This window comes from Bos grunniens, chromosome 8, assembly GCF_055505025.1.
Source record: "Bos grunniens cultivar Pamir isolate PY7600 chromosome 8, Bosgru_T2T1.0, whole genome shotgun sequence".
NCBI lineage: Eukaryota > Metazoa > Chordata > Mammalia > Artiodactyla > Bovidae > Bos > Bos grunniens.
Window position 1 is genome coordinate 6,336,226 of NC_141172.1, and position 61,979 is coordinate 6,398,204.

The 61,979-nt window shown below is 50.2% G+C and overlaps 1 protein-coding gene across 2 annotated transcripts; it reads left to right on the top strand.

Moving 5' to 3' along the window:
• The first annotated feature begins 11,599 nt into the window (after positions 1-11,599).
• On the top strand, positions 11,600-43,067 carry FAM167A (family with sequence similarity 167 member A). 2 transcript variants are annotated; one of them, XM_086414217.1, is made up of 4 exons: positions 11,610-11,763; positions 17,379-17,478; positions 25,649-26,446; positions 40,054-43,067. In XM_086414217.1, exons 3-4 carry the CDS (start codon positions 26,075-26,077, stop codon positions 40,315-40,317), a joined length of 636 nt encoding a protein of 211 aa, XP_086270343.1. In that variant the 5' UTR covers positions 11,610-11,763; positions 17,379-17,478; positions 25,649-26,074; the 3' UTR covers positions 40,318-43,067. The 2 variants fall into 2 exon arrangements, with proteins under 2 accessions (XP_086270342.1, XP_086270343.1); XM_086414216.1 differs by lacking the exon at positions 17,379-17,478 and having other exon boundaries at positions 11,600-11,763.
• Positions 43,068-61,979: the final 18,912 nt, after the last annotated feature.

Genomic DNA, 61,979 nt, shown 5'->3' on the forward strand with positions numbered 1-61,979 from the left:
TTTTTTTCCATCTGCTTTCCCAGATTTCCCTTCCCTCTTCAGGTAAGAGACATGCTGCCTGCTCACAGGGAAGGGCCTGACAAGCCATAATACCCACCTCTCCAACAATAAAGACTGGCTCATGGAGAAATCTGGGACGCCGGCATAACCAACAAGAAACCTCCCTGGGATTGCTGTGCGATGATGGTAATGACAGCTGACTCTGCCCAACCCAACAGCATTATTGATGGAGTTATTGGCTGTTTAGATTGGGGGCTGGCTTTCAGCAGTTCAGAACCCTCTGAGGGCTTAGATCTCAGCATGATGAGTTTTCTAGGGTAGGGGACAGGGGACAAACCCTTTTCCTGAGGGAAATGTAGAAGACAAGAGAGGATGCTGGCTCCTGGATTGAAGGATTGCCAGATCTCAATCTAAACACCAATTCCGTCAATAATGCCATTGATTTGAGGCAGTGTTCCTTTGCCCCTCAACCATAAAAAGAGAGGAGGAGAATGCCCTACCAGAAAATAAGTCACCTGGTGTCACTGACATATTGTCACTATTTGCAGTTGCATTCCTACTGGCCAGCTAAGTGGGAACCAGGCTACGGGTACAGGAGATAACAGGTACAAATTTTATGCCGACAAGTGGGAACAACCCCAGGGCGGAGGAAGTTTGGGACCAGTCCTGGGGCACTTACGGCACTGTTTCCTGTCTCTGTTTTTCAGGGTTCAGAGAAGGAAAGAGATTTGCTGCCAGCTGGCGAGCAGGAACATCAGGACTGGATCCCAGTGCTCCTGACCCATGGTCCAGTCCTCTCTCTTCACCAACGTGCAGCCTCTTAACAAGCTCCTCCCAGACCTCCTTCTCACAAGCCCACTAATGACCTGTTTGAGCTGAGAGCAGATGGTCTGGGAGCATCGAATTCTGAAGGCTGAACTGCCACAAGTCAGACTTTCTCCTTAGGAAGAGGTCAGCAACCTCTGCAGCTTGGCAACTCTGTGTAGCCCCCAGACCCAGCCTCCCGAGGGCCCACCCCAGCCTGCTGGAGTCACCCCTGGTCGGACACAGCTGAGTCAGTAGAAGCTCTTTTGAGGCTGAGAGTTGAGACCTTGGATCCTAATCTTCCATCTTTTCCTCCTCTTCTGTTGAGGAAAGGTGTAAACTTCTCTACCATCCCTTCTTCTTCTCCCTCTCCTTTTCCTCTTCCTCTCCATCTTACACCTATCCCATTTTCTCCTCTTCCTTCATCCAAACCTGGGCTCACTTCTTTCTACTTTTCTGATTGTCCCCTGCCTTAATTTTTTTTCTACCTTCAATACAGACTTCTTCCCTGATTCTTTTCCTTAATCTCAGATGTGTCCTATTCTTTTCTATCCTAAAAATACTTCCCCTCAACAGCAGCTACCCTTAAGACATCAGCCGACCTCACCAGCCAGGTCCAACCTGGACCCTCAGCAGCCAGCCCTCTACCTCCTCACCCTGCTGAGGCTGACCTTGCAAGGATCACTTAGCAATTACCCTATTTTCAGAGGTAGCAGAAGCTGAGACCAAGCTGGGTGGCTCAGAATCCAGAGTAGGAGCCTGAAGGCCCAGAGGAGGAGGGTGAAGGCTCAAGCTGCCTTTTGAGCCTCAGGTCTCTTCTTGGCCTCCCAAGAGGGGGTCGACACTGCTCTGCCTTCAGTTTCCCCCACTTAGCCCATTTCCCACAGACTTGGGTCCTGCCTCAGCCTTCCAGCCTAAAACCGTCTCCCAAACAGGACACACAGGCACTTTCAGCCTATAAGAGGGCTACAGCCAGATGGGCTTAAGTTCTTACTCCCCTGTTCCAGCATCAGGAGGGACCACCCCTCAAGAGGAATGAACGCCAGGCCTGATCTCGGGTGGCCTCTGTCTATAGCGGCTTGAAGGAGGATATTGGTTCCCGGCCAGAGATTGAGGTCAGGTCTCAGCAGTGAGAGCACCAGATCCTAGCCACTAGACCAGTGGTCAGTGACAAGAGACTCCCATGGACAGAGGACACGATTGAAGAGACTTAGCATGCACGCACGCATGGATAGACACACAGGCAGGCCCAGAGAGAGAGTTGCTGGGTTGCATCCTCGTGGCAGATCGAATTACTTTTATTGGGCATTTCTTCAGGTTTCCTTCGGCCAGTCACTTAGATTTGCCTGGTCCTGAGGCCATATTTGGTGTATCTCAGGAACCTCCTACTTGCGCGTGCTCATCTGTCAGCCAAGATGGATTCTATCAAAGAGGCTCATGGGTAGCTGACATCACTTCCTGTGAGGTGATGTCTCCTCCCTTTTTGACTTCCAAGGAGCCTTTCTACTTACATGTAGTTGAGGAGGTCTCCTTAACTTTGAGAGTGAGGAATATGTGATCTTTTATCTCTTATCTGGGCAGGGCTCAGCCTCCTCCATCATTCTGCTTTTGTGGAGTTTCAACCTGGGGCCCATCTGTCTCCTGCCTCAGGCCCAGAAGTGTACCAGGGCCCTCCTTTTCTGTCCCCCTTCCCCCACTGGCTCACACACATTCCAGATACCCAGATACAAACACCTTGTCTGCCTGGGCCTGGGGGGAAGGAGGGGTAGGTTGTGGAATTTTCCCAAGTCATAACTACTGCGTGGAAAACATTTGAATGTCCAGTGTTCCCACACTCAGGGCTGGAGGGGGAAGACAAGTCCTGACTAGCAGCCAGGTTCCCATACAAGCTGCAGGGCATTGACAGAAGTGCCCACTCTCACCTCCACCTCTCTACCTGCAGGAAAGACAGAACAAAGCTGAGCCTCTGCTGATTTCCTAAGAAAGGAGATAGTATAATCTACTACCCTTCTTCAGCTTCTGAGAAAAAAGGATTGCTCACAGAGGCCAATTAATAACAGGGAAGGGGGAATGAATTGAGAGATTGGGGTTGACATATGTACACTCTTAATACCATGTATAAAATACGTAACTAATAAGAATCTACCGTAGAGCTGAGGAAATTCTACTCAGTGCTCTGTGGTGACCTAAATGGGAAGGAAATCCAAAAAAGAGGGGATGTATGTATATGTTTAGCTGATTCACTTTGCTGTGCAGCAGAACATTGCAAAACAACCGTGTGCGCGCTAAGTCACTTCAGTCGTATCTGACTCTTTGTGACCCTATGGACTGTACTCAAATAAAAATTAATTTAAAAAAATAACAGTGGAGAGAGAGATCCCCTGTCATTTTTCTGTAAGTCAATGTCAGGCAGGCCAGTGGTGGCCAGACTACGTTGGAGATGAACTAAAGGAGCCATATCAACTCATGCATAGGACAGACGACCCAGGTCTCAAATTACCCACCCTATCACCTGTGGCCCTGGTCACTCCGGCACCCCTGGCTTAGTTCGTTTCCTTCCATGCCTTCTTTGGCAGAGGAGACTAGGGACAAGGGTTTATAAGAACATGTGTTCACTCATTGGTTTGTTCACTTACACATGCATCACTGATTGTGCACTCTCTGTGTCCCAGTCCTGAACTAGCATCAGGTACATTTCCAGTGCAAGATAAAATGCCATCCCTGACCTCACAGGCTTGGACTCTATTAGGATTAGGAGAGACAGACAAGGATAGGTGACCTCAGGGTGAAGTGTCAGAGCAACATTTAGTCTTCAGTGATAGGGAAGCATAGATGAGGGGGACCGATCTGAGTTAGAGGGGTGATTATTGGGGAAAGAGGGAATAGAATCAATACACGTAAGGAAAGATTAGAGAATCAATGTATTCTAGGACCTGCAAACAGGTACATCTGACCAGATTTATTAAACACTTTCTCTGCTTCCTTTCAACGCTTAAGTGGATGATACGAGTGTAATTATCTGTAGCCCAGAGCCTAGTGTTTTTGCAGGTACTAGATGTATTTCAATGGGCATGTTTGTATGTGAGTGGAAAGCTGATGGTTCTTCTGAAGGCAAGAAGTCACGATGCAGAAAAGACTAAGATGTTTTAGAAGACTAAGATGTTTGGGTCATTAACTTTGTAAAATTAATTAGTGTCTAAAATTAATTTTATTGAAGCATTGTTGCTTTACACTATCGTGTTAGTTTCTGCTGTACATATCAAGTGCTCAGTCGCTCAGTTGTATCTGACTCTCTGTGACCCCATGGACTGTAGCCCACCAGACGCCTTTGTCCATGGGATTTTTCCAGGCAAGAATAATGGAGTGGGTTTCCATTTCTTCCTCCAGGGGATCTTCATGACCCAGGGACCAAACCCACATCTCCTGCATCTCCTGCATTGCTGGCGGATTCTTCACCACTGAGCCACCAGGGAAGTCAGACATATACATATATCCCCTTTTTGGACTTCCTTCCCTTTTAGGTCATCTCAGAGCATTGAGTAGAGCTCCCTGTGCTACACAGTAGGTCCTCGTTAGTCATCTATTTTTACATAGTAGTGTGTATATGTCAACCCCAATCTCCCAGTTCATCCCACTCCTCCTCTTCGTCCTTGGTGCCCATACATTTCTCTATTTCTCTATGGATCGTTAGCTGTTTTTTGAACTTGGCCTCTGCCTGATTTCTTTGGGGCTCCATCTGATCTCTCTTAGACTCTGAGTCCCATAGGACTGCACCGCTCACATAGCTGGACTTCAGGGTAAGAAAGGCTACTTTTGCAGGCATGGGTGGAAGGCGGGGGCAGTGGGAGGATTTTAGAGTTCCTCTGAGGTGCTCCTCTCTCCCAACTGCCAACAAGTTACTTTTCTCCCTTGTAAAACTTCAAACATAATCCACACTTTTCAGCGTATGAGCTCTAACTTGCAAGGATGCAGAAATGCCCACAGGGAAAACTGGCTTGGAAAACTGAGGTCAAGTCCAAAGAGAACAGAGTGGGTCCTAAGAGAGATGGTATGGTGAGAGATGGTATGGTATGGTGAGTCTGCCTGAGGTTGGAGTGCCCCACAGCAGGGGGTGGGGTGCAGGACCCCCGGCCCCCGGCTGACCGACCCTTCCTGGGACAGCTGGGCCACCTGGCCTGCATGGACTGAGGGCTGCTTTCCTGGGGGGCAGGGGGCAGAGTCAGGCTGTTAGCTCATCCTGGCAGAGTCCCAGTCACTCACACAGTCCCTGACTCCAAGATGCCAGGCCACTGAGGAAGAATGTATCCCACCATCTCAGTCCATTCACGCTGTTCTAAGAAAATATGACAGATTGGGTGGTTTATAAAAAATAGACCTTTATTTCTCACAGTTCTGGAGGCTGGGTCCAAGATCAAAGCAGATTTGGTGTTTGGTGAGGGCCCGCTTCCCGGTTTATAGCCAGTGTCTTCTTGCTGTGTCCTCACGGGGCAGAAGGAGTGAGGGGAGCTCTGTAGGGTCTCTTTTAAGGGCACTATTCCCATTCACGCGGGCTCCACCCTCATGACCTCATCACCTCCCCCAGGCCCCATCTCCTGATGCCATCACAGTGGGAATTAGGATTGCAACATACAAGTTTCAAGCCACAGCACTATTCTGAATATTTTCTTTCTCTTTTCCACCTTTCTTCTGCTTCTCCTCCTCCCCTCCATCCCCTCCTCCTCTTCCTTCTCCTCCCCCTCCCTCCCCACCCTCGCTTTCTTCCTCCTCCTTCTCAGAAGCCTATGGCATCTTTGCAACCAACCATTTTCAAGGAGGGCTGATTCTGTTCGCTAAACATTTTGATCTGATGAAGAAACATTAACCTGAAGGTGACTCACTTTCTGCAGGGTGTCCTGCAGAAGTGATTGCTCTAAGTGTTTACCACCTGTCACCCTTCCCTTGGTCTCCCTCGTCCCTGAGAGCGTCAGTAAGCCCATCTCTGGGTGCCTGCATCTATTTCCCTTTCCCCGTCTGCTTCTAGTTCTCTCTGTGGACCAGAAACAGTCCTAAGCATGAGACAGTAGCCAGGGCAGTCGCAGCCGCCCATGCTAAGTCCTGGCTGCATCCCTGCCAGGAAGTGCCCTGAGTCTGTGCCTGAGGATTGCGGCTGAACCACGGGGTATGTGATCTGCTCTGTGCTCCATCCTGTTTTCCTAGTGTCGGGTTCCTTACAGGACTACCTCATGTTCAAGGAAGGCAAATAAAGCAGCTAAGACATTCGGGAACCCTGTCAGCTTGATTGTTTAATATTTGCTTGTGCTGTGGGTTAGACTAGAATGAGCAACAGGCATGACCCTTCCCAGATGGGGCACAATCGAAGATCAGTTGGTGCACAGACATGGTTAAAAAAACATTCTTTATTGGGTGCCTACTCTGTGCCAAACGTCACATCAGGCATTTTATAGGCAAGCATTCACATTCATTCTAATCCTCACCACGGCCCATAGTCATAGGTATTGTGACCCCTGATGTGTAGAAGGGGAAATGGAAGCTCCAAAGGGTAGTTATTTGCCCAAAGCAGCCCAGTAATAACTGGCAAAGCTAGAACCAGACCCAAGGTCCCCAAAACCAGAACTGGGCATTCGGTACCCCTCATCCCCACCTTGGTGGTCAGGATTGGGTGGCAGGGAAAGCGTGCATCCCATTTGCTTCAACTTCCATGGGGACAATCAGTTTGTGTTGATTTTAGTTGAGCAGTTTAGTTTAGGGTAGTTAAAGAGGTCTGTCCTTGAGGTATATAATTCTTGGAAAGGGGATGAATATGAAGACCCAGAGAATTTCTTCCCCCAGAACTGCCCCACCCCAGTAATGGGTAATAAGTACAGCATTATCTTTTTTGACTTGGCCTTGTTTCTGCCTCTAAAGCCCATGTTTATGATCTTGGTTTTCTTAGTGATAGAAAGACCAAGTTCAGGACTCCCTTGGCAGTCCAGTGGTTAAGTCCATGCATCCAATGTGGGAGGGAATGCAGGTTTGATTCCTGGTTGGGGAACTAAGATGCCACATGCTGCATGGCATGGTCAAAAAAAAACATTAAATAAACAAAATAAAATAGATAAGCAACAGGGATTTACTATACAGCATAGGGAACTATATTAAAAAAGAAAGAAAGATCAAGTTCAATTTTATCTCCATGCATGAAGACTTCTCTTCCCGATACCCATCCTTAGCCTCTATACCATCAGGGACTGGTGGAAATGAAAAAAATAAAGAATAGAGGCACTCGGAATGCTGTTGAGTTCATGAAGCAATTGAGAATTGGGTGGAGCTTCCCCATAAGGTGCAGAGTTCTACTGCAGGCCTAGATGTTCTCATCCTGTCTTCAGGCCAGGAGCACCTCACTTCACCTCCACCCCAGATTAAAGCAGGGCAGAGCACAATCAGGCTCTCCCCAGGATATAGGGAACGCAGCCTCACAGCAAACCCACAGGATTCTTTTTCACCCCTCTAGTTGGCCTTGACCTCTTGCTGATCCAGACTGGCAGATTCTGTCAGACCCTCGCACTTCGCAGTTTCTGGTCCTGTCTTCTGCCTAGCATGATACATTCTACTGGGTGTGTGGGAAAGATGGTGGAAGCTTGGGTCCCAACGTGCCAGAGCTTGAACCCTTCATTCCAGGAATTTGACAAAAGTCTAATTAGTTACAGAGACAGGGCTGGAGCCTGGATTTCCTGGTTCCTATCCAGGGCTCTTTCCAGGGTTCAAAGGCAGTGAGATGATATTCTAGATGAAGGATCTAGAAGGCTGTCTCCTGGCAGCAGGCTGCTTCATGCCCGTCATTAAGTGTCATCATTTCTGCTTTCCTTCCAGAGCTGGGAGTGCCCAGGGAGACCTCATTGCAGCTGAGGATGTGCTGGTTATTGTCATTCAGTTGCTCAGTAGTATTCAATTCTTTGAGACCCCATGGACTGCAGCATGCCAGGCTTCCCTGTCCTTCACCATCTCCCGAATTTACTCAAACTCATGTCCATTGAGTTGGTGATGCCATCCAACCATCTCATCCTCTGCCGCCCCCTTCTCTTCCTGATCTGGAAATACACGGCAGCATCTTTCAGATGGTGATTCTTACAAGCGTTCATCATCAGATCAAAGTGCAAACTCTGCAGGAGATGCCATGGTGGAGAGGAGAGTGACCGGGTGACGAGAGTTCACAGATACATGTAGTGTCCTGAGTTTCTTAAACAAACCATCAGGCCCACCCTCAGTGTTTGAGAGGTCTAAAGCCAAGGCATAAACGGAGGCCCACATGCCATGTGTCCAAATATTTGAGAGTTGTAAACCAAGCTAACAAATCGTTAGATAATGTTTGTTCTTTCCTCTTGCCTGGACAAACATATCTTTATAGCAACCTCAAAGGCAGGTTTCAATTGCAAATCTTTGGACACCTAGAACACCGGGGCACAGAGGTGAGGTTTCAGCCCCACCCGTGGCCTTCCTTCTTTCATTTTTGACCTGAGGGCCCTTGTGCTTAAGCAGGGAAAGCCCAATCCTGAGAGTCCACTCCAAGTCCAGGAAAGAGGCCTGCTGGGAAGGAAATTCCCGGGTCCTGGATACCTAGAGCACAGGAGAGGGGAGGAATGGAGTTGGAGTGGGTGATTCCTCTGGCCTTATGGCCCTCTTCCGTGGAGCAGAACCAGATTAGGGCGATCTAAAGCACATAGCCAAGGCAGGCTCTCTTGCCCATGTATGCTGCTGCTGCTGCTAAGTCGTTTCAGTCATGTCCAACTCTGTGCGACCCCATAGACAGCAGCCCATCAGGCTCCCCTGTCCCTGGGATTCTCCAGGCAAGAACACTGGAGTGGGTTGCCATTTCCTTCTCCAATGCATGAAAGTGAAAAGTGAAAGTGAAGTCGTTCAGTCATGTCCGACTCTTAGCGACCCCATGGACTGCAGCCTACCAGGCTCCTCCGTCCATGGGATTTTCCAGGCAAGAGTACTGGAGTGGGGTGCCATTGCCTTCTCCATGTATAGGCAAGTATTATTAAAATTATTTCCATTTTACAGATGAAGTAGCTTCACTCAGAAAACTTGAGTGACTCTACACAGGCACACACCAGCCACAGAAGAGCCAAGACTTGAACCTGAGACTGCCTGCCTCTAGATCCCTGCTGGGCCTCTGCCCCACGCTGCTCTCCCCACGGTCCAGCATCACCTGGGAACGCAGTGAGCCCCTCCCTGCTGGGGGCCTGAACTCCCAACACGTCTCGCCACTGGAAAGGTGCAAACAGTCTCTTTATTGGTCTCTTTGCCTCCTGTCTTGTCCCCTCACCCAGCCAGGTTTTCTAAGACACAGAAGCTGTGACAAGTGACCTTCTTAACCCCCTGCCTTCAGGGTCATGTTCAAAGACCTCGCTTAGGCCCATCATGCGCTCTTGCACTCTTCCTCTCAGCGGCGGTCAAGCCCCCTCTGGCCTGCACACACTTTTGCAAATGCGATTCCTTCTCTGGCCTTGTCAGGCCTCCCATCCCCTCTCCTAGCTAAGTCCCTCATCCTCCTCATCTGGGCTTAGATGGCCTCTGTCACTGCCCCCCCCCCACTCTAGTTCTAAGGTGCATGCTCTTTGTTAATTAATTCCTACATCAATAAGTGTCAGGCTCCACACTTGACACTTGGTACTAGGTGGTACAGAGCAAGCCACCCATAAATGCTCATTGACCTGCTGGGCTCTCTACAGGATGGAAAGCTGGTCCTCATCTCCTTTCTGTGCTTCAGCCTGAGTCAATCCCTTTTGAGAGATAAGGGCAGCAGAGAGCCATTACCGTTGCCAGCATCAACGCCTCTGTATGATAGGCACTTCCTGGACCAGCCCAATGTCCTGTGGTCCAAACAGCCCCTGGAGGGGAAGAGCCCTGAGGGAACTCTGCTGCTCTGAGCTCCAGCCCAGCCTCACAGCTCTTCATATAAAAGGCCTTCAGAGCAGGAGACATCAGGTTCATACCCCAAGCTCAGAGCCCATGATTAAATATTAAATATTAGAATTAAAGGTTTCATACTGTCTTATTTACTTCGACATTTGATGTTCCAGTCTTATTTGCTTAGTGTGAGATCATTAGCATTTTCCTATGTCATCAGGTTTTTTTTTTGAGAATTTTATTTGGATGGCTAGCTGAGCTGACATGAGCCAGGGCAGTGGCAGAGGGGATGGAAAGAAATGCAAAGACTGGATCCATACGAGGGCTTCCCTGATGGCTCAGATGGTAGAGAATCTGCCTGCAATATAGGAGACACAGGTTCGATCTCTGGGTCAGGAAGATCCCGTGGAAGAGGGAATAGCTACTCACTCCAGTGTGTTCTTGCCTGGAGAACTCCATGGACAGAGGAGCATGGCAGGCTACAGTCCATGGGGTCACAAAGAGTCAGACCCAACTGATCGACTTCCACTTTTCATATTTAAGAGCTAGAGTCAAGAGGTTGGGGCAATGCCAGGGACTCTCCAGAAAGCCCCTGTTCAAGAACACGTGCAGGTTTACCACCGTCAGCCTGTTTGTGTGAAGAGGTGCTCCCGTTAGTGGGGTGTCTCCTTTGACAAAATCCTTAGCGGATGTCCTAGGAAGTAGGACAGGACTCAGAAGGGGAATTGCACCCAGTGAGGGTCATGGGCACCAGAGGGCAGCACAAGGGTCTCCAGCATCTTGGGAGCTGAGTCCCACAGAAAAGAAGGCAGGTCACCTTGGGTCAAGCCACTCTGCAGCCCCACTCCTCAGTGTGTACATCTACCCTGGAAATAACGATGCTTGCCCTGCATCTCCAGGACTGTCCTGAGATAACTTTGAAGGAGCCTGCAGAGAAGAGTCAAGAGTCTAGGAAAAGAACCTGGCCGTGTCCAGGCTGCCCCTGAGAATAAGGCTAACTTCCAGTAATCAGCCCTGGGGCAGGAGATCCCAGGGAGAGGAGGAATTCTGCCCCTGTCATTGGGACTGGAGTACCCTGTCTGCAGTCAGGACTGATCCTAAAGGCCTGGGTCGGGCAGCCCTGGTTGCAGTCCTGTATGTGTCCTAGGTGCCTGGAGCTCTAGGCTCTGGTGGAGCAAGGGCACCCATCTCCAGTGGTTCCAGTGCTTGGCATGGCACCTAGTATTATGTGCCTCGAGGCAAGCTGTGGCTAGTGGGGGAAACACAAGCTCTAGGGCAGAGCCCCCCGCCCCCCACCCAGTCCCCGGACTGGTCTGGGAGATGCATCTGGAAGAACGTCTGCTTCTACTTAGCCTCTCCGAGCCTCAGTTTCCTCATCTGTAAGCTGACCCACCGAGGGGCTGTGATGGTGTGGCACGTGCTGGGCACTCAATATACAGGCCTTGCTGCTGGTGGTTGGAATTCAAGCCGCTGGCGGGTGGAGTGTAGGCTCCCTGTTTGCCGACACCGCTGGAAGAGGGGTTCTCCTGCCCCCTCCACGGGGGCAAACTGCTGACAGTGGCGAAGCCACGTTGCCATGCTTGGAGGAAAACCGCCTTGGTTTCTTTCTTTTTTTTTTTTAAAGTCTATTTGGGTTTGGTTTCGTCTAGGGTTTGGGCCATCGCGTGCGGTTTGCTTCTACTCTCGGCTGCTCGGGTTGAGGTTCTGGCCGGGAACTAGCAGCTAGAAGGGCTTTAGGACCCGGCGCGCCCCGGGCCCCGGAGCTCCGGGCAGAAAGGCTTGAATGAGAGGCTGGAGGGGGATCTCGGCTGAAAGGACTCGCGGCGGAATAGCTCCGCTGTCGCCAGGCAACCGCCCTGACGCAACGCAAAAAAAAAAAAAAAAAAAAGTCCCTTAAAAAAAAGAATAGTGCTGAGAATTCACCGTAGCACGAGAGAAAGGGAGGCAGAAGCCAGCTCAGCCCCGAAGCCGGGGCCAGAGGCTGCGGAGGAGCCGGGAGCCCGCTTCGAAAGGAGAAGGCGGGGACCTGGTGACACCCCTGGAGGGGGCCTCGGAGCGCACGGGAAGGTGGGTTCGCGGCTGTGTGGGGATGATTCCAGGTCTGAGGGCCGGTCTAGAGGTGGTTTGTCTTTTGCCTTCGGCGCCGCCAGGGGAGGGGGCTCTTGGGGCACCGCAGGTCCCCAGAACTGGCAGTAGAGGGGAGCAGCGGGGACCGCGGGAGCACCCACCTCAGGGCTCCCTGGAGTGGACACCCCGCACCCGCCCGCAGGAGATGAGGTCCTGCCTCACCCGCTTCTGGGGGCTTGCTGCCCTCAGCGGGAGTGGGACGGGTGGGTGGCCTGCATCTCTCATATCCCAGCTGGCCTCTTCCAGGGATAAGATCTGGGTGGAGATTTGAGGTTTGAGATATGAAAGGGAGGAGCCCCACTCAGTCTCTCTAGGTCTCCTGACCGCTGGTCACCTCCAAGCCCACCTGATCCCCTCTGTATACTTCAGGCTCAGTGATGTGGGTGTTCCTGTCCCAAGGATGCAATCACTAACTCAGAAGTGACCCAAGGGCACTTGGGCCTGAGAGTGCTCTGAAGGGCTGAGGTCGGTGTTGTCAGCAGGAACTGCGCAGCCAGGAGGGCCTGGGGGAATGAGTAGCCCTGCGGCTGACTCCTGGTCCCTGAGAGAAGGCGGGCAGTTCTGTACAGCCTGTGGCCAGGAGGCAGATGTCTGTGTGCACCAAGTCACGTTGACTGTTCTGCTTTTTTTTTTTTTTTTAATCCCATATTGCCTGTATCTCTTTCTCATTCCCTGTTTCTCCTGAGAAGATTTGGAAGGTGAGTTGATTCCAGGTTGGTAGACCACTGTCTCAAACCCACAGCCGTGCTCTCCGGATTGTTTCCACAAGCTCCCAGCAGTTCCCAGTGAATCCCAGGTGGAATGAGCTAGATCCCGCCAACAGGGCAATCCCTAGAGTGCCCAAGGGAGGCGTGGTTCTAAAGCAGCTTCCTTTCGGATCCCCAGAGATAGTGCCACCGCCCTCCAGGCGGGATGCTGAGCTGGGCAAAGTCCTGGGAGAGCAGAGATGGCCAGGGCGCCTCTGCCTAGCCATGTCTGTGGGGTGGGAGCTTCTGCTGGCGGGTTTTTAAGGGGCTTGGCAAAGCAGCCAGGAGCTGTACTCAGAGTGCACAGTGATGACAGCTCTTCTTCCCTGAGTGCATTTGCCAGTCGGGCATGGCTTGAGAACCCTGCACACCCACTGGCCATTTTACCCTCATGATCGCCCTTCGAGGAGACATTATACCCCCATTTTACCAACGGGTCTCTAAGAGAGTCAGTAACTTGGTGCAGCGCGTGGAACTGGTGAAAGAGCAGAGAGATTCAGCCCCACATGCCTGACTCCTAAGACAGTGATCGCAAAGGAAGGCTTTGAAGATCTGAGCAGAGAGGGAAGAAACCAGATGAAAAGCAAGCTGCATGGCGGGGCTTGTCCTGTGACCTGGGAATGTCCCTGGCCGTCTCAAGGGCCCTGTGGAGCCAGGAGAGAAGCCAGGCTCTGCATTCCACCTGGCTGGCTTCAATCCCACTCCCTTGAAGCCAAGAGAGGAAAGGGTCCTCCCTCACCCCCTTTTCCTCTTTGCCCACTCGAAGACCCCCAACTTCTCATGTACTTGCTGTCTTGTCGTCCCAATTACATGCATGGGATTCCACTAAATTAACAGCCCCATCTCCATACCTACCAGCTTGGCCTTTTTCCAAGAGGGACTGTGGCAGGGAAGTAAATTCAGGCAGTGCCTAAGTATCGCTGAGAGAGATCCACTGAGCCCCAGCCCAGCGAGGAAGAAACTGCTTGTCAGTCTCCTCACGTGTGCAGGTGGCACTCTCTAGGTAAATTTTGCTCATGGAAAACTCCCTTGGCCCCACAGGAGTGTCTGGAATTCCCAGAACCTTCTGGGAGCTGAGCCTTCCCCAGCAGTCGCTCTTTGTTTGCCTGGGACATAGAGCTGTTTGCAAAGGTGGAAGGTGAATGACAACTGGAGCAGTTTGACCTCAGTTTCCTGACTAGGCGGGAAGGGAGTTCTCACTCATGAAATGGAAATCTTCTAGGATTAATCAAGATGACTCTTAGCATGCACATGGACTCTGGGATTTGGACCTGGGTGAGGAGAAAGAAAGGGAAGGCAAATTCTGAAGCAGAGCTCAAGGAGGTGCATGTGGACTAAACAGAGGGCAGTGGGCAAGTGGACCCGGAAGGATCTGGAGGTGGACAAGTGGTTAGAAGGAACTTTGTCATCAGCCTGTAGCGTTTGAGCTGCACCAGGGGGTCAAGTTGCCAATGTGAGTTAGGAAGACTGCAAATGTCAGCTTCTGCATGATTAGGACAGCTGCCCTGGTGCAGGAAAGCCCATCGCTGCCCCCTCCCTGTGCCCGTCTCCCCTAACCCTCCATACTTCTCTCTGGAGAGGCAGGAGAAAAGAGGAAAACAGAGAAATTGTCAAGAGAAGTTAGCAGTGTGCACTGCCTCGTATCAATCTTTTGTCCTCTTGACGCCACCCAACAGCCACCCCCCACCCCCAACCCATAACAACACTAGCCCATGAAAAGCTCCTTAAGGAAGGAAATGCAGAACATAGGAGCTATTCTCCCTGTGGGCACACCATCCAAGAGGGTAGGGGACAGTGAACTCCCCACCATCATGGGCCACCTCGCTCCAGGCCCCTGGGCAGCAGCCTTCACACAGCCCTGGGGAGGGGTGGGGTTCATCTCCTCCCAGGCACAGACTGAGCCCCACTTCTTCAAAGCCATCTCTCCAGGACGGTCAGAGATTCCCTCAGGTATCCTGATTCAGATGTGGGAGCTGCTTATGTATTCCCAGAGGCTTTGTCGTCAGGCTTGTCCCTGGGGACCTGGAAGGCCCAACTCAGAGCTGGTTTTCCAGGGACATAATGGGCAGCCACAGCTCAGGGTCACTGAAGGCTGAGCAGCCTTTCCTCATTCCAGGAAGCCAGCCGGGCCTGAGTGTGAGCTGACCAATTCAGCCCCGTGAGGCCAGCCGGGGTGGTACATGGTGAGGAGTACACAGGAAGGTTCTAGATCAGGATCCTTGACCGGGCAGGCCACTTCAGGCCCTCGTCATCCTTGTCCGTCATCAAGTTAAAGCCGCACTGTCTCCCCCAGCCCGTGAGCATTTACACGTGTCTCGACCTGGGGACATCGCTTTACTGACCTATGGGCTTGGTCCAGACTCTCAGGCTCTGCTGTGTTGTTGTTTGTTTACTTGTTTGATGGCAGCCACTGAAAACTATGAGGTGAAATAAGCCTCAGACTGAACTCTGCCGCCCATCTAGACATTTTTTGAACACTTGTTTATTTGCAAATGGGTCCAGCAGAGATCAGACGGCCTGTTCTGTGAGCTTGGTTCAACTCACAGTCGTCTATCTCTCGAGAAGAGATCATACCTCCCTCGAGGTCTTGCCAGATTCTTTCTCCCTACCCTTTCATGAGTCAAAATTCATTTGGCCAGCATATCTTGAATACCTCTGTTTTCACCAACGAGAATGCATTTCTAATGTTTACCGTGTTAACTGTCAAATGTCTGATGTTGAGCAGTAAGAAAGATACTCAAGCATTTGCTAGAGCCCCTTCTGGAGTAGGGAACCCTACACTAGGCTCCCGGCTGGGGTTGGGATGTCCCTTGTTGAATGCAGCTGGTTTCCGCTGGCCTCACAATACCACATGGAACATCTCATGTCTGTGAAGGATTTTAGGGTCAATCATTGACATCTCACCAAGGAAGCATAAGACGCTAGCTCTGTTTTCGAGGAGTGCAGAGTCTGATCAGAGTTGCTGAAGAGAACAGACCATTTGTGCAGCCCAGAGTTCTGGGCTGACAGTAGAGTGATATTCTGTAAATTCTGGGGTACACAGAAAAGTGTGAGCTAACTTCAGTGGTTTGGCAGCCAAGGAGAGTCCAGCCAAGCACTGTCATGGGCAGGAGGGGACTGTCCTACTAGAGGCATAATTAAGAATTCACATACACTCATCGGATCCTTGCAAGCCTTTGCAGTTGATTCCATTATGATCCCAAGGTCAGAGAATTAGTGTCAGGGCTTAGCCATCAACCCACATCCACCAACACCCAGCCCTGCCTCATCCCTAACCTGTTCCATCTCTTTCTCCATTTCTTTCTCCAACTCCTGATTCCTACCCTTTGTGAAGTGTGAATTCAGGCAGCTCAGCATCTGGCTGTGTTCAGCTCACGCTGACACCAAAGGGGAACAGAGTCACACATCCTACTTTCTGTTCTGCCCGGGGCCCCAGAGAGTGCAGGGCTGTGCTTTGGGGGAGCTGCAGACAGAGCTCCCACACATCCTTAGTACAGGCCTTGCCCAAACACAGGGAAACTCTGAGGGCCCTGCACCCCACTGAGAAGTCAGCACACAGAGACAGACTATGCAGAAGCTAGTGAAACTTCTTAGGACATCCTTGCCAAACCATTAGGCTTTGGAACTTTCGATGCGGAGTGAAACAGAAAACCAGTCATCCCAATAGTTTCCCCTTTGAGCCTGATCTGGTTGCTTCCGCTTATTTGAAGCTGAAGTCTGTTATCCTGTGGACTCAGATAGTCCTAAATCTGACTTGTCTAGGAGCTGAGACAAATGCCAATTAGGGCACCCTTGGGTGGGGTGGATACACCCCACGGGAGAGGATGCACAGCTCCTGCATCCTCAGCTGTGAAACGTTCTCTGTTCTTAGAGTCAGAGTGTCTGCTCAAACAGCCTTCTTCTTTGATCTCTGCAAATTGCTTTAAAGGCCACTCTGGGTCTGCTTTCTGCCCCCTAATCCCCACTGCCACAGCCTTTGGCCAGAAGAACCCCGTGGTCACATGCAGCGGTTGGCGGGGCAACGAAGGGTTGCCTCACCCCTCCTGTGCATCTCTGTCTCGTCAGGGTTCTCACGGAGGAGAACCTCCGCCTCAGACTCTGTGTTTCCCATGGCTAATCCCCCCGCTCCCCCCGCCCCCGAGGGACCCTCAGATTCTCAGGCACCTTTCTCCCGCCTTTCGGAGCCAAGTAGCCCTTTCCCAGGGCCTTGCAGCCTTGGAAGGGACACGGTGGCGGGGATGCTGTGTGGCCCAGCAGCCCCTCCTCTCCTTTCAGCCCGGCAGTAAATTACATCTGTGGCTCCCGGGAGCCAGGACCTCTCCCCCACCCGCGGGGACACACAAGTCTTTTTTGGAGGTTTTCTCGGCCACCTCTTTCACTGGGGAAAACGATAGGAAAGATGTCTCCATTCCCAGCCTCAGCGGGAGGTCTGTGCGACCTCTCTTTGCAGCGGGGAGCAGGCCATCAATTATTCAGTGTGGACCGAGCTCTTTGAAAGCACAGAAGTCCTGACAAGGATTTTTATAGATCCTTGCCTGCTCACAGTGTCCCAGAGAGACAGAGCAAGCTTTCTCCATGTTTTAGACATTGGAAGCTCCACTTGGAGTCAGAAGATGTGGGTCCAACCCAGCCAGCTCCCCGAACGGAGCTGTGTGACCCCAGGCAAGTCTTGCAACATCTCTGGTTTGTGGCTTCTCTATTATACTTTCAGGAAGGTCTTTCCACTCCAGGTCATGGAGTGAGTATGGGGAAACATTTGTAAACTGCAGTGTGATTTCCCAGTGTTTGTGATGGCTCCTGTGATTTCAGGTGTGAACAAGGGAGCTCTGAGTGATAACCTGAGGTGCAGCCAGTTAGCACAGGACTTGCAAACCAAGCTTCACTGGGAGAAACGCCTGAGACAGTGCGGGTGAGTGGGTTCCTCTGTCCCCGCCCCCTGTGAGTGTGACTTCGTGACAAGGTGACAACCCCATGGGGTGCTGTGGTCTAGACTCTGCACTTATTGGCAGGGAATAGGGTCAAGGCCATTGCCCCCAAACCATGCATTTCAGAGGGGAGAAGCGAAACCCTAAGGGGAAGTGAGTCACCACAGTCACTCGAGTTGGTGGGGGTGGGGATGGGGCTCTTGGAGCTGACTCCCAGGTCAGGGATGCCTCTTTCCCACCCAGGCTGGGCCTGACCAAAATGGGGGACCCATTCCTGTCCCCCAGCAGCAGTCCTGGGACCCCTGGAGCAGGCAGTGAGGGAGTGAGGAATGTAGCACCCCCAGCCTCCTTCCGCCCGTCCACTGGGCTAGAGGACTGTAGAGTAGAATGAGTTGGTGTCTGAACTAGGCTCAGAGACTTGTTGGGAGAAGGCAATGGCAACCCTCTCCAGTGTTCTTGCCTGGAAAATCCCATGGATGGAGGAGCCTGGTGGGCTGCAGTCCATGGAGTGGCTGAGAGTCAGACACGACTGAGCTACTTCACTTTCACTTTTCACTTTCCTGCATTGGAGAAGGAAATGGCAACCCACTCCAGTGTTCTTGCCTGAAGAATCCCAGGGACGTGGGAGCCTGGTGGGCTGCCGTCTATAGGGTCGCACAGAGTTGGACATGACTGAAGCAACCTAGCAGCAGCAGCAGCAGCAGCAGAGACTTGTCAAATTCAAACATGAGGCTACATGGAAAGTCTTAAACATCAAGTTGAGACCAGCTTCCTAAACCACCCCTGCCCTCCCCACTCAGACTCACTAGAAACATTCTGACCTTGAACTTGCAGGGGGTCTTCTACTGGGCAGGAAACCATCTGGAGGTGTGAATTTGTTCACTGGTTCACAGCACCACCATCCTCAGCATTGAATGAACATCCACTATCTGCAGAACTCGGAACACAAAAGGGAAAGGAAGGTCCTTCCCATCAAGGAGCTAGACGGTGGTCAGGGAGCCTAGACACTCTTACCATTCTTGGGTACAGCGCAAGTAACAGTGCTGGGAATGTTCAGAGGACGGCTTGGAAGGTGGGGTTTCCTAGAGGACTCTGGAGAGGAGACTCGCCCTCAGATGAGCCTCAAAGCAGGGCTCTGGACCCAGCGAGAAGGGCGTTCCTCAAGGGCCAGTGATGGGCAAAAGGATAAAACGACTGTCCAGAGAGTCTTCCTTATTCCATTCATCCTATCACTCCTTCACTTGTTCATCGAGTTTACTGAGCACCTACTATGTGCTAGGCACTGTTCTGAGAGCTAGGATTACAGGAGTGAACAAGACGACGTCCCTACACTCAGGGGCTCACATTCCCATGGGTGACACGTGATCTGTGTGTAATATCCTAGTTATGTGAGTGGGAAGAGCTACAAAGGAAAAGGAAGCAGGGACGTCCCAGTGGGCTGGTCAGAGCTGGTGTCCGTGGAGGTGGCATCTGAGTGGTGGTGTGAGATCAGGGGGAAGTCAGCTGACAGAGCAAGGCATGAGGGCGGGGGCACAGTCTCAGAGTCTTAGAGGAAATGGCTGGAGTCCCACAGTGGTTTGGGCAGGAGGAGTGATCTAGACAGCCAAGGGGTGGCTTTCTGGAAGTGGAGAGTGGAGGGTTCTCCTGGTGGCAGCTTGCGGCCCCTGAGGAGCACATCATGGGTGGATGGGAGGAACACAGATACCACCCCACTGTCTTCACCAGCCTCCCCCACTGTGCACGTCCAGAGCATAACCGCAGTAAAGCCCACCCCACCATACACACATGCGCGTGCACACACAAACACATAGACACACACACACACAATATCCCAATTCATTCTGCCCCCACCATGCACCCACAGTTGGTACCCAGGGTCCTGTCTCTGCACCATGTCTTCCCCATCTCAGGTGCTCCCAACACCAGCTTTGACCAAGACCAGGAATAAAGATGAGCTGGGAAAGATGATCTGTGCAGGGCCAAACCAGCAGTGTCCCCTCCTGCTTCAGTCACCATGGCAACCTTGGAGGAGGTGAGAAAACGCGATCTCTGGCAGCTCCTGGAAGTGCCCTGGAGACTGTGGGTCGCTCCATGGGGCATAGGGCTGTGTCCCCCAGCCTCTCATCCCCGGTTGTTAGGGCTCCCACGAGTCTACAGAGCACAGATGGGGTTTTCCAGCCTCCATCGGCCACAGGAGGTCAGTCCTGAGGCCCAGCCCTGGGCTCTCCGTTTAAGATAAGCATCAGGGTTTTATGATGAAACCCCGTACTGAAAAGCCAGCCTCATCACAACTCCACCTCCGTGTCCCACACCTACTGACCTGTCACTCACCTGGAACAAAGAGGGATTCGCTGCTTTAGAAGAGGAAAGAAAAAGATTCAGGTGTGAGTTGCAGCCTCAGCCACCTTGGAACTTCATAATGTGAAGTGCAGACCACAGAGCGCTTTTCCCCGACTCTGTGCTTTCAGCCCTGCGGGTGGCTGTGGACAGACACTGCAGCCACTTCATTTTCAAAAGAGGGGCCGAGACCCAAGTCTCCCAGCTCCCACTGGAGAGGGATACCCCCCTCCCAGAGGAAAGACCTGGAGCAGGAATCACGGGTCCCTTTGTCTTTAGCCCCCGCAGCCTCTGACCTGCTCTCAGGGCACACCTGCGGGTGGAAGGTGGGGCTCTGTGGCCCTGCTGGGAGGTGGCCGGCGGGTCTGGCCCAGCTAAGGCCAGAATGGGTGCTGCCGCTCCCCTCCTGCTTAGGTGGCCCCTCAGCCCTGGGCCTGAGTCCGATAGGTATTTTAGGCCTCAGGACACATAAAACACCCCCACAGGGAGGCTCTCTTTTAGGGATTGGTGGGTCCAGCCTGACTCAGGAGTAGAAGGTGGATGAGCAGAGGCAGTGGAAGGCACAGCAGTGGACCCAGAGCCGGAGGTCTGGCCCCTGGAGTGGGCCCCACAGCTGGGTCTGTCTTCTGCAGAAACATTTCCACAGTGAAGAACTGGCTACACTGTGGCTGAGGCCCTCACAGGATCTGACTTTCCTCAGCAAGGTAGATCTGGCCGGGATGGGATGCCTTAAGGGGCTGTCCATCTCCACTCCGGTTCCTGCATGTTGCCCAGTGCTCTGCTGCTGGAGGCCAGGGCCAGCCTCACACGCGTGTGCAGAAGAGCCTGTGCTGTGGGTATCACCCCAGTGAAAACCAGAGCATGTCAGTTGAGGCACAGGGACCCATGGGTGGCACTTCTACTAGAAGGAGCAGCAGAAGTGTAAATTTACCCGTATGGAAAATTCTTATTGCATCCTCATCAAGCATTACCCATAGTAGATTGTAAATTAGGAAACAATCAACTATGGATGCAGGTGGAGTCTTTTTCCCCCCCAAATATTTATTTATTTGGCTACACTGCCTCTTAGTTGCAGCATGTGGGATCTAGTTCCTTGACCAGGGTTTGAACCTGGGCCCCCTGTGTTGGGAGGGCAAAGTCCTAGCCAGTGGACCACCAGGAAGGTCCCTCCGGATGGACTCAGTAAAAGCTTCTTTGAGTGGACAGCAGTCATCCAGCCTCAACTGGAGGTGGCACCACCCCATCTAAAGGAAATGTAGAAATGTGGGGGAGAGTCTTTTGGTCTTCATCTTATTTTATGACACTGCTTAGCCATCAGTTATATGCTTTGGCTCCCCAAATGAACTGTTTGCCCCCCTCATTTCCAAGAGTCAGCCCTCATGAGGCTCAGAGTCCAGTGGAGGAGACCGTGGAGAAAATTCCTGGTAGAAGTGCTGTGGTCTAAGAGAGCCACTGAGCCCACTGTTTTGAGCCAACCTGGAGCCAGACTACAGGGGTTGAGTTCCCACCTTTCCAGGTGGCTGTGTGACCTGGGGCTGGCTACTCTACCTCTCAGGGCTTTGATCTCCTCATCTCGGTCATGGAGATGGTGATAATGCATGCCTCGTGAGGGTATTGTGAGGACTGAACATGTTTGTGCATGTGAAGCTCTTAGAACAATGCCTGGCTTGAGCTGCTCTGAGGAGATGTGACCTAATGTTGCTGTGATGACATAATTGTTTCCCCGATGTGGTCTCGTGGTATTGCGGGGGCACGTGCAGCGTGGGCAAGTCGAGGAAAACTTGAAGGGGGAAAATTCCTGAGGACTGAGATGTGGAAGGGAGCAAAGGGTGTTCTGGGCTGAGGGAAACAGCTTGTGCAAAGTCACAACGGCCATGAGAGGGCCCAGGATTCAGTGTTGGAAAGGTTTATGAATCACGGAGAAGAAATGAGTCCTTTCTAGTGGAGAACCCCAGACTAGAAGGAGCAGACTGGAGCCTGGGGATCCAGACTGCTGGAGAGAGTGACTGAGACTTCCTTGGGAAAACACAGGGCAATAGGGCGGGCGGGGGATACTCCTTTGGTGGTCCAGTGGTTAGGACTCCACACTCCCAATGGAGGGGGCCTGGGTTCAATCCCTGGTCAGGGAACTAGATTCCACACGCTGCAACTAAGACCCAGCACAGCCAAATAAATAGAAATAAGTATTAAAAAAAGAGAGAGAGGACAAGTGTCCCATGAGAGAGAGAGAGAGAGATGAGTGAGAATGGGTCTTCAGCATCCTTCCTGCTCTCAGAGCCCATCTAGGAAGCAGGTTTGGAAGTTGTGCAGGAGGATAGATTAGGTCATCTTGGGATGAGATGTTGGCCGCATGACTGGGCTGCACCCACCTGACTCCCCAGCAGCCGGAGCATTAGCTCATGGCTGGCACGGCATCCTTTGTAGCAGCCACCAGGGGCCCAGAGCGGGCCAGAAGCGTGTTTGAACAGCAGTCCTTGTGTGTGGTGTGGGTCCCAGGTGCTGACACGTCACTACTACAGGAGCTGATCGCCCCCAGGGCTTGTCTTCTGCTTCAGGAACTTCACGTTCTCCCGCAGCTCAGTGGCTGCCTGGCGGGGCGTGCCCAGGCCTGGAGGGATTACCGTCCAGCCTTGTTTTTCTGGATGTCCCGGGTCCTAAATCTGGCAGCATTCTCTGGCTTCTCTGCTGGGACTCTCTGTCTTTGCCAAGTCTCCAACGAATGTCACTTTGTCTCGGGCTTACTGTAGACCAGGCACTGTTAAGGGCTTGATATTTGTCACCTTGCCTGGTTTTCAGAATGACCTACAAAGTTGATAGTATTACCCTTGGAGCCAGCTTCACGAGCAAGGGACCTGGGCAGCCCCACAGAGCCCTGTCCTTGGGTTCATGCTCTGCTGTCCTGTCTTGAAAATCTTAGTACTTTTTTTTTTTTTGGCTACCCCTCAGGTCTTAGTTGTAGTGTATGGGATCTTTCATTGTGGTGTATGGACTCTCTAGTTGTGGCTCACGGGCTCTGGTTTAGTTGCTCTGCGGCATGTGGGATCTTAGTTCCCCTACCAGGGATTGAACCCGTATTCTCTGCATTGCATCTTAACCACTGGGCCATCAGGGAAGTCCCAAAATCGTAGTATGTTGTAACAAGGTGCCCTTTTACATTTTGCACCAAGCCCAGCAAATTCCATAGGGAGTCCTGATTCTCCCCATTTGTCAGGAGAAGACACAGAAGCACGGAGTGGTCTGAAGCCACATGCCGAAGATCACAGAATTGGGCCCCTGGGGGACTGACGCCAAGGCCTATGCCCCCTGGAGAAGGCTGACCCAAGTCCCTCAGCTTTCCTGAGCTCGATCTTCCCATTCTTGAAATAGGGTGATACCACCTGCTCTTCACTTCCGCGGTGGCTCAGCTGGTAAAGAATCTGCCTGCAGTGCGGGAGACCTGGATTCGATCCCTGAGTTGGGAAGGTCCTCTGGAGAAGGGGACGGCAACCCACTCCAGTATTTGGCCTGGAAAATTCCATGGACTGTATAGACCCTGGGGTCACAGAGTCGGACACAACTGAGCGAATTTTACTTTCACTTTTTTCACCTGCTCCTCAGGGCAGCCATGAGGTTTGAGGGAAAAGACAGACACACCAGGGGAGCCTTATACGCTCACGCTCAGCTGATCAGGGATCAGCACGGGCTGACTCCCACAGACGCTCCTGCCGACACCGCCAAGTCGTCCTGACACCGTCTTGGAACTGATGCAGAAACCGCTGATTAAAATAAGCTCCCCGCGCCCAGGAGGCAGCTACATGACAGTGGTCGGAGCTGTTTCCCTCCAGAAGGAGCACGCCTCCTAACAGGTCCTCCCTCTGCAGGGAGGGTGCAGCCGGCAGAAAGGGAGGCAGACAGACGTCCCAGTAGCTTCTTCTGCTCACAGATCTCAGGGTTCATCTCCTTAAAAGGCTTCGCTGGAAATCGCCAGGGCTTGTCTGTCAGTGGAGGATGCCCTGGAGGGTAAAACCACCCTGGGCACACTCCAGCCAGACTCTGGCACCTCAGCAAAGAGGCGGATGGTTCCTGGGAGGGCCCCCAGACAGAGGCTAATGGGTCTTTAGATTTGGAGAGATTCTTGAGAAGCCTGGATGACAGTGAGGCTGCATAGAAGGCCCCCATGAGAATACCCCACATTTGCAGGGTCTGCTACGCTTACAGAAAGTCCTCACAAGCCTTAGTTCTGCCAGTGTCCCAAGCCTAGGGGGCTGGTATTGTCACTCTCCATTTTACAGATGAGGAAACTGACGCTCAGCAAGCCTGGGAGCACTTACAGCTGAGCGATCTGATTCCGTCTCATGCTTCTGTCTCAAGATCACTCAGATCTGTCTCTCAGATCACTTGGGAAGCTTTAAAATATGTTGATGCCTGAGTCTGGCTATAGACTAACTGAGTCAGGACCCTTGGGACAGGCCTGGGACTCATGTTGTGGAGGTTCCTCAGGGGATTCTCATCTGTGTGACTGGAGCTGAGAGCTAGGTTCCTCTGCCATCAGCAGGGGAAAGATTTCTTTTTATTCCTGGAGCCAGGTGCAGTACATCGCTCTGGTCAGATGCGATCTCAGGAAGGGGTTGCAGGAACCATCCAGAGAGACAGCAGGCTCAGCTCTTGAATAACTCCAAGCCCAGGTGGGAGATGGGCCCACAGCCTCCCTAGTGGCCCAGCCCTCACACCATCACCCCATGCCTGGTTCCCATCACCCTAGACAGACAATCACAACTCTTCGTTTCAGTTTTTCTCCTTAGGCACATCCAGGTCAATACAAATCTCTTCATTCCCCACCTTTTCCATACCAAGTGTCCTCTCCGGGCTGCAGATGTCTTGTTTTTTTTTCCCCCCACATAAGCTTTATCTTGGATCTTGTTCCATACCAGTTCAGTCTTTTGCCCAACCTCACGCCCTCACACAAATTTTCAAAACTCACCCTGAAAACCAAGGACTCCTCTTCTCTGCCCAAGTGAAAGCTCTCCCACTCTGATGGCCCACCTCCACCTGCCCACACCCTGTGGGACACGGAGGCTGGGAGCCCAGGGCCAGATTCTGGCTCAGTTACTTCCCTACCTCCCTGTGATGGGACAAGGGCCTGGCTCTCACCTCCTCCGTGGGGGTGGGAAGGCCAAGTCAGGTCAGAGAACTGCAGCCCCAGCCCGGGAGGTGCTGCTGTGTGGGCATATTAGGTGAATGTGAGAACCATCTTTGTAGACGGTGAGTCATGGCCTCACTCCATTTAACCATCCACCCGAGTGCAGCCTGCTCTTCCTCTGCAGGTTTCTTTGCTTCCTGCTCTGATGAGGTGAGGTAAGGTGTTGTCCTTGGAGAAAGAAGCTGAGGGTGTGCAGTAGGACTCGCCCTGAGGAACCAGAGCCTAGGAAGGGGCTGTAGTGGGCAGGGTGGGGCGGAGTCAGGGGTCTCTGGACCCAAGGCTCACCAGAGGCTGCCTGGGGACCACCCTTTCCCTCCCGCTGGCAGCCTTAGCTCAAAGAGACCTGAGCCTGCGTCCTTACTAATCACTGGGAGCTCTTGGGTGAGCCATGTAACCTCTGGAGACTCTGACTCCTCGTGCATAACACGGAGACAAAAATAAGTAATTATAGACTTACAGGGAGGATTAAATGAGATAATAGGGGTGGAACCATTTCCTAAATGGTAAGACACTGGTACAAAGTCCATTCTTTCCTGCATCGACTTCAGGCACTAAGCCTCTCTGAGCCTCCGCGTCCCCTCCTGAGGCTGTGTCCAAGGGAGGGGTCAGCACTGACGTCATTCCAATCCTTCCTGCAGGTCCCACACCAGCCAGCAGCTTCCTGCCGCCTGCCCTTCCTGCGAAGTGGACGGGGTCCATCCTGCATCCCCACTGGCGTCTGATCTGCCTGCCCCTCCAGCACTGAGAGATCTTCTTGGCAAAGCTGCCCCCAAAGATCCCTGCTAATGCTTGTCTGTTCCTGCCTCTTGCAAAGCATGGCGCCCACAGCACTCCAGGAAGCCTCTTAAGCCCTGAACGTCGGCAGCTGCTCCAGTGGACACTGTGCAGGTCCCCTCCGCCCCCTCTGGACTCCTGGAGCTGTGCCTTTCCTAGCGATGCCCTTGGGAGCCTCGGCCCCCACTGGATGAGACCCTTCCAGAGCAGGACTCGACCTTGCTGCCCACCAAGAATCCCACGGCACCTTCCACCACCTCTCATGTCTGGCTGTCCGGGCAGGTTCTAGAATGTCTGTGCCCCAGATCCAAGTAGAAGAAGTGGCCGGTGGGGAAGAAGGGCCGGCAGGAACAACCCCACCTCCAGATGACCACCTCCGGAGCCTGAAGGCCCTCACGGAGAAACTGAGGCTGGAGACCCGCAGGCCTTCCTACCTGGAGTGGCAGGCCAGGCTGGAGGAGCAGACGTGGCCCTTCCCAAGGCCGGCGGCTGAGCCTCGGGGCTCTGCAGAGGAGGAACCCTCGCTCCTGAGAACGAGGGCACTCAGGCCACATCCCCCACCTAACGGGAGGGCTAACCAGGACGACGGGCCCCCGCCCACTGGCAAGCTGGAGGGCTTTGAGAGCATCGACGAAGCTATAGCCTGGCTCAGGAAGGAACTGGTAAGTAAGTGGCTGTCCCTTCAGGAAGCCCCAGAAAAGAAGCCTTTCTCTGTCTATTCCCCTGCTAATTTCACATCTTCCTATTCAGACAAGGGTGGGCCTCATTATTATGTAGGTCCTTGTGGTCTGTGTGTCCATCAGCCCCCAACCACAGGTACTTATGGAGAGCCTGAGCCCATGTTCTGAAGGTGTCCCCAGCCTTCCTGATGCCACCCTGAAGCCACAGCATTCCACGCTGAGTAGTCCAAGAGCTGAGCGGTTCAGGAAGTGAGTGAGGTGCTTGTTGTCAATTGCTGATCCTCCTAGAGCCAGGTGAAGTCGGGTCTGGCAGAAGAGTCTCTTTGCGCTCCTTCCTGGACTGTGACTGTGCCTCTTCCTGTCTGAAGCCCTGTCATCCTGCCATCCGCCCTTGTGATCCTTTATTCGGCAGCCACTCTCCCCACGGCGCTGTGCTGGGCAGTGGGGCTGTGTAGCTTGGGCTCAGCCCAGCAGTGCTCTATGCACATTGAGGGGTGAATAGGGAGATGCCTGGGGTACATGGCTGATCAGGCCTGGTGGGGGTGAAGGCTTTGGTCTGAGCCTCGGAGACTGGAAATTGCCAAGAAACCAAGGCTTCCCTGGTGGCTCAGAATGTAAAAATCCACCTGCATGCAATTCAGGAGACCCGGATTAGATCTTTGGGTCGGAAAGATCCCCTGGAGAAGGGAATGGCAACCCACTCCAGTATTCTTGCCTGGAGAATCCCATGGACAGGGGAGCCTGGTGGGCTACAGTCCAGGGGGTTGCAAAGAGTCTGACACGACTGAGTGGCTGATGCACTGGGTGAGAGGGCATCCAGCTGGAGTAAGTGTGAGCACTGGGCGTGTATTGGGAGCTGGCACCAGCAGCTCAACCCTTTTCCTGCCCATGGTCATGGCAGACTCCCATCAGTGGTGGCGCTCAGCATATGAGAAGAGGGTAGGCATGCAAAGCTGTGTCGTTTGGCTCTTCTTAACCACTGTACTATGCGGTGTCTTCCAAAGGCAGTTGATTTTGTTCTGTGACTCCTAAAAATGTCACTTCACAAGAGATGTCGGCAGGCAGTCAACAGAATGTGTAGGGTGGGGCAGAGGGAAAAACAAAATTGGTGAGAGTCCAGCCCTTACACTGTGGTCTCTTTGAATCCTAGAACAGACCTTTGCAATTGCTATTAGTGTCTCCATTATACAGATGAGTAAACTGAGGCTCATAGGAGTCAGACGACCTGCCCAGAATTATATGACTAGTAAGTGGTGAACTCAGCCTTTACCAGTGACAGCAGAGCTTTGGGAGAGAGGCCGTGGGTGAGGAGGGTCCCCCCTCATAGGGCCCTGTCATCAGGCAGGCCTCTTCAGGTGGCAAGTAGAGAAACTCTCAATGCAGAGACTCTGCAACTCTAATGGAAGGATTCTGATCTTGTTAAAATGAAGATTCTGATCCTACAGGAATGGAATCCTTGATTCTGAATTTCCAACAAGCTCCAAGGTAGTGCTGTACTGCTGGTCCACGGACCACAATTTGAGAATCTAGGACTGAAAAGCAGGCAAGACTGGGGTCAGAGAACCAAGACAGGACCTCAGAGGGGAGTCCCAGGACCCCCAGGCTTGTGCCCTAAGCCCTGTCCCTGCTGCATCTACCCTATAGGCTTGGGTTTCCCGAGTTAAAGTCACAGCATCCCACGCTGAGTGGTCTATGAACTGAGTTTGTTCAGAAGACTGTAAGTCTGGCCAGAGCAGCCCTAATGCAGATGGGGGAGAAGGCCAACTGAAACATGCAACTCTGCCTGCTTCTAAGATTAAACACTAACAGAGGCAACCTATAAAATCCTTTGACTGACTTGAAAACAGAGTTGAACATTTGATCAGCATGCCCGTTCTCTGGTTTTAAGTCTCAAACATCGACTTCATGTCATTGTTTTCCTAATTTGTCATCTGTTAACTTGTTGAAGGTGTCATTAAAAATTAACCCATTAAAAAAAATAGTCATTTCAAAATTGGTTTCAATAACCTTTGTTTTATTTTAAGCCCAGAGTCAAGTTTTCTCTATACCTGGGTGGACTTTCTCTGGCAATTTGTCAGGCTCACTTGCAAATAGGTCTTTTCTCTTGATGTGGCCAAGGAAACCAATTGAAAACCTGCAATTCAGTCAGCCATGTGGCTGTTTGCCCTACTCAATGCCAAACTCAGTTGCTTGGGAGTTTGGGCTCGGTTGTGGGTTTGTGCCCTGAATAGGTCTCTATCTTATCCTGGGACAGTTGATGCAGTGAGTGAGGTGTGTGCGTGCTCAGGCATGTCCGACTCTTCGGGACCCTGTGGACTATAGCCTGCCAAGTTCCTCTGTCCACGGGATTTTCCAGGCAATAATACTGGAGTGGGTTGCCATTTCGTCCTCCAGGGGGATCTTCCTGACCCAGGGAATGAGTGAGGTGCTTGTTGTCAATTGCTGACCCTCCTGGAGGCAGGTGAAGTTGGGTCTGTAAGGATGGGTGGTCCACGCCTGCCTCCTAGGAGGCCAGTCCAAAGGTAGAGTGACTGCTTGAATGTTGGTTTATTTCCAAGGCCAGAGAGGATCCTAGCAGCGCCGTCAGGGTCTGCCCTCCCTCTCAGCTTTGACTGCAGGGCAAGTTCAGGCACTTCTGACACCCCCAGGGACTTGCAAGTAGTGAGTTTTCCTTCAGAGTCACTCATTGTGGGTAGAAGGAAGGTGGGAATACTTAAAAACCCTGCTGGCACTATTTCTCCAGCCAGCAAGACCTGACCTTTGGTTCCCCAAGTGTCCAGGAGAGGTGTTGCCACCCAGCCATGGCAGGTAGGGCTGTCAGCTCTGCACTTGGCAGCTTCGGCCCTCTGACTCCCCAGGTTCGCTTTCTGGGAAGACAGACTCGGAGCCAGGTGAAATGACCCTCTGTGACTAGGCTTGATCCGGGTTGCTCCCGCTGCCAGAGGTCAGAGCCTCCAGCTTTCCACCTCCAGAGTAGCCTCACTAGGTGGCGAAGGAGCCTGGAGTTGGTGGTGGGGTAGGGGCCAGCTAGAAAGGGCATAGCCCTGAAGCTGTGGGACTCAGCCCTCTAGCTAAGCCTGGAATTCAGAACGTCACAAACCTCTGACCCCAGAGTTTACAGCCCAAGAGAAAAAGAGATGCTCCCTTCTGCCTTCAATCCTAAAACATTCCCCTTGCCAGCTTGAAGGATAAAGGAAAAGGAGAAATCGTCTCCTTGGCCTGTGCAGAGCCAAAACTAAAACCAAAATAAATAAATAAAAACCCCAGCTTCCTAAGTGCTTGTCTTTGTGGCAAGAACCCCTGAGCATCAACAGATATTTTTCTCTTAGCCTTACGCAGGTGTTTGATCCCCACAGACAAAGCCTCCCGCCAAAAAGGTGTTTATGGTTGTTAGAAAAAGGAAAAGAAACCTGCCAGGTTTTAATAACTGTAAGGCCTGCTGTGCCAGGAGTCCTGTAGCTGCGGACCCAGCTGGCCCCTCGTGGCCACAGCTCGGGTCCAGCTTCTCCAGGTTAACCTTCTCTTGCCTGTGCTGCCTGCTTGACAAGCATGTGACTAGGGTGTCCACACACTGCCCTCTGAGGCCAGTGTTATCCATTGCCACTGAATGATAATGGCCGAATGACAGTTCAGGCTCACTGAGCATCTTCTGATGGGGATGGAGGTGAGAGGCATGAAGGTGATACCCACATTAACCCTGCCCACCTAGGAAGCATCTCATGGTCCCCAAAGCACTTTTACATGCAGTATCTAAGTGAGAAGAATTGGAGGTATTTGCTCTTCCCATTTTATGAGAAGACTGAGGCTCAGAACGATGATGAGCCTGAGAGTCAGAGAGTTTAAGTAACTTCTCCAAGGTCTTACACAAGGGTGTGACTAAGCCAAGACCCGCATCTCCAGGCTTTGGACCCAGATCTCTTTCTGTGTACTGGGTACCGGTGTTCACATCAGATGTTCAAGTCTGGGGCCAGGAGTTGTCGAAAAGCCTGCATTTAAAATTCTTCTGATCTCAGAACGGGACCCCTGTTATTAGCAATGTCTTGTAACAACCCTAAAGCAGGGATGGAGGGAGCCATGCCCGGAGCGTGGTGAGAATAATTAGCTGCTCAGAGCCATCCAGGCTGGGTGCTGGCTGAGATAAGATTAGATGCACAAGGGTTTCTAGCTCTAGTGCACCTTTACTCAAGGCTCCTCCATGCAGCTGGGCTTTCTGCCTGTTGTTCCTGCAGGAGGAAGACTGTCCTGTTAATCTGGCCAGACACTGCCCTTTAGTTGTTACTAAAGAATTGATCAATAACCTCAGATATGCAGATGACACCACCCTTATGGCAGAAAGTGAAGAGGAACTAAAGAGCCTCTTGATGAAAGTGAAAGTGGAGAGTGAAAAAGTTGGCTTAAAGCTCAACATTCAGAAAATGAAGATCATGGCATCTGGTCCCATCACTTCATGGGAAATAGATGGGGAAACAGTGGAAACAGTATCAGACTTTATTTTTTTGGGCTCCAAAATCACTGCAGATGGTGATTGCAGCCATGAAATTAACTTTCCTTGGAAGGAAAGTTATGAACAACCTAAATAGCATATTAAAAAGCAGAGACATTACTTTGCCAACAAAGTTTCGTCTAGTCAAGGCTATGATTTTTCCAGTGGTCATGTATGGATGTGAGAGTTGGACTGTGAAGAAAGCTGAGCGCCAAAGAATTGATGCTTTTGAACTGGTGCTGGAAAAGACTCTTGAGAGTCCAACCAGTCCATCCTAAAGGAGACCAGTCCTGGGTGTTCCTTGGAAGGACTGATGCTGAGGCTGAAACTCCAGTACTTTTGGCCATGCGAAGAGTTGACTCATTGGAAAAGGCCCTGATGCTGGGAGGGATTGGGGTCAGGAGGAGAAGGGGACGACAGAGGATGAGATGGCTGGATGGCATCATCGACTCAATGCACATGAGTTTAAGTGAACTCTGGGAGTTGGTGATGGACAGGGAGGCCTGGCGTGCTGCGATTCATGGGGTCGCAGAGTCGGACACGACTGAATGACTGAACTGAACTGAAAGAATTGATAAAGGTGTTTCCCTGGTGGTTCAGCAGTAAAGAATCCGCCTGCAATGCAGGAGACAAGGGTTCGATCCCTGGGTTGGAAAGATCCCCTGGAGGAGGGCATGACTACCTACTCCGTATTCTTGCCTGGAGAATTCCATGGACAGAGGACACTGGTGGCTACAGTCCAGGGGATCACAAAGTGTGGGACATGACTGAGTGATTGAGCATGGGGAGGTAGCCAGTGCCGTGTGTAGGTGCTGTGGCAGGAGGAGTCCAATGTGGGAGTCTCTCTCACCCTTCACAGTTGGGGGACAAGGGCTCAAGGGCTGAGCTGGGCCTGAGGATGTTGGCATGGAAAGGGTTGGTTCTGAAAGAGGGGACACAGACCCAGCATGACTGCTTCAAAGGGCCAGGGGCTGAGAATGGGGGCCCGAGCAAGGAGAGAGGCAAGGGAGCCAAGAGGGCTGGTTGTACCTTTGAAGGGTTTGCAGAAGGGGAGAAACCTGATCGCTGGCCTTTTGACTAAAGGGCTGAGCGCAGAGAGCGGGAGGGAGGCAGAGAGGTGGCTGGTGCAGGTGAGAGGTGAGTGTGGGCGTGCTCACCTGCCCCTGGCAGCAGTGCCCCTCTCTCCCCGCTCACTTTCGGGCACAGAATTCCTTTCTTGGGCGTACGGTTTCCAGGGCTCCCTCCTGTGCAGGATGCACTCTTATGAGGTAGGGGAAGGGGACGAGCATCCCCTTTCCACAGAGGGGGTCACATCACCTGCCAGAGCCCCTCATCTCCTTACGGGCTGGACACGAACTGTCTGTGTCCATTCCGGCCACTGCAGGGGAATTGATAAGCCATAGATATTCAGTTATCACAGTTCCAGACGCTAGAAGTCTGGGATCAGAGTCCCAGCATGATCAGGAGAGGGTCCTTTTCTGATTTAAAGACTTCTCCAACTAGGTGATTGATAAGCTACAGATATTCAATTATCATAGTCCCAGAGGCTAGAAGTCTGGGATTAGGGTCCCAGCATGATCAGTAGAGGGTCCTTTTCTGAGTTAAAGACTTCTCCAACTAGGTGGTTGATAAGCCACAGATACTCAATTATCACAGTTCCAGAGGCTAGAAGTCTGGGATCAGGGTCCCAGCATGGTCAGGAGAGGGTCCTTTTCTGAGTTAAAGACTTCTCGCTATGTCCTCACGCGATGGAAGGGGCAAGGGGACTCTCTAGGGTCTCTTTGATAAGAACATCCTCATGATGGGCCTTCCCTGATGGCTCAGTGGCAAAGAATCCACCTGCCAATGAAAGACGTGAGTTTGATCCTTGGGTCGGGAAGATCCCCTGGAGAAGGAAATGGCAACCCACTCCAGTTTTCTTGCCTGGAAGATCTCATGGACAGAGGAGCTTGGTAGGCTACAGTCCACGGGGTCATGAAGAGTAAGACACGACTGAGTGACTAAACAACAAAAGCCTTCATGAGGGGCCCTTACCCCTCGTGACCTCATCACCTCCCAAAGGCCCACCTCCTAATACCAGCACATAGGGCATTAGGGTTTCAACATATGAATCTGGGGGAGGGGTGGACACAAAGATTCAGATCAAAGCAGACTAGAACCCAGAGGCTCTGGGTACAGACCGGAGGCCTGCAGAATGTATCACCACATTCTTCTCAAAGGTCAGCCTCACCTGTATAGGTGGTAATTTGGCCTGGGACCTTCCAAGTTTGAAAATCAAAGACCTTATCATAGAGTATGTAGAGTATGACTCACCACTGGTGATGGAGAGTCCCTGGTGGGGCCTGCAGCAGCTCCTGCTCTCTGTCCCAGCCCCGGGGCTCTGCTCCGACTTCCCCTCCCAGCAGACAATGGCTCCAGGGGAATCAGGAGAGCACCTCGGAGGAACCCCTCCAGACAGAGGATGGGAGCCATGGTACCTGCCCCCACCCACACCCCCGGCCACCGACATCAGGAGACCCGGCATCCAGCCTGTACCTGCCCCAGCCCCAAGGCGGGGGCTGCAGAGTAAGTGGAGGCTGAGAAACACGTTCCACCCTCTCCCCGAGTTGATAGCATCTCCTGGAAATCAATTCACAAACACAGTTTGGTTTCTAGGGGTGTCTGAAAAGTTTTTAAAAATTTTTCCCAGCATCTGAGATTGCCGACCAGCAGCACACTTCAGTGACAAGCCTTGCTTTCTTTCCTCACAGCATGATTCTGGCTCTTTCTGAGAGGCCAAGATCAAATAATGAGTCATGTTTTATCCAGGCTTCTAAGTGTGTGTCTGAACAATACTGATTAAAACAGTACCGGACTTTTAGTTAAATCATGAGACAGGTTACAAACACTGTTCCCAAGTTTCCAGCATTAAGTCCCATAGAGAAGGGAGCATGTTTCTGAGAGAATGGCTTGGACTTTATACCCAGTCTCTCTTCAGCATCAATCAAAGATTAACTGTAGCTGTTAGGCTGGGCTTCCCAGGTGGCTCAGTGGTATAGAATCCGCCTGCCACTGCAGAAGATGCAGGAGACTTGGGTTCGATCCCTGGGTCGGGAAGATCCCCTGGAGGAGGAAATAGCAACCCACTCCAGTATTCTTGCCTGAAGAATCCCATGGACAGAGGAGACTGGTGAGCAATAGTCCATGGGGTAACAAAGAGTCTGACGTGACTGAGCTGAGCTGAGGCTAGAATAGCTTAGACACCAGCCTTAGAAACAGGGATTGAACAAAATGTCCTTGATCACCTTGGGATTTTTTTTTTTTTTCCTGTCTACCTGAATAATGCCCCTTCCAAGAACTGTAGGAAGCAAGTAGATCAAAAGTAATATGCCACATGAGCTGAGCAATGCTGGTCAAATAAAGGCAAGAATTCCACCATCTAGGTCCTTCTAGGTACGGAATACGGAGATTGGGCAAGGCCTTCCGGTTTTGAGCCTTTATTAAAAAGACAGAGACGTTGGCCCTAAAACCTGGTCCCAGTGACTCCACCATCCATGTGGGTTTAATGCTCGCCCTGGCAAAGGCTCAGCTGTGGGACATGTGATTGGTAGTCCCCCCTCCCAGGGTGGCCTGTGGCCTCTGCGGGATAAAGATACTTACAGGATTCTCAGAGGCGCGGCCTGTAACTCCAGCAATCCTATAATTAGGGCATAGTGAAAGGGTGTGTTCCCACGGGGTGAGAAAGCACACGCACTGAAGTTGGGAGGGGGGAGCTGGGTGGCCGCTGACCCAGGCCCTGTCGCAATGGTTGTGCTGCTCTGAGTGCTTGGCTGCAGGCAACACACGTGTGATTCTCTGAGTCAGATAAGAATGGCTCTTAGGAGAGCCTGTTTCTTTCTCTCTTTCTTTCTTTTGAGGGCAGGAAAAACTTATTGTACCAGTCATGGAGCTTGGTCTCAGGCGACAGAAGCTACCACTGACTATCTTAAGTCAAACTGATTGAAAGGGGATTTAAAAAATTAATTTCTATTGGAGTAGAGTTGCTTTACAATGTTGTGTTAGTTTTGGGTATACAGCAAAGTGAACCAGCTATATATTTACATATATCCACTCTTTTGAGAATTCTTTTCCTGTATAGGTCATTACAGAGTATTGAGTAGAGCTCCCTGTGAAATACCGTAGGTCCTCATCATCTGTTTTATACATACTATCAATAGTGTATAGATGTCGATCCCAATCTCCCAGTTCATCCTGGCCTCCCTTCCTCCTTGGTATCCGTATGTCTTGTGGAATTTAGAAAAATGGTATAGATGATCTTATTTGGAGAGGTTGGTTATTTCTTAAGGTGAAAGGTGAAACTCCAAGGGAGGGAAGATGTAACTAAAGGTGGTAATTAAACTGCTTTGCAAGAGGAAGGGCTTCTCCGTGGCTCAAGTGTAAAGAATCCACTTGCCAATGCAGGACACTCAAGTTTGACTCCTGGGTCGGGAAGATCCCCTGAAGAAGGAAATGGCAACCCACTCCAGTATTCTTGCCTGGACAATCCAAGGGACAGAGGAGCCTGGCGAGCTACAGTCCATGAGGGTCACAAAAGAGTCAGATACAACTTAGCAATTTAACAACAATATCTGCAAGAGGAGGATGGAGATTTCTCCAGTTTTCTTTGATGAGATGAGGGGGTGTGATGAGTGGTAAGGCTCCAGCGTGGGGGGTATAGAAAGGGAGAATCAAGGAGGGTGGCGGCCAAGGAAACTCAGGAAACAAGAATCTGCGTGTGTAAGTGGTTTGCTGTGAGGTCTCTTTGTACGAGTCTCATGGGTCATTAGTGATTTCCTGGAGAGTTAAAAGAGGAACTGGCTACTCCTGCCTCTGGACTGGCAGGAATAAAAACAAGAACTGCAGTAAAATGGTGTGGAGAACAGTATGGCGGTTCCTCAAAAACTTAAACCTAGGATGACTACATGATCCAGCAATTCCACTTCTTAGTTTACACCCAAAAGAAGCAAAAGCAGGGACTCAGAGCCTGCTGCACCTGTGTTCATAGCAGCGTCATTCACAAGAGCCAAGAACTGGAAGCAGCCCAGACACCCATTCATCCATGGATGAGCGGATAAGGCACGTGTGAGCTATACACTCGGTGGAATATACATCAGCTTTAGAAAGGAAATCTGACTCATGCTACAGCGTGGATGAATCTCGAATGAATGAAATATGACGGTCACAAAACAGTAAATAATGTACTGATTCCACTTACTCGAGGTAACCAGAGTCAGATTCACAGAATGGTAGTTGCCAGGGGCTAAGGGAGGGGAAATGGGGAGTTATTAATTAGTGGAGATGGAGCTCCAAGTTTGCAAGATGGAAAGAATTCTGAAATAGTTGGTGGTGATGGTCGCACAGCAATGTAAAAGTTTTTAATGCCACTGAACTGCACACTTCACAATGGTTTAGACGGTAAGGTTTTATGCTCTGTGTATTTTAACACAATTGAAAAAATCCTAGAGAGAGGGAAACAGCCTCTTAGCTCTGCACATTTTACTCAGGTTTCTTCAGGGGCTCATAAAACTTGTTTCTATATGGATTTGGTTTGATTGCAGTGAAGTTACCTCTTCACTGAGGACTCAGTTTAGGGTTTTAGGTGTGGAGTCCCCTTGGAAAACTCCTTTGTGGTCGGCAGAGGAGGTGGGAATGGGGCCAGCACCGCTGCTTTCCTTGAAGCCCTGGAACAAACACTGTTTCTTTGAGCATCAGGTGAGATAGTGGATTTCTATTCAGGAGTCGCAACAAAATATGTCTTGCAGGCAAGTCCTAGGATGGGCTGTTCACATGACGATGTGCCCTCAGGACCAAGGCAGTGGAGGAAACAGAATTCCCAGCCCCTTCCAGTGTTGGGGCTCCGACAAAGGTAGTGACCAGGTCACCATCCCCATCGGAAGCAGTTTCCTTCCTTCTAGGCAGAGGTGGACACCTCCAAGCTCAGTGGGTGGCAGGTGGCTCCACCAAGGTGACCTTGTCCAAGGAAATTGGACAGATGCCTTACTATCACCCCTCTTTCAGCTGATTTTTCAACCCTAAATTGTTCTCAAACTCTTGACCAGATCTATTTGCCATAGAAAAATAGCCCCTTTCTCCCATCAGGCATCCCTGCCCACCACATCTCACAGAGACTTGCAAACACCTGGTCGAAACTGAAATTCTCCAACTTTAGAGGATATTTTCAGATTGAGGATCCAATGAGGCCAGTTTCTGGGTTCACATCTGAGCCATAGGCTTCCTAGCTTTCAAAGAGATCGATCTTCAAATTACAGGAAACCCAAAAAAGAAGTGGTTCAAGCCAAACTCCCAGAAAGTGAAAAAGTGAAAGTGAAGTCGCTCAGTCGTGTCCAACTCTTTGCGACCCCATGGACTTTGTCCATAGGATTTTCCAGGCAATAGTACTGGAGTGGATTACCATTTCCTTCTCCAGGGGATCTTCCCTACCCAGGGGAAGACCATGTTAAATAAAGCAGTGACGTGAGCTGGCACTATCTTTCAGAAAAATTGGACCCCCATCTCCTTCAGAAGGGCTTAGGCAGCTCCTAGCCCAGCTTCCAAATAAGTGAATGAATAACCAGTCACCCTCTGGCGAGCCTGCCATCATTAATTTGGCTCTACTAGAGTAGTCTGATTGCCAATGCGTCTGGGTTGTGATGCCCAAGGATTGAGAAGTAAACGGATGAACTGGACGCTATGAACTTGCTGTTAAATACTTTGGTGGTGATGGTCATTAAATACTTTGTTGATCCCCAAGCAAGACTTCCTATCTTGATTTTCCTCATCTATAAAATCTGGATAAAAGAGATCTGTAGAAGTACATCAAACAATGAAAGAGAGAAAATAGAGCAATGAAATGCTTATTGGTGGAGTCACTAATTTTTCGGCAATGCACTTGATTCTAAGCCTGAAGAGGGAAAAGTGAGAATGTTAGCGTTTATTTGCATAACCAGCAGGAAAGTCCCTCTGGAATCTCACAGTTAGTCTTTCTAAATCAGTTTGGCTCCAAGCACTGGCTGAACAACACAGCTGAGTGTGAAGAAACAGAAGTACATAAACATTAACCACTTGTGAGCAGAGCAGAGCAAACAGTGAGAAGGAATCAGATCTCATGCCAAGTAAGAGCAGCTGGTGACCTCAGTGACCAAGTGTCATTAATGGAAAACACTCCACTAGAAGCCTGAAGAGACCCCGGGAGCGAAGCTGCAACACTGAATACCTCATTAAAACTCCTCTGGATTCAACCAAACTGCCACACCGATACCTTGGGGCTGGCTGTATGGTTCCAACAAAGTTAACCTATAAGTGAATTTTGGAAACTGTAAATGTGTGGCCAGGTGAGGAGTTATCCCATTTCTTCCTCAGTAGAAAAAAAAAAAAAACCCACTAAATATATCATGAACCTTCTCCTAGGTCATGGGCACAAAACGGGTCCCATGCCCCACACTCCAGCTCTACCTGAAGAGGTGAACTTAGAGGTCAGAGGTTTGGGCTCTGGAGTCTGACTTCTGAGCGCCTCATCCCAGCTCGGTCAGTTGTGAGCTTTGTGACTTGTCATGAGGACTGACTTTGCTGAGCCTCTGCCTCTTCATCTAGAAATTGTGAGTGCATGCATGCATGTTAAGTCACTTCAGGCATGTCCAACTCTTTGCAACCCTGTGGACTATAGCCCGCTAGGCTGTTCTGTCCATGGGATTCTCCAGCAAGAATACTAGAGTGGGTCGCCACGCCCTCCTCCAGGGGATCTCCACGCAGGGATCAAACCCGAGTCTTTTATTTCTCCTACACTGGCAGGCAGGTTCTCTACCACTAGCACCGTCTGAGAAGCCCAGAAATTGTGAGTAGGTTGGTGGTATTACTTCCAGAGTTGTAGTGAAGATTAAGTGTTGCGTATCAACATACCCAGTTCGTGTCTGCCCCCCACCACCCCGCCCCCGTTCCCAATTCATATGTTGAAGCCCTAGGCCCCAGTGTGACAGTGTTGGAAGGCAGGGCCTTTGGAGATGATTAGATGTTGTGATCATGGGAATAGAGCTTTTTGGTGGGATTATTGTCCTAACAGAGGAACAGAGACCAGAGCACTCTCTCTGCATCATGTGAGGACACAGTGAGAAGGTGGAAGAACCTGTCAGCCAGGAAGTGTCCTCACTGGGAACTGACTCAGCACACCAAGTCCTTGAACTTGGACTTCCCAGCCTGCAGAACCGTGAGAAATAAACGTCTGTTGTTTAAGCCCCTCAGTTTATGGTATTTTGTGTGGCGGCCTGGGCTGACTAATACCTACTCAGAAAGCTTAGAACAGTGCCTGGCTCACAGGAAAACATCCAATAAATATTAGCATGTATCTATGCTTGGCTCTTTTGAAATAAGAAGTATTGCAAACACTCTTAAATGTTTAAAGAATAAGGTGACAGCATACCCACCACCCAGCATATAATATGAAACAGCATCAATAGAGTTGAAGCCCCAAATACCTCCCCCAATCGCAGTCTCTCCGTCCTGCCTAGAGGTAACCATGCTCCTGAACTTGGTATTTATCATTCCCACGCATTTCTTTATAGCCTTACTCCATTTGTAAACAATGAGACTGAGCTGGAAATGCTTCCAAGCCAGGACTGACACACACGCCTTCCAGAAGGATTTGGACACAGTGTCTAGCTTAGCGCAAAGGGCTGTGCGGCAAGCGTGTTCTGATTTGTCACCTCACTCTATGATTTTTCACCTCCCTGACCTGAGAACAGGCTACTCTCTCTGTGCTATGCTTAGTCGCTTAGTCGTGTCCGACTCTTTGCGACCCCATGGGCTGTAGCCTGCCAGGCTCCTCTGTCCATGGGGATTCTCCAGGCAAGAATACTGGAGTGGGTTGCCATTTCCTCCTCCAGGGGATCTTCCCAACGCAGGGATCGAACCAAGGTCTCCCGCATTGCGGGCAGATTGTTTACCGTCTGAGCCACCAGGGAAGGGTCCCCAAATGATGATGCAAGCCGTTCGTTAGGTCTGTTAACCGGGGTCTGTGCCGGTAAGGGACTGTGCAGCACCCCAGCTCCCCCTCCAGCTTGGCGCTGATGCCTCCCCTCCCGGCTCTTCTTGGCAGATGGAGATGCGGCTTCAGGACCAGCAGCTGGCGCGGCAGCTCATGCGCCTGCGCAGTGACATCCACAAGCTGAAGATCGAACAGACCTGCGACCTCCACCGGCGGATGCTCAACGACGCCACCTACGAGCTCGAGGAGCGGGACGAGCTGTCCGACCTCTTCTGCGACGCTCCCCTTGCCTCCTCTTTCAGTCTTTCTGCACCACTCAAGCTCATCGGGGTCACCAAGATGAACATCAACTCCCGCAGGTTTTCTCTGTGCTGAGAAGCCCTAGACAGGGCGGTGGAGCCAGAACGAGGGCTTGGGAGGTGGACCGGGGATGTAGGAAGGGAGCTGAGGCCCAGCTACCCCAGTGGGTCTCTCCGGAGGCAGGGTGTCCCTGGGACAAGAGCTCTCGGAGCCCAGCTGTGGAGCCCAGTGTCCCCATGCCTGACCCTGGTTTAATACCCAGAGTCCTGCAGAAGGGCTGCTCCATCCGATGTTCAGTGAGACCTCGGTACCCCACGCACACGCCTCATCCCCCCACTCAGTAACCCAGATTCCTGTTTCCCGGAATCACTGGTGCTATGACCTGGGAACCCAAAGTGGGTGGGGGGCAAAGCTGTGATTCTTGCAGAAGGCTTCCCCAAGGACACCGAACCCCAGAAGGGAGGTGATTAGATACGTCAGTGGCGCCCATGACACTGTCACTGTGCTCTGAGGCTCGCTTCACCCTAAGTGGCTGACTCAGCAACCTCAACAGGGACCCACCAGCAAAGGAAAATCAAGAGGAATAACAGGTGGCACTTAGGGAAGCAGGCCCCACCTGCCACCAGTGCTCTGGGCAAGGTCTTGGACCTTGGCCCCACAGGTGCCAGGTAAATTGTTTCCAGTATGTGGGGTCCCGCCCGTGTAGCCACATACACCCGTCCCAACCTCCAAAGAACCCCTTTGCTGTCACCCCACAACCTGGGATTGGGAGGGCCTAGGGGTGGGCTTCCCTGGGGGGCCAGCAGAGGCCTCCTGGTGGATTCTGACGTTGTTACCTCTGTCACCTTCGTGCCCTCCACAGAAGCTCTCCCTGAGCCTCCTCTGAGATTCTGTGCCTGGTTTAAACACCTAACTTTAACTGAATCAGACTGTGACTAACCTATGGCCAGCTTGTTTATAACTGTTTGATTTTTGCCCAAATGGTGAACCAGTGGGTAAGTCAAGTTTGACAGAGGTTTAGGGTTTGGTTTTAAAAGGTTCTCCCTAAGGACAGGTGGGAGAGTCAGCAAGGTGAGGACTGAGCCCTCCACAGTTTAGGAAGTTAACCTAGTGCACTGCCCTGTGCCTGGGGTTTTGGGTGTTTGACCCAAAGTCTTTGATCCTTGTAGCCAAGCCCTCTGGTTCATAGAGGAATAAAAGAGGCTAGTGGAGGGGAGGCCCCCTACCCCCGAGGCTCCTCAGCTCTTTAGCGGCTGTAGAATATGGATGTGTTAATTAAAATCATTATTGATAATGCCTACACAGATCATGTATCAATGAACTTGAATTCCAAAGATGGTACTAAGGCTTTGCCAAACCATGAACTGCCAAGCTCTCTACTCTCTGGCTCACTCAACCCTGTCACCTCCCAAGTTGAAATTCTGCTTGCGGTCAGCATTCCGTCATCGACATGAGGTGCCCTATTGCTCTGCCTTTCCTGCTTCGTCCTCCTGTAGAGTTTCATCAAGGCCCATGCATACTTGCACGCACACACACACCATGACCCATGCTGGGGAAAGGTTGGTTTCCTCTTGTGGGCTGGGAGTAGGAGTTTGTAAATGATTGGTCCCTGGTTAGACAGAGGATAATTTGGTGTTTCCTTGTGATTTCTAAGAGCCAGAGGGTTTATGCTTCCTTCAAAGATGCTACAACCACATAGCCAAGATCTGTTTCAAGCTGACTCTGAGCAGTGGCAGAAGTCTGAGGCCCTGAGGTCCATGGAGAAGGCCTCGGTGGAAGGGCAGGCAGCCCCACTCCTGTCCTCAACCCAGAGACGCCTTCCCTCGGGGGTTCTGTACAGATGCTGCCAAGCCCTGCAGAGGCACACCAGCCAGCCTTCCTCCAGAAGAACCCTTGAGGTCGTGGGGTATCAGGCTGGCCTGCACACACTCACACCCACTCCACAGAGACGTGACCATATACACACCCAACCCACACGGGCAAGCCCATTCCGTATTCTGGAAGAAAAGTGCCCAACTGGTTATTTTTCTTTCTAGAAACCAGTCATTACAGTAACTGCAAAAGCTGGAATCAACCAGAGCTGAGTGATCTAGCTGAATGGCATCAAGTCAGTGGATGAGTCAACTGGGCAGTTCAGTTGCTCAGTTAACCGAATGATTCCTTTCTCTGAGATCAAGGCACACACCTTTTGGAATAGGTTAGTTGTCTGAGCTATTGTGTTTAGTTCATCCCCATATTGTGCTTAGTTCATCCGCAAAGAATCTTACTTTGGGATAAGGGAGGAGGGGATCAGGAAGAGAAGCCCAGGGAAAAGACAGGTGTGTTTTCTTACTCATTGTGCAGCATCTGTTAGCAGCCCTATTTCCAAGGTGAATGCAAACAACTAACCAGGTCAGTTCGGCTCTGTGAAGTCCCTGTCTCGTGTGGTCAAGAGATGTCTGAGTCAGTCCCAGCCTAACCTTCATCACCTCAGAGCAGCCTTCCAGCTCTACCATGTGTATACAGTCCTGTTGCAGTTTTACTCATTATCTGCCCATCTTTCTGACACCCCCAAGAACCCCTGGGTGTAAAACTCAAAGTCTGCATTGACACTGCCAAGCGGGGCAATGTCTGACACCTTCGTGGACTCAGCAGTGATCCCAGAGGCCTGGGGAGCCCGGACAGGCTTGAGATGACCTGACCCTGCCCCGGACCTCCTCCCTGTAGCAATACCAAGTGCTATTATGTAATCGATGGACAATTTATAATTTTATTTTTTATGATTGTTTCTATATTGCTGTTAGCAAAAGTGAAATTAAAATATTTCAAAAGGACATCTTTATAAAGAGGAGAAATGTGCTTCCTTTTACCTTATTCCTGTTACAGCACACACAGGGCCAAGCACTGAATTGAAAGAAAGAATGAGGGAGATCAAGAGGGAGTGGGGAAGAGGGTGGGGAGGGAAGAGGAGCTACAGGATTCTCTGTCCTTCCTGGTGCCTTCCCTCACGGGGGGCTATTTGGTGGTGATGCCATCAAGAGCTTCCCAGCTCAGGATGCAAAATTAGGATACCCAGCCATTATTCCTGACTGTGACCAAAGCCAGAGCCAAAGCAAACCCACTGTCTCCCACCCTGTGTGCTAAGTCGCTTCAGTCCTGTCTGACTCTTTGCGACCCCATGGACTGTAGCCCTCTAGGCTCCTTTGAGATTCTCCAGGTAAGAATACTGGAGAGGAGGGCCATTTCCTCCTCCAGGGGATCTTCCTGACCCAGGGCTTGAACCCAAGTCTCTTGCATCTCTGGCATTGGCAGGCAGGTTCTTTACCACTAGCACCACCTGGGAAGCCCCTCTCCTGCATTAAACACTTCAAACGTGACTGGATTCAGAATACTTGGGTCAAACTCAGAGCACAGCTGGATAGCGGACCCACAGGACGTATATTTCAAATCACAATTCCATCATCCAAGTACATTGCCTTGTAATGTACTGTCCCCTGTGGAGAATTTGTGTCAGACTCATTCAACATCTCAAGCAGCGGTCCTCAAAACAAAGCCCGCATAAAGCACCACCTGGGGCAGCCGATGCAAATGCGTATTCCCAGGAAATTCCTGGGCTCTGCTCAAGGGTCCTGGTGTGCAGCTCTGGCTTAGGGCCTAGGAATCTGTTCTAACAAACACCCCCGTGAGACCAGCATAGGTGGTCCACAGACATTTAGAGAAACCTTCAAAGGAACAAAGCGGGCAGGGAAGGCATGTTTGCCTTACTTTGGGACCTACTGCACGACACCCTTTAGATACTTCGGAGGTAAAACCAGCAGGGCCCACTGGTAGCTGGAGACTAAGGATGGCTCTCTGGTCAGCAGCTGGATGGGGGTCGCTGTTTACTGAGATGAGAAAATTTGAGGGGAGCACAAGGCAAGAGACGGGCAACATTAGTTAGTTGTTAGTTCCATCTCAGTTCTGTTATATTTAAATGTCTGTCAAACATCCAAGCAGGAAGTGAGTAGGTTCTAGGCTGCAAGAACTTGGACTTCAGGAAAAGACCAATGTTGGATGCATAAATTGGGGAACCTGGATTTGGGTGTTTGGGTGATATTAAAAAGCAGCATACCCAGATAAACTCATTTAGGAAGAAAGTATTGACTGAGGTACAACACCCTAGGGACTCCAGCATCTAGGGTTCTGATAAAGAAGGAACAGTCCAAGGAGACTTAGAAAGACCAGCTGGTAAAGTACAGGGGAAAACAGATGAAGGAGGCATGGGAGCCTTAAAGAGGAAAATGTGTCAAGGAGAGCGTTGTCAATATCGACTGCTGTGGAGAAATTAAAGAAAAGGTACACAGAGAGATAAACAGTGCTTTCAAGCAAGACAGAGCCCATTTGTCCTTTATTACAGCAACAATAGCCCTTTCAGATCAGGGGTAGCACAGAAGTCCAGTTGTGTGGGTTGAGGACAAAATGGAAAGTGAAGAAACGGATTCTTTCAAGTTGGTTTGCTGTAAAGGGAGCTGAGAAATAGGAGCTGGACAAAGTCATGAAGTCAGGGAAACAATTTTTGGTTTCCTTGAAACAGTGTATAACAAAATAAATGCATAATAGAGTGTTGATCGTACATTAACAGTGGATCATAATAAAATGTATGATAAAGGTGCTGACAATGGGAATAATCTGTTAGGAAAGAAGAAATGGATGGTGCAGGAGAGAGAAGAAAGTAATGGCAACAATGAAGTTCTTAAGGAGGAGAGGAGGGGAATGTCAGCGTGTAAGTGGGGGAGCCGGGCTGGGAGGGAAGCAAAGACATTCATTGTCATGAGAGGGAAGATTGAAGATGAGTAGCTTAAGGAATCTGGTGGGAAGAGGAGGAGAGTCCCATTGGATCCTTCCTACTGTCCTTGTAAAATAGGAGAGTGACGTGGAGTTGGTGGAATGTTGAAGGTCCAGGAAGAAAGTTTTGAAATAATTATCTCATCGAGTGGGCATGTTCATTTATTTGGAAGAGTAGTGGAACCATCCGGCAGTGTTGGCTCCCCATTTGAGGCTGGTGGTCTTTCAGCGTGATGCAAATCCTGAGAATGAGGTTGTGTGTGTGTTTTTTTTTCCCTCCAGCAATGGTTAGATGCTACAGCATTCACACAGAGCAGGCAGAGTGGCGAGGGGGTGTGCCAGGCAGGTGCATGGCAGGATGGGGAAGCAAGAGTTAAGTGTTTTGCAAAAGGGCAACCAGGGTGGAATCAAGGAGTCTCAACTGAGTAAGGAGGGAAGCAGGAACACGGAGATATAGGACTGGAGTGCTAGAGCTCCGGTGCCAGAGCTCTGGGTCCACAGCTGGAGGTCTAGGCGCCATCTGGGACTCCCTGCATGACAGGGCTGGTGGAGAAAGGCTGGACAGGTAATGATCAGAGTGTGGGGACAGTGGAAGTGACGATTCGGGGACAGTGCAGGTTGATCTTTCAGAGACCCAGCCTGATGCTACATTAGCTGCCTGGTGGCTCTGGCTAAGTGTGTGCTGCAGGCATAGGTGATGTCAGTCAAGACGGAGAGCCCCCGTGCAGACCTCACCCGGCTTATTTAGAAAGGGGCCTTTGTGCTCAGTTGACCGCATTCCCCTTGGCTTCTCTGCAACAGCAGAGGATCTCTCACTCTAACTCCCTGTCAAAGCCCCGAGTCTGAGATTGTGATGGCTGGGGAAGAAGGGCTGGGGGGGCACAGCAGTGGCGGCCCCGCCAGGACACACCGGCCAAGTACAACCAGGGACCTATCTGATGGGAATCTGATGGGAACCACTCAGACACATGGAGGGTTTCAGACGAGGCTATTTTTAAATACCCTGTTCACAGGCTCAAAGCAAACATTGGTGGAGACAGCTAGGCGGTCTCCGAGGGAAGTTGATTCAGGAAGAGAAACCTCAAACATTGGAGCACTCTGGACAGTAGTCACCCACACTCACGGCAAAGAGATAAGTCCATTGGGGATGTTTCCCAACCGGCAGGGACAGGCGCCTATAGTGGGTGGAAATTCCCTGGGAAGTGATCCAGCAAGGCATGGTTCAGCTCTGCAGGACTGGAGTGTGTTTATTTCCTAGACCTTTATTTTATCAGACAGGGAGCCCCTCAGTCATGCTTCTTCCAGCCCCTTCCTCCTGACATGGGGACAACTGAAGCCTGAGAAAGAACCTAAGGGACTCTGCCTCCCTCAAGGAAACTCTCTCCCAAGGGGGACCCGGGCACTACCCACTGCTCCTCGAGCCTCATCTGGTCAGGGTGCCCCATCTGGTGGAACAAGACTGAGGCAGAACAAGGGCTCTCCCTCTCTTACGCCATTGCACCAGTCAGGGTGGGTGGGGAGTGGAATTGTCCTAGCATCCCAAGCGGGGGAGGACTTGACCCAAGGCATCCGGGCTTACAGAACCATTGGAAGAGTCAGGCTATTTTAAGACGTGATTCCCAGAGCTGCTCTGGATTCCAGCAGGCAAACTTTTGGGCTTCTGGCAGTACCTGAGTGGGTGATTCTCAAGAGGTCTTCTGTCTGCCTCTCTGCCTGCCAACACCATTGGGTTTTTACTCACACAAACCCCGCCCCCCACCACCAACAGAAGATGTGTGAGTTTCCCACCCCTATCAATTCTTCAGTTCTCTGCAGATACCAACTGGGTGTTCTACGTCTTAATTTTGACACTGTCCACACACAAAATGTCGTTCCCTATATCCCCCACTCCCAACCATAGTAGCCTCTGAGCGCAGCTGTCTACACCTCTCTCTAAGGAAAGACTGAATGTACCATCCTAAAGATGTAGCATGGTGCCCGGGAAGTGAAAAGGGATGCTCTGAAAGCAGGTTTCTGTTAAACATTTTCAGCCGCTTCTGTTTCTAGCAGAGGAGACACAGAGTCTTCCTGAGTGGTCCCTTTCAGAAAAGTGGATCAGAGGGACTCACTGACCATCCCCCTGGGGGAGGAGAGCCAGGTCTCTGTGCTGTTAGCCGCCTGGGAGGGGTGGACAAACTGCACCCACACAAGAAGCCTCCTGAAGAAAATAACCTTGATGCCTCTACAGCTTCAAAAGGACCTCTAAGGCTGAATGCCTGGCTCCTTCGTAGGAACACAGATGTGCAGTGAGACATGCACCCCAGGGGCTGGGACACAGGAGGAGGTGACAGCTCTGCTTAAAGGGACAAAGCAGAGAGCAAGAAGCAGCCTTGGGGAGTGATGAGCCTTAGGGAAGAAGGGACAGGAGAGAGATTTGCCCTGATGAAATGGGGCTGGAATTCAATCATATAACGTCAGAAGAGCATGGCTTTATATCAACCCCAAGCTGCAGGTGGGGCACACCACATGCTGTCAGAGTCAGGTGGCGTTAGCAATCTGAGTACGACTTTTTTTTCTCCTGTCCTTCAAAGAAGCAGGTCCAAGAGCTGGAGTGGCGGACCACTGTCACCGTCTGGGTGATGCAGAACTGGGAAGGCACCAAGGCCTCCTAGCTCCTCATCTTGGCTCTTCCCAGCACCCTCTCTTCCCTGCAGAACCTTGCCTCGGGACCCACACAGAGAAGGAGGTCTGAGAAGACAAATCTGAGAAGTTCTTCCCCAGTACTGTAAATAATTTTTAGTTTTTTTTCAGATTTTTAACATGGAGTTTGGTGGTTCAGATGGTGAAGAATCCGCCTGCAATGTGGGAGACCCAGGTTTGATCCCTGGGTTGGAAAGATCCCCTGGAGAAGGGAATGGCAACCCACTCCCGTGTTCTTGCCTGGAGAATCCCATGGACAGAGGAGCCTGATGGGCTACAGTCCACGGAGTCGCAAACAGGACTGAGAGAGACTAACACTTTTTGAGTTAAGGAAATCCTAAAATGCCCCCTGCTGGAGAAACAGAGGAATCTACTAATATGTGGTTTGTTTTCCAAAGACTGTAGCATCGTCAAGACTTTACACCTTGGTATTTCCATTTATGATTGTCATCACTTTACATATTTGGTGGAAAGTTCAAATGCTAGTCCCTCAAAAACAGAAATGTCTAGTTGGAATACAGTGTCACAATTAAATTAAATTCTACCGATACTTTTTAGTATTTACTATGTGCCAGGCAATATGCCAATTCTAGGAAAGCAAGGTGACTAGAAGCTGAAGGTTTATATGGCTCTTTGGTTTTATTCATGCCATCTCAACAGAGATTCATGTTTTGTGTCAATTTTAGAAACCTGTATGACCTTGGGATAAGCAAAGATCTTTTTATATAAAAACGCAAAAAAAAAAAAAAAAAAAAACCCAAACCAAAAAATTTTAACAAATTGGACTTTATCAAAATGTAAAACTTCTGATCTTTGAGAAGAGATTGCTTATGGAAAAATAAACCACAAACTGGGAGAAAATATTCTCAATATATATGTCTGACAAAGAACTTGTAGCCAGAAAATTTTTAAAAAGCTTCTTAGAACTCAGTAATAAAAACACAACTTAATTTTTTTAATGTGCAAAAAAATTCAAACACACCCTTCACAGGAAAACAAGTGGCCATTAAGCATGTGAAAAGATGCTCAACACCACCTGTCATCAGGGAAATGAAAACTAAAACCACAATGGTGCGCCACTTCCCCGGCTTCCCAGGGGGCGCTAGTGGTAAAGAACCTGCCTGCCAATGCAAGAGACGTGGGTTCGATCCCTGGCTTGGGAAGATCCCCTGGAGGAGGGCGTGGCAACCCACTCCAGCATTCTTGCCTGGAGAATCCCTGTGGACAGAGGAGCCGGGCAGGCTACAAACCACAGGGTCGCAAAGAGTCGGACACGACTGAAACGACCGTGCGTACCACTTCACACCTGTGAGAAATACTAAAAAAGACTAGGAACACCAAATGTTCATGATGTGGAGCAAAGTCATATGCTGCCCCCAGGAGGTTCAGTTGGTTATTTCTCTGAATCGAGTGCAGGCCGTGCTTACACACGGTTACAATCTTTGCAGAGAGCCTTTCATATCCACACGGGATTTTATGGTCTATGACCAGACGTCTTCACAGTACTCCCATTCACTCTTGACTTAGGTATTATTGTTGTCTTCATCACTACAGAAAAGGAGACTGAGGCTCAGAAATCGGTGATTTATTTTTTTTAGGACCGCATAGAAGATGATAGACCTGGGATTCAAGTTCAAGTGCCAAGCAACTTTGTTTTCTGAATTCGGTCACCTCTTGTGCCCTAAGAAATGTAACTCAGTTACTATGTTAATTAATTGAAATCACTTGAAATCACTGTGAGTAATAACGTATCAATAACAACAGGAACAGATCTAAGAAGTAGAACTAGGCTGTAACATTCATGTTCTTGTTCACAGCAGTCCACACGTGTTTTTCCAGCGATAGAATGACTATAACACCGACTGTTGTATTTAACAATGCTTTATTTATGAGCATTTCGTTTCAACAAATACTCTGCGGTGGGGAGGCATTGTTAGGAACATGTCATTCAGAAAGGATTAAGACACAGTCCTGGCCTTCCAGGAACTTAAAAGCCAGTGTTAAACCCTGTTCAGCTCAGGACTGTTTTCTCCTGTGTGTGATCCTCACACCAGCTGTTACTTCCTACCGAAATCCCATCAGCTCCTAGTGACTCACCGAATGGGCACAAGGTAGGGCACCATGTCTGGACTGTCTTGTTTTCCAAGAAGTACAATGGCATTTTCCAAAGTCAAATGGAGGAAGAACCTGACTAGTACAAGGGCGCTGATGCTCAGAGTAGGAAAGAGCCATTTAAATCAGAGCTGGCTCGAGGGATTCAGAACACACAGCACCATTTTTAATAGGGCTGTCAGCCTCCAGCCTGACAGCCCTAGCCTGCTTGAGAAATGGTAATGTTAGAGTTTTGACATGCTTTTTAGCATAATTATAAAATCTGATAAGTCAAGAAAACACAGGTCTTTTTTGCCTTTTTTCACAAGTTTTAAAACAACTCTTTTATAAATCATCACAAATACTTCCAATTATAAACATTTCTCTGGGAAGGAGGTGGTGTAGGTTGGGGCACTTCTGTGATACATACCTTTTATTTACACATGTCCTGCTTTTTGAGGGCAGGGGAAAGAAAGCAAAGACGGTTATTCTTCTTTTCCGTGATGAGAAGCATTCTCATGAAGGACACCTCGGTTTTGTGCATCTCAATCTTTTTTAAAATTTTGGTGTATTCATTTGTCGAGTGAATGACAGTGAGGAAGCTTTCCCTGCCCACATTTGGTTGTCCAAACGAGCCTCTGTATCAGCTCTTTTAGCTTCCCAGATGGCTTAGTGGTAAAGAATCTGCCTGCCAATGCAGGAGATGCAGGTTTGATCCCTAGGTTGGGATGATTCCCTGGAGGAAGAAATGGCACTCACTCCAGTATTCCTGCCTGGAGAATTCCATGGACAGAGGAGCCTGGTGGGCTACAGTCCATGGGGTCACAAAGAGTCGGATGCAACTGAGCACACGCATCACACAGGCTCTTTCACGTGTCCCTGTTCATATTTATGGGCAAGGTTTATGTTCATATTTATGGGCTGAAGCCCCCTCCCAACTTACCAATTGAAATTCAGCTGCAGCCTCTCCTCTATAAATGAGTTCCCCATGTGATCTGAAAGTATTATTTAGCAGCAGGAATAGTCATGTAAATCTAATGCAAATCAAATCAGCAAAATGTATTCTAATATCAAAATAAACTAATAGAGCTGCTACAATGACATATCAAGGAATATAAAATCACTGAGAAAATAAATCAATAAATCATTTTAGCAGTTTCAAGCATTGATCTTTTAAAGTTTTGCCCTTTTTTTTTTTTGGCTGGCAAGCTGTTACCTGCTAGATGAAACTGTAATTGTCTGAACCATAATTTGACTTACAGAATCATACCAGACTCTCAACCATGATATTTGGTAGGCGACTTTCATCCTAAGTAAACGTCTCAGTATCAATGGTTTCATTTTTTGTGCTGAATCTTCTACTGAACTAAGGAATGTCACTAAAGAATTCCTTAGCCGTTATGGTACTGCTTGATACTTCTATTTATTCAATATTTCTGTTACCAACTAAGTCATAAAAATGTTTATTGAAATGTCCTATTAAATAATTGGTTTAATTTTATCAACTTATGTTCACCTGCAGCCCATGAAGTTTCCTGACTATCAATCAGCCATATGGAAGGAACTTCCAAGATGGTTTTTACTTTTGTCATCAAATGTGCATTTATATATAATTTATTTTAAAATGAATAATTTTCTCTTACAATTGATGTTTCATTACTTTAAATATTCTTTTTTTTTTTCTCTATATGTATTTATATATGACCTATATCTTCATTGGACTTCCCTAGTAGCTCAGCTGGTAAAGAATCCTCCTACAATGTAGGAGACCCAGGTTCAACTCCTGGGTCAGGAAGATCTGCTGGAGAAGAGATAAGCTACCCATGCCAATATTCTTGGGCTTTTCTGGTGGCTCAGCTGGTAAAGAATCCACCTGCAATGAGGGAGATCTAGGTTTGATCCCTGGGTTGGGAAGATCCCCTGGAGAAGGGAACAGCTACCCACTCCAGTATTCTGGCCTGGAGATTTCAGTCATGGGGTTGCAGAGAGTCAGACTGACTGACTTTCACTTTTATATTTTTCATTATCTCATCTTTTCGAATTATCTTCTGCTTCTCTTTCTCAATGTTTGTAAGTGTAACAACTTTATCATTCATCAAAATAATTTTTCAGCTTTAATAACTGAAATATTTCTTTCTTATGAAACAAAACAAAGTTTTGAGGTATGTTAGGATGGAGAAGTCTGGTGGGCTACAGTCCATGGGGTTGCTAAGAGTCGGACACGACTGAGCGACTTCACTTTCACTTTTCACTTTCATGCATTGGAGAACGAAATGGCAACCCACTCCCGTGTTCTTGCCTGGAGAATCCCAGGGACGGGGGAGCCTGGTGGGCTGCCTATGGGGTCGCACAGAGTTGGACATGACTGAAGCGACTTAACAGCAGCAGAATATTATTTACTTGAATCAAGTCTCTAATTTGTCTGCTAGAATATTATTTATTGATACTTAAGCCAAGTCTCCAGTACTCTTGCCTGGAAAATCCCATGAACGGGGGTGCCTGGTGGGCTGCAGTCCATGGGGTCGCTAAGAGTCAGACATGACTGAGCGACTTCACTTTCACTTTTCACTTTCATGCATTGGAGAAGGAAATGGCAACCCACTCCAGTATTCTTGCCTGGAGAATCCCAGGGACGGGGGAGCCTGGTGGGCTGCCATCTATGGGGTTGCACAGAGTCGGACATGACTGAAGCGACTTAGCAGCAGCAGGAGCAGCAAGCCAAGTCTCTAATTTAAAATTTTTTTCCCAAATATTTAATCACTCCCATTTCAGTTTCCTGCTCTACAGGAATTATCTAAGTTTCACATTTAAATATAAAGTCCTCAGCTGTTTAAGCCCCACACTCCTTTCCCTCTGTAGGTAATCTAATTACCACTCAATACTCAGAATCACCGGAGAAGGCAATGGTACCCCACTCCAGTACTCTTGCCTGGAAAATCCCATGGACAGAGGATCCTGGTGGGCGGAAGTCCATGGGGTCCCTAAGAGTTGGACACAACTGAGCGACTTCAATTTCACTTTTCACTTTCATACATTGGAGAAGGAAATGGCAACCCACTCCAGTATTCTTGCCTGGAGAATCCCAGGGACGGGGAAGCCTGGTGGGCTGCCATCATGGAGTCGCACAGAGTCGGACACGACTGAAGTGACTTAGCAGCAGCAGCAGCACTCAGAATCACAGAGCCAGACCATCTGTACCCTTGACTCTTGCAATGGGCACTATGGGAATGGACCAGCACTAGATACCCATCACCTGGATGTGCCCGTTCTGGGCCTGGATGCCCTCAGACCTGTTCCTCACACTTTCCCTGCTCTGCTGTGTTTCGAAGGGGCAGCCTGAAGCCTGCAAACCCCCTTCTCAGCTGTCAGCTGTGTTCAGCCCAATGGGAGGTGCTGGTGGGGATGGGAATTCAGGAGGAGAAGAGACACCAGGCTGTTTCTCTCATCCCTCCCTCTGGCAGCATGTCCAACAGCATCTCCATCTCGTCTGCAGTTCCAGCACTGCACGCAAGCCCCTGGCTCTGGTACCTACCATCGCCTCCTCCTCTCTCTCAGCCCAGGGATGGAGGGCAGTCCATCTGCTCCTGGACTTACATGGTCCCTGGGTGATTCAGAACCTCTCCATCCCCTGGGGAACCGAGTTCCTGCATGACATCTCCTTTGCTATCCCAGTTAACCTTTGGCTGATGTGTTGCAATTTCAAAGCCCAGTGACAACATCTTTGGAGAGGCACTGCTCCCTCTCCCACTGGCCATGGGTTTTCCCTTCAATACCTCTTATGGCTTGGATCTGCCCGTTGCCAGCTCTTCCCAGCTCTGATTTCAGCAACATCTTTTTGTTTGTGGCTTGAACTTTCATATGGAAGAAACTACATCATGGAAAACTGCTCACACTGCCCATCCCTACTCTGCCAAGAGTCAGCTGTTAAACACAGGCCAACACACCCCTGGTGGAGATCAGGATGAGTTAGTGCAGTGAACACTTGTCCACTGACTGCTGGCAGAGCAGAGGGCTTCTCTGCAGAGGTGGGTGTCCAGCCTTAAAGGAGAGCTGGCCGCACATGAAGATGACTAGAGAGCTTCTGTGTCTGGAGCAGGGCTGTGTTAGGGTGAGGGGAGGGAGGAACTCAGCTCAGGCACAAAATGTTAGGGGCGTCAGGAACCTCAGTAATCAAGACAACAGATACTTTTAACGCAATATTTTTAAAGGTCAAAATTAATGCCCCCAAGCTCTATATGAAGAAAATAACAACATTTTCAGTGAAGACAGGATTGAACAAGGCTGAGATCACAGTGAGGTGAAGAAGGTTAAATCATGCAATATCCATCTTGGTCAGATTTTGATCATTTTTTCACATGGACTTTTTTGTATTAATTTTGATATTTTTTAAAGTTCATGACTTTCCACTTGGCCATGATTTCTTGGCTACAACACCAAAAGCACAGATGACCAAACAAAAAAAGATAAAGTTCATCAGAAGTAAAGACTTTTTCAGTCCAAGGACATGATTAACAGATGAAAGAGACTAGGAGAATGGGAGAAAATATTTGAAATTTATACATCTGATAAGAGATTAATATCCGGAATATTTAAAGAGCTCCTAAAACTCAATAACAAAACCCGCAACAACTCTTTTTAAAAATGACCATAGGGCTTAAACTTCTCTGCAAGAAGATATACAAATGGTCAATAAGCACACAGAAAGATGCTCAACATCACTAAATATTAGAAAAATGTAAATCAAAACTGCAGTGAACCAACACCTCATACCTATGAGGATGCTGCTGCTGCTGCTGCTAAGTCGCTTCAGTCGTGTCCGACTCTGTGCGACCCCATAGACCGCAGCCCATCAGGCTCCCCCGTCTCTGGGATTCTCCAGGCAAGAACACTGGAGTGGGTTGCCATTTCCTTCTCCAGTGCATGAAAGTGAAAAGTGAAAGTGAAGTTGCTCAGTCATGTCCCACTCTGAGTGACCCCATAGACTGCAGCCTACCAGGCTCTTCCGTCCATAGGATTTTCCAGGCAAGAGTACTGGAGAGGGGTGCCATCGCCTTCTCCACATGCATTGCTAGTGGGAATGTAACATAGTATATTACATTCTATGTAACAGCAGTTACAACTGCTGTGAAAGACAGTATGGAGGTTCCTCAAAAATTTGAAAATAGAACTGCCAGATGGTCCAGCAATTGCACTTCTGGGTGTTTAACTAAAAGAATTGAAAGCAGGGACTCAAACAGATGTTTGTATACTCAGCATTATTTATAAGAGCTACCATGTGAAGTAAGCCAGGTGTCCATTGATGGAGGAACAGATAATCAAAATGTGGTCTCTCATGCAACGGAATACTATTCAGCCTTGTAAACGGATGGAAATTCTAGCACGTGCTACAGTATGGATGAACCCTGAAGACAGTACACTAAGCAAAATAAGCCAGTCACAAAGGGACAAATACTGTGTGATTCCAATTCCGTGAGGTACCTGGGGGAGTCTAATGCATACAGACAGAAAGTCGAACGGAGGTCACCAGGGGCGGGAGGAGCGGGGAATGGGGTTATAGTTTAGTTTCAGTTTTGCAAGATGAAAAAAGCTGGGCGGTGAATGATGCTGACAGTTGCACAACTGTGAATGTACCTAGTGCCAATGAACTGTACACATAAAAATGGTCAAGACGGCAAATTTCATGTTGCATGTATTCTGCCGAAACCTTTTCTTAATTAGGGGGAAAAACGCAAGGTGAAACCAGTATAGAATTGGTTACTCATGTTAAATGGAGGGAGGAGGGAATAAGACTCCAGTATTTTATTTGCATGGATATGCATTTTCAAAGCTCTGAAAAGATGCATAAGAAACTAAAAATAAACTTTACTTTGCAGGGCTTGGGTGGGAAGTGGGCAGATGGAAGGCAAAGGTGGGTGTGACATTTGTCACATGTCTTATAGGAGGTTCTAATTTTATATAAACAAGTCTCGGAAATTCCCAGGTGCTTATGGAAAAGCAGAAATCAGAGCTGAAGGTTGCGTAATGGCCACATGGCCGCCTCTGAATGCTAACTCTTTCTAGTGGGGTTTACCTTGACCTGCCATTGATCAGGGCCTTGTTATCCGTCTTATCTCACCTGAAACCCAGCATGAACCTCAAACAAACCAGCAGAGCATTTTCCTCTGGAAACAGCCCAGCTCCCTTGAGAGCAGGGGGCCCTGAAGCCCCTGGGACCCTTCCCTCTGGGGGGAAGGTCCATCCTTCCTCTGGGCTTTCTGTCACTCCCATGGACGCTCTTTCATTGGTGATCTGGCTGGGCCAGACCTGCTCGCCAAGCTCTCTGTGTTTTAGGAAGATGCAAGGATGCTAGGCACAGTTGGGGGACCTGAGGACAGATGCATGTGGGGTGGGCTCCCCCTTCACCTCTCCTGTATGCTGCCCTGCTCAGGGAGCTCTGGCTCTGGGTCCATGCGTCACCCTGTCCACCTCACCTTGGCCTGGGCCCCTGTCCTGCCCCATTCCCATGCAGGAGCCCTGCTCCTTAGTACCATTCTGCAGTCAGACACGCATGGGTTTGAATTCTGGCTCTACTGCTTATGATCTGTGTGACCCTGGGAAGGTAGTTAACCTACCTGAACCTCCTGCCTAAAACAGGGACCCTAAGAAAGTACCATGGACATGCGTGGTCTCCTGCTGGGAGGCCATGGTCCACGCTGCCTTCCGGTGCGGGCATGGTTCTGCCTCTTGAGCTGGTTGGTGGCCACACAGGACTTTGCTTTATAAGTATTTCTTAAACTGGACTTTGAACTGTATGCACTTTCCTATAGATATGTTCTACCGTACAGTTTCCCCTATTATACAGAGTGAAGTAAGCCAGAAAGAAAAACACCAATACAGTATACTAACGCATATATATGGAATTTAGAAAGATGGTAATGATAACCCCGGAGAAAGCGATGGCACCCCACTCCAGTACTCTTGCCTGGAAAATCCTATGGATGGAGGAGCCTGGTAGGCTGCAGTCCATGGGGTCGCTAAGAGTCGGACACGACTGAGGGACTTCACTTTCACTTTTCACTTTCATGCATTGGAGAAGGAAACGGCAACCCACTCCAGTGTTCTTGCCTGGAGAATCCCAGGGATGGGGGAGCCTGGTGGGCTGCTGTCTGTGGGGTCGCACAGAGTCGGACACAACTGAAGTGACTTAGCAGCAGCTGCAGCAGCAATGATAACCCTGTATGCGAGACAGCAAAAGAGACACAGATGTATAGAACAGTCTTTTGGACTCTGTGGGAGAGGGCGAGGGTGGGATAGTTTGGGAGAATGGCATTGAAACATGTGTATTATCATATGTGAAACGAATCGCCAGTCCAGGTTCGATGCATGATACAGGATGCATGGGGCTGGTGGACTGGAATGACCCAGAGGGATGGGGAACACGTGTACACCTGTGGCAGATTCACATCAATGTATGGTAAAAACCAATACAATATTGTAAAGTAATTAGCCTCCAATTAAAATAAATAAATTTATATTAAAAAAAGAATTAATAAAAAATAAATAAAAAGTAAAGCTATAGAAACAATATCAGGTGCTGAATAAATGCTAGTTTAGTTACCCCTACCCCCATAACATTTCAGTTCTCATCTTTCTTAAAAATCCTTTGATTCTCAACTATCACAGATCTCTCTCCCTTTCCAGCCAAGCTCCTAAAATGGCTGATGTGAACCTGCCCCTCTGCTCCTTTCTCCCAAGTCTGTGAGATGTGGAGCTGAGCTGCCATGGGTGTCAGGCTGCGCCTGGACAGATCTGATCAGCCACTGGGTTTCTGAGGGGCTGGGCCACCGCTTGCCACGTGGTCACGGGCAGTCGGAGGGGCTGGATCTCCTTCCCCACCGCAGGGAGCGCCCTCCCAACACTTGTCAACCTCATCCCAGTGCACGAGGGTGCTCCCTGGGCACAATCCCAGGTGAGAGGTTCTGTAAATGATCCAAAGCAATATCTTGCACCAGTGTTGTTGTTTAGTCACTCAGTCACGTCCAAATCTTTGTGAACCCATAGACTGCAGCACGCCAGGCTTCCTTGTCCTTCACTATCTCCCTGAGTTTGTGCAAACTCATGTCTGTTGAGTCAGTGATGCCATCCAACCATCTCATCCTTTGTCACCCCCTTCTCCTCCTGCCCCCAATCTTTCCCAGTATCAGGGTCTTTTCCAATAAGTAGGCTCTTCGCATCAGGTGGCCAAAGTATTGGAGCTTCAGCTTCAGCATCAGTCCTTCCAAATTCAGGGTTGATTTCCTTTAGGATTGACTGGTTTGAGCTCCTTGCTGTCCAAGGGACTCTCAAGAGTCTTCTCCAACACCTCAGTTCAAAAGCATAAATTCTTCTGGGAGTAATTCATCCATTTGAAGAAATACACTGCTTTCTCAGCTCCATACCTGAAGAATCTGCCAGGAGGAAAGCTCCAGAAAAAGAATTCTTACCCACCAATCACCCACTACACACCAGGATCTTCTCAAACACCAGCCTATGCAATTCGTCTTCCAGTCCTACAAACTGGGCGCTGTGACTGTCCACATTTTGCAGGCGAGGACACTGAGGCTCAGAGGAGGTGAGTAACCTGCAGTGGGTCAGCTGGGTGGGAGGGTGGAGTCAGGATTTGCAACCACAACTGTGTGTCTCTCTTGGCCACACCTTTTCTGGGATCAAGCTTACCAGCATTTCTCCAAAATGTCCGTGTGCCTGAGAGTTGCCTGGGTTCCTGTTAATTCTGACTCACAGGTCTGTGACCTCAGAGTCTGCATTTCTAACAAGCTCCCAGGGATGGTGCTGCAGCCGGTAGACCTCACTTTGAGTAGCAAGACAGGAGAACAGGCAGAATCAAGCATACATGTAACCCAGGGAGTCACTGGGGTCTCCCTGGTTTAAGGGTGCATCAGGTAAATTGGAAGGACTGAATGTTTGTGTGTCCCCAAAATTCATGTTGAATCCTAATCCAGGTTGTGATGGGATGAGGAGATGGGGCCTCTGGGAGGTGATTAGGTTAAGAGGATGAGTCATCAGAGAGGGGAATTAGTGTCCTTATAAAAGAGACCCCCTCAAGGGACCCCTTGCCTCCACCGCATGAGGACACAGCGAGAAGACGGCCGTCTATGAACCAGCACCCGGTGAAAAGCCCTTGGGGGAGACTTTCAGCCTGCCCTTCCAGGGTGCGCCTTTCCCACACTTTCTACTGATGCCCCGCTGGGGTGTTTTTGTTCACAGGCATACTTGCAGACGAGTTCAGGGTTCAGGTTGCTCTCTGATCAGAGGTGAGGAACTGGTAACCCCCACTCTCTGTTCGATCTGACCCGAGGTTGCTGGGTCGCATCCACCCCCAATACTGGGGCCACCGTTTCCGACCTGGTTATTTGTTCTCATTTCCCAACAACAACCAGCATAGCTTCCCTCCTTCCCACTTGTGAAATTAACTGCACAAAGAATGAGAAGTCAGGGCTTTTCATGTTTCTAAGTTCCTTAGCTACGATTTTTGCCATAAACTACTCCTGTAATAACTGGCTCAGGCAACCTGACCCGATTTCCCCAATGCACAGTCCATACTTCTTGGCAGATGCCTTCTGAGTCTTAACCACGTGCAGAACTTGCTTCTTTCTTCCAGGGTTACACAGCAGGAACGCTGGCATGGCATCTTAGCAAATTGCTATTGTATGACACGGTGCTGGCACGGAGTTGGAGGCCTTGGCTGCTTTGACAGCACATAGAATTCCTGAGCCCGCAGGTACTCGACTGATCACCATCTCCTCTCCACTATGTCCCATCACAAGCTGGAGACATTTGCTAAACACAGGTTCAGAGCTGCCTGCCCCGGGATGCTGCTCCCCTGCACACGGCTCTGGTGTCTGCAAGCACAGGCTCTACCAGGGTTCCCACCAGTGAGACAAAACGTCCAAGGGGCCGAGATTTGAAAACGGTGGATCTTGACAACAGACCCCCCAGGGGACCCTAGACAGGGAAGAATTGTCACCCTTGGATCCATTGACCCACATAAGCACTACAGGACCTCGGGAGCAGCGAGATGAGGAGAGAAGCCAAAGGGGCCTGTTGAGATGAGGCCAAACACACCCGGCACCTTGGCGACAAGACCGCATCCAGCCCCCTCTCTGGGAGCGCCACCAGCTTCATAGGCAATGTTGACTCTGGCAGGAGGAGAGGATGCTATCAGCTCACAAGGTCTGAGCCTCAAGGCAAGGGCAGAGAGGCTGATAAGCTAAGTGGGGCCTGGGAACTGTGCCAGGCACGGGCACACGACCTACCGTGCTTTGTCCTGGCCGACCACAGCTGGGGCTGTGGACGACTGTCCGGCTGTGGCCTGGTACCCAGGGCCCAGTGGAAGGGGGTCAGGGGAGATGGCCAGACTAGCCCCCCAGATGTGCCCCCTAACATGAGTTGTCTGCATTTTCCTCCAAATGTATACACAAGGATCCCTCACATCGTGGTTCTTTATCCTTTGTGTTGGAGAAGGACCCTTTGAGAATCTGATGACAGCCAGCACCTTCTACTCTGAAAAATGTAGCATTTATGTGCAGCTGAGAGTTTGTTTTTTGATCCCTATTTAATCAATCCCTGGGTCAGGAAGATCCCCTGGAGGAGGGCATGGCAACCCACTCCAGTATTCTTGCCTGAAGAATCCCATGGACAGAGGAGACTGGCGGGCTACAGTCCATGGGATCACAAAGAGTCAGACATGACTGAGTGACTAACACTTTCACTTTCACTTTCACTCACACTCACACTCAAACCCTGACTGAAGGGGTCCAGGGAGCATCTGGGGGGTGGCACACCCAGGGAGGGCATGACAGCTCTGCACCCTCCCTACACCCTGCCTCGTGTGTCTCCTCCATCTAGCTGATCCTCCTTAGGTGTTTTATCAGGTTATTGCCTAAAGGCCTCCCTGTCCTGGATGGCTCCAAGGATGCCGTCGTACAGGTCCCAGATTCTGGGGACAGACCTGGAGGACTTCGCCTGGGTTCCCTCTCCTTTTCCTGGATGTTCCCGTCTCTTTCCAGCATGCCTCAATCCCAGCCCTTCATCACCTGCCTCACCTCCTGCTGCAGGGCTCTTCCCAATCCAGATCCCTCAGACTGGTGCCTGGGTTCTCCTAAGACCCACAGTCCCCTTCATATGGGGTTCCTCAGCCACACCTGCAGCTCAGGCTCTGCACTATGCCAGCTGCTACAGGATGTGGGAGGAAAAGGGAGGTTTATCCCCCTTTACTAAGGGATCCTGGTGCCTTGATTCCTGCAGCGTTAAAGGTAAGTCAGGTGTTTCCAGGCAGTGGAGTTGGACAGGGTATCAGCAAAAGGCCAAAGCTTTCCTTGTAGATCAGCTGGTGAAGAATATGCCTACAATGCAGGAGACCCCGGTTCAATTCCTGGATCAGGAAGATCTCCTGGAGAAGGGATAGGCTACCCACTCCAGTATTCTTGGGCTTCCCTGGTGGCACAGATGATAAAGAATCCACCTGTGATGCTGGATACCTGGGTTCCATCCCTGGGTTGGGAAGATCCCCTGGAGAAGGGCAAGGCAACCCACTCCAGTGTTCTTGCCTGGAAAAATCCCCATGGACAAAGGAGCCTGGTGGGCTACAGTCCATGGGGTTGCAAAGAGTCGGACACGACTGAGCGACAAATCACACAAAGGTGAAAATGTTCAGTGAGCAGTAACCGGATCGACAGGTTTCCAGATGGCTGCATGGATGAGAGCCCAGCACCCTGTCACCAGAGCAGGAAGAAACACATCCCGTTTCCGGGTCTCTGCTGCATCTGGCTTCAAGCAGGGGTGAGCTTCCGGGGTTCTGACTGTGTCCTTTTCATCCTGCCTGTGTCAGGTTCCAGGAAAGGAGAAAGCGAAATGCCATTCTTGGGTCTTTCCCTCAGAGTTCTCCTGGCTTCATGGGGAGGCAGGTGAGCATCAGACTTCATGAGAACTAATAACAGGGCACCTGTTCTGCCATAGGCACTGGTTTTTGTTTTTCTTTAATTAATTAATTAATCTAGCTGTGCTAGGTTTTAGTTGCAGCACATGGGATCTTTAGTTGAGGCATCAGGGATCTAGTTCCCTGACCAGGGATGGACAGCCCCTGCATTGGGAACATGGAGTCATAGCCATGCTTTTATCTGTGCAGG

Bases quoted from the DNA above. Each gene is read 5' to 3' on its own strand.
- FAM167A (XM_086414216.1), top strand. From the start codon at position 26,075: ATGTCTGTGCCCCAGATCCAAGTAGAAGAAGTGGCCGGTGGGGAAGAA. The intron at 26,447-40,053 runs GTAAGTAAGTGG...TCTTCTTGGCAG, and splicing joins CCTGGCTCAGGAAGGAACTG to ATGGAGATGCGGCTTCAGGA.